At 32.2% G+C, this 52736-nt stretch overlaps 3 protein-coding genes and 1 long non-coding RNA gene across 4 annotated transcripts; 1 reads left to right on the top strand and 3 right to left on the bottom strand.

The window, feature by feature from the left end:
* The first annotated feature begins 4007 nt into the window (after positions 1 to 4007).
* LOC139516215 (uncharacterized) lies at positions 4008 to 22081 on the top strand. Its single transcript, XM_071306173.1, has 7 exons — positions 4008 to 4368; positions 6825 to 6923; positions 7794 to 7952; positions 8984 to 9111; positions 10855 to 10993; positions 11406 to 11535; positions 21902 to 22081. The coding sequence occupies exons 1-7, from the start codon at positions 4069 to 4071 to the stop codon at positions 21997 to 21999; spliced, it is 1053 nt and encodes a 350-aa protein (XP_071162274.1). The 5' UTR covers positions 4008 to 4068; the 3' UTR covers positions 22000 to 22081.
* A 2858-nt stretch (positions 22082 to 24939) lies between these two features.
* On the bottom strand, positions 24940 to 26571 carry LOC139515173 (uncharacterized). Its single transcript, XM_071304734.1, has one exon. It carries the CDS (start codon positions 26569 to 26571, stop codon positions 24940 to 24942), a length of 1632 nt encoding a protein of 543 aa, XP_071160835.1.
* A 3047-nt stretch (positions 26572 to 29618) lies between these two features.
* LOC139515172 (receptor-interacting serine/threonine-protein kinase 1-like) lies at positions 29619 to 30527 on the bottom strand. Its single transcript, XM_071304733.1, has one exon. It carries the CDS (start codon positions 30525 to 30527, stop codon positions 29619 to 29621), a length of 909 nt encoding a protein of 302 aa, XP_071160834.1.
* Positions 30528 to 47397: 16870 nt separating this feature from the next.
* Positions 47398 to 50796, bottom strand: LOC139514833 (uncharacterized). Its single transcript, XR_011662719.1, has 3 exons — positions 50684 to 50796; positions 49590 to 49660; positions 47398 to 47530 (listed from the first exon to the last, which is right to left on the bottom strand). It is a non-coding gene; the product is annotated as an uncharacterized lncRNA (long non-coding RNA).
* Between the last annotated feature and the right edge of the window lie 1940 nt (positions 50797 to 52736).

The following is a 52736-nucleotide window of genomic DNA, read 5'->3' as shown; positions in this document are numbered from 1 at the left end:
GATATAAAAAAAAACCTGAATCTTCTGTAAGCCCGGGATGAAACAAAACATACTGAAAGTTTCGTATAATTATATATGTAGGACTCTAAAGTGCGATGGTACTCTAAAGTGCGATGGTCACGCTAAAGTGCGATGGTGTACGCTAAAGTACGATGGTGTCTCACGCTAAAGTACGATGGTTGTTTGTTTCATAAAGTGCGATGGTATAGCACACTAAGTGCGATTGTATAGCACACTAAAGTGCGATGGAACAAAAGAGAAAGGTTCAACGGCACTAATTTTAAAAACAAGTCTTTTGTGCAAAATCTAGTTTGCTATGATATAACATATAATGCGATAGGCTTTTACTTTACCGGTAGTCTTATTTGACTGTTTCTAAATTTAGAAAATGACCTAGTAATAATTGCTTAAAAGGTAATTTAGGTGTCACAAAATACTATATTTCCTTTAAATGAAATTTGAACAATTCGGTCGTATTGGATTGATTGTTGGTTGATTAACGTTCAGTGACAAATATTTCATGCATGTTCAAGACGAGGGGCGTATTGGATAATTGATGTATCCGTTTAAACAGCCTATTAATGTAAACACATCCCTTTGTCAGTTTCAAATACAAAATTTGGTCATTGTCAGAATAGATAAAATTTATTTGTACATGCTTTAATTCAAATGCGAGAGAAAGGGGTTGTTGTTGTTCGAGCTTTCCCCCTTTTTCGTAGCGAGTATTTTACTACAATGTACCCACTGATATTTTAATGGACAATTTATGATTTACGCTAGAAAACGTGTACCTTAATTTTACCGACGTTTATACTTTTCAATAAAATTGACAATATTTTAACGTAAACTTAATTAAACATTAATATGCATCTTTTCGCTTCCAATTTTTTTTTCATCTTCCAGCATGTTCATTTTTGGTTTGTATAAACGACTGTTAACGTCATAATCCAAGTACGTTTAGTACGTCTATACTTTCGCGGACCATCGCACTTTAGCGTATGGAGGCATCGTACTTTAGCGTACACCATCGCACTTTAGCGTGACCATCGTACTTTAGCGTCCCCATCGCACTTTAGAGTCCTACATATATATACATCATGGCAAAATAATATAATAGTCATATGTATATTATTTAGCGTACTCTTAATACAATTTATCCCAGAAACATGTCATGGCAAACTGAAATCATAAATTGGTTGTATCAATTCTTTAGAAGACTTTTTTTTATAGAGCATTGATGGAAACAAATGACGGTTACGTGATTTGAAGGATCGTTTGCTGAAAACTGAAATTTTGTGTGCATTCAATCAACACTATAAGTTTTCGAAATGTAAAGGAATATGAAAAGGCAGTCAAGACTTATATTTTTGCGAAAACTTTTAAAAAACAAATTTTAGAGATGTAATTGATGTACAGATCCACGGTTCTCCGTGCAATACAGTGATGTTGAATCAGAACTGAGAATCCTAGATGATCGCAAAACTACCGAAACTGCAATTATACTCTATCTCAACAAAGTCCTCATTCTTTGATCATCTTTGAATAATATTGAATTTGATAAATTCTATTATGCTGATACAAGTTTATAGCATGTATTATAATTGATGTATGCTCAAAGTTGTGTGAATGTTTGTAAAGTTTTGAGTCATTTAAGTTTCTATGAGGGAAGACTCCGACTCTAATCATGATTGCCAAAATACGAATATACTAGGATCTACTATAAACAACGATCAGAAATTAAAGGAGGTGGTTGAAATCTCAAAAAATAAAATTAAGTTTAACCCATAACACCATTTTCATAGGGCGGGATGGCAGATGGGTATACTTAGTTTTTAGTTTTATTTTTTTTATCTTTAAAAACAACGCTTATTTCTGTAAAAGATTTCCAATTAATTTCTCTGCATCTAGATGCATTTTCACTATTATTTTCTATAATTTTACTCACCTGATGTTTTCTACTTCTTTGTGCTCATTTTTCCCTATTCATTATTCTATTGGTCATAAAGCACTAATACCCTGAAGAATTTTGGTGAGGATTGTGTTGTTTAGTCTCAGGCTACAACTTTTATGTATACGATGTTATGTAGTTTCGTGGGTTCTCTTCGACTCAGTATGCGTTTGCTATCTTTCGTTTTGGTTTTAAGCTTAACTACACATTTCAGTGTGAAACAGACAGCATATGACACAGATAGTCATTTAATTTAAAACTCAACTTCTATATACATACCTGATTCGTATATACATACGTATATACACACGTATACACATACATTTATAGCCAGACTATTTGCTGGGTATCAAATGAAGATTCTAGTCGGTATAAAGTTTAACAATTTAATAAACGATCCAACGAGAATATAAACGATGTTACAATATTGAGTCCGGTGTTGACGGTTTAAGAACCTATCCAAAAACTGAATATAAATTATTTTTAAGAAGTATATAAAACAGAATAATTTAGAAATACATGTAACAACGGATTAGGCAATTGATTGTCCAATGTTCAGATAATCTATAAAACTGTCTTTGACACGTAGATACGAAGTCCATTATCGGATTAGTAGAAACATACATTTTAAACCAAAGATAATTGTGTGGGAATATTTAAGCTAAAAATGACAATTGAAAGATATAGTAATTAAAGTCAGAAAGATGATAGTCCAAATAATAAGCATGCTTTTCGTCCGGTCATACATTCATGATATATCGATATCGACAAAGATGAGGCATGGGATATAAGTCGACTATGCTGGGCAAAGATGAGGCATGGGATATTAGTCGACTATATTTTGAAACTTTTTTGCTTGTTTCCAGTGGGTAAACGGCGGATTCTCTGTTTTTTTTGGAAAGAACTCCCCTTTGATTGATCGTTTGTTATTTTACGCCAAATTTTTGCACTATTGGTCATTTCGTAGTGATTAATTTTTCTTGGCGGTGGAAGCCGGAGTCTCTGGAGAGAAGCTGTAGACCGTCGGCGTGAAAACAGAAAATCCTAGTCAATTAAGTTTTGAGTCGAGCGCACCTGCTACGTGAGGCGTTAGAACTCACAACCTCATTGTTGACATGCAGGATAGGGATACCCGAGTAGTTTTTTTAAGCTCCCTTTATAAAGTCTTAAGCTAAACTCATAGTAAGAGTACTATAGATTTAAAAGAAATGTCCATGAACAGATTGAAATTATCAAGACTACTAGTAATTAATGAGAATCTGCTTGGGATTGACATAAAAGGAAATAATAGCTAAAAAAAAGGGGGAAAGGCGGAGGGGAATGAATGGAGAAAATGAGAGAATAAGTATAAATTGTGTGCATACATTCAAACATATGAATAAAAAAAAGATAATAATGGTAAATAAACAAGTATAGAGAAAAATGGCCTTAACAATATAAGATGATAACAGAAATGAAGATCCCCTCATCAAACTCACTTTTATGGAAAGGTAGAACTATCCAGGAATTTAATTCCACTGGAAGAAATATTACATGTTTTAGTGTCCCTACATAAAAATTGGTTTGTAATATGTGTTCCTACTGGAAAATGTATTAAAACATTGTTTATACAAACTCCCTAGAGGACTGAACCTCGGTTTTCAGAAGGAACTGGCAACTATAGATGTTTACCGCAGTGTTATAGAACTTGGCCAATTCATATTAAATCTGACTTCCTACTATAAAGTATATTGAAAATGCAGTTTTTACATTGAAAAAATGTAATGAATAGTGGAGAAATAATCTATACTATTCTATTTTTTCATCTTAAAAATAAATTTACGATTTATTTTTATGATATGGCAATCAGTAATCAGTCTGTTACATGAGACAACCCACAGAAATAAGAAATTTTATTAGTTATAAGGTATAGGGCATGTCAACGATCATCAGATTTTTTTTGACTGTTTTTATCCGACGATCTTTTATATGCCCCCATAACTTATTGATAGAATTTCCGATTCCTGTGAAAAAAAGGCAAGATCGGAATCAAGTTATGTATTTAGGTACATTCTTTCGTTTTTCGCGGGGTTTTTCCTTTTTCCTGTTGTATGTTGTTCTAAGAAATTAATGCTGTGAAGATGCTGGAGGAGGAAACACTCTCAGAAAGTTTTGCAAAAATGAGTTTGCAGGATAAGCTTGACTATGTTGACCATGAAATAAGATTATTGCATCAATTTTGTAAACAAACTGGATATAGTGCACACAAAATAAATGAATTTGCAGAGCCGTTTGTCGTTGAATGCCAAAAGGGTCAACGAAAATATTTCTTTAAAATTTTATCATTGATGACAAGCATTGTTGTCTTATTCGGTATTGTCAGCTATGCTTTAGTCTCTCAACCATTTGGACAAGCTTTAGTAAGGATTACTGCAATTCAGGTATTTTATTTAAAGACCACAAACAAGCATGACACACTGACTGTAGACTGTTCGAGAAGTTAAACAAATATACCTGGCATAACTTTCTATGTATCAATAGTTAGGCAACATACTATTGGACGATAGTTCAATTTTTTTTAATTCTCTTTATACTCTGTCCAGAACAGTCACTCGAGATCTAACTTTTTCAAGACAACAAAGTCAATTGGCTGAAATCATCAGACATTGTCGGAGGACTTTTTAATTGAGTTATCATGGTTATTGTTCTTCAAGGGCATACAATATAGTTACAGGGGAGGTAATGATGTTGCTAAAATAAATTGTTATTTCGCGACGTCAAACAGTGACTTATCGGGAAAAGATGCAGTTTCTGCTGATTTTTATCATTCAAACTGATTTAACTTGAAAACGAGTTCATTGACCCCTCTTTTTAAAATGACATTTGGCTTGATTACGTAAGAAGATTATGTGTACCAATTTTCATGATAACGTAAATATTGCAATTTTAAAAAATTTGATTATTATACAGCAAAAAATGACGTTTTTTTCTTCATTTATGAACATTTGATAAATTTGAGATATTTGTAAAAATGAAATGTACAATTTATGCAATATATATTTATTTATCATATGTTTAGTACAAAATACAGCAATTTTGTATATCTAATAAAGGTTCTTTTGTCCAGTCTGTATCACCTACCCTGTATCGCATACCCCATATCGCATGGCTAAACCCGTATCGCATACCCCATATCGCATAGCAAATCCTGTATCGCATACCTGGCATGACGTCACAATTTGAATGACGTCAACGTTTGACCTATGACGTCCAGTTGCTGTTCCTACTAAAAAAATGTGATATCATTTCAACTTAAATCGATATTTAAAAAAAAATCATTACCAAGTAACTTTACTAACGATTTTCATAAAAAATAAATACAATAAGATGTAGAAATGGCTGTAAAAACTGTTAAAGAAAAAGGCAGCTGAAAAAATACAGGAAAATCATAATGTTCTTTTCTTCCTTATACATGTTATATTTTCGGACGATTTAAAAAAAACGGATATTGCATGAATCTGATTCTGTAAAAATATATGATAAACAGAATAATACATGGCAAAATCCGTATCGCATGCTGTATCTCCACTCTACCAATATCAGCCCTCGGGACTGATATTGGTTTCTTGTGATGATACAGCATGCGATACGGATTTTGCCATGTATTATTCTATATTATATAACACATCAATTACAGATAATTTAACAAAAAAACACTTACAGCTCATGTTTATCATTTAAAACAAAAAAGTTGTGTATTTCTATCAAAAGGAAAAATATGTCCACAAGAGATTTTGAGGAAATATCTGAAATTTGAACCTCAATTTACTCAAAAAGTAGCACATGAAGGTACATTTTTTTATTACATATTCAGATAAAAACAGCGTACATGCAAATTTTCATCAAAATTTAAATACATTATAAAAACTGTATTATATGCCCTTAATGAAGATTGTTACCAATTTTTTCATGTTGGCCTGTTACATGTATCTTATTAAAGGTGGCTTGGGTGTCTTCCTCTAATCTATCTTGGATTTTGAAATTGGTCCAGATCTTTAATTCATTTGAAAATTTAGTGTAGTATGTAATTCACGTGTAAGGCTCTTAATGTTAAATTAGAAAATTAAATGTTTTATCATATTTTCGTTTGTAATTCCTTTAAAAAAAACACCATATTTGTGTTTGGTTCTTTTTTTTTCTTTGACTTTGCAAAATAAGGGGAGATAACTCAGATAAAAAAGGGTTCATTTTACTATTCTAGCTAAGAAGAACAAAATTATTAGCAATACATGGACCTGTTAAAACAAAAATACTTTTTTTCATGAATTCTCATCTAGTCAACAATGTTGGACGCATTAATTGTTGAAAATGCACATAGACCTACATTTTGTACATGTAGGAGAGCAACATGGTTAGTTTGAAATTGTTGGTTTGAAATAAAGACTTTGCTGTTTTGTAAAAAAAAAATCATATTCTTCTTTTCTGTTTTCTGTGTAGCATATTGACTGTGGAATATTTGATTTCAATTAAGAACATAATATAATGAAAAAGTGTGCTTCAATGGAGAAATGCAATTTTCTTAAATAGAAAATTCATCATGTGGAAAAGATAAGGAAATAGATTTATTGATTCCAGGGTGTTTTAGTCAAACAGAATTACCATGTCAATTCTATCAGAACTGTGATTAATGAATTCCAGAAAATATGATATTTTTTTTTATTTTATCAAATATTTCTCTGACAATGAAATGTGTAAAAGAATAAAAATTCAATCTACTATTCCCCCATATTTCCTTGACAAAAAACCTTATTTTATAATTAAAAAAACGAAAAGTAAAATTGAGTTGAAGTGAAAACAGCATAGATATATGTCAATTAAATTATATTTTATTTTTCAGTTTTACCCACTCTATGAATGGATCCAGATTCATAACAACGACTGTCTAGTTAAGAATCCATTATTTGTTGACCAATACTTAACTGAAGAAGATTGTCAGGTTAGCGAAATATTTATATCTACAGTCAGATAAATTTTGACATTTAAAACTGCCCATTTATTAATGATTAAGATTATGTATCAAGTTTTGTATGAATTTTTGATAAGAAGGCTATGATTTTGCCATTTGATAGGGGACTTTCCTTTTTGAATTATCTTGGAGTTCAGTATTATTGTGATTTTACTTATTGTTAATTAATGAAGGTGATAAATGTACAAGTCTTATAATAAAAAAAAAACTAGCATGGAATATGAATGTAGACTTCTACCAAGGCTTGAAATTACAAAGTTGACCTGAACTGTGTATTTCCACTGACAGGGGAGATATTAACTACATTTGTAGGAGTAGACCCTCTTGATGCACAGCGAATCTTTCCAGTGGCATAAATTTGTCTTTGCCTGATGTGCAATTATAATTCATTGCCACACTGATTTTGATGTGTGAATAGGCACGGTCATGTCCCATTAATGACATTCACTCCTAAATAACATGATCAATTCATATAAAATAGAAATGACAAAGTTGAAAATTTGGTATGCCGTCAAACCTGGTTTAATCTACCACTTGCAATCAAAAGTGTCCTTACCAAGTTGGAAATATGTAATAAATATAAAAGGTTAGACATTTTTTATTTGCAACTACTGCAAAAATATAGACTCGCTGTTTTACAATTAAACTTTCATAGAACTATTATATAATACTATTGTGAATTTCCTATTTTATTTTTCAGTTCAAAAACAAAGTATTTGGGATTTATACCATAAAACATTGACCTTTTAATCAGATGAGAGTTTATGAGATGTGAACACAGTTTTTCTAATTTATTTTAATTCAAACTGGTTATTAATTAGATATTAATTATAATTTCAGTTGTGCAGCAGTATAACTGATGTGAAAAGAATATCAGATTTAACTGAAGTCCAGTTTGTAGAAGAGTTTATGCAGACTGGACAACATGTGATAGTTAAAGATGGCATGAGAGATTGGCCAGAATCAATGACATCTTTAACAATAGGCAAGATAAAGGAAGTAAGTCTGGTATATCAAAAAGAGACAAAGGCTGCTGTATGGCCTTCAACAATGAGCAAAAAGTTAAACGCTTTGCAAGCTATTAAAGGCCCTGTAATAACAAACGTTAAACAATTAAAAAGAGAATAATTAATGAAAGACAAATTAAAAATGATATCATTCAATAAACTAGATTTTTGCATATTGAAGCCTTTTGTAATATGGAAACTTAGTTGTAGTACACACTGGTTAATGGTATTTTAATTTCAGTTTTGTTAATACAGTTTTAGAGTGCATATACATACTAAAGATATCACAAAATTGAACTTCACAAGAATATTGCACTTTACATAACTTACAAAAGCTATGCATTATTTTTTTTGTTAATCTTTGGTAACATAACTCACAAGCAAACTCATTTTATGGAGGGAGTACATGTATTAGTTTAGCTGTCTCAGCTTATAAATACCTTAAAGTGGTACCCAACACTTTTACTAAAATTAATTTGGCTCGTTTAATTTTCAAAAAAGTATTTACTTTGAACCTTTAACAAAAATATAAAAATTTCAAACATTTTGAACCAACTATTTTATCAGAAAAATTACACTGGTTATATAGCAGTTTGACAAACACCAATTTTGATCATTATGTTCCTTTTACAACACAATGTAACTAAAATGTTTAGCTGATTTTACAGAGTTATCTCCCTGTAGTGTTAGGTACCACCTTAACTATGTTGCAAAGTTAGCTAACACTGTATGAGCTGCTTAAAAAATAACTATTTAGTAAAGCATTTTTTTTTTCACTATTCAGCTTTCTGTGATACTTTGGGGTTTTTAGGGATAGTAGTTACTATGGTGAAGTAACAGTTAAAGAGTTTGTGGATGTGGATTTTGAATTGTAGTCAAGCATGTTGAGAGAACTGAACAATTAAATTATGAAAAAATATATATTGTTTGGTATATATCCTTTCATAGTATCAATACCCAAGAAAAATTAGTTTTGTAAAATTGCTCATATTTTCACAGTAATTTATTATCTATTATTTCAAGATTTACCTGAAAGATCCAGCTTTCTTTGACAGTGAACCATGTGACCTGAGTACTAACTTACCATATAGAGATGTGGATGAGTTTATGGAAGAAGAAAATAAAATCAAACAGGGATACTTTATTTCATGGTAAGGAACTGTTAACATGGTTTTCAAGATTACTAACAAATGACTAATGAAATGTTAAGATAAGTTGATGTAGTTTGATGACAATGTGGGAAATTTCCACCAGTGTACAAATGAAGTGGATATGAGCAATGACAATTGCAAATTCAGGAGGGAGGGGGTCTGGGGACCTCCCCTTTTTATGAACAATCAATTCATTTGAATTGGGACATGTCATTGGAAACACCCCATTCCCCCACCTTACCCTTGTTTTGGAACCCAACCTTTTTAAAATGTCTGGATATGCCCCTGAATTATAGGCAACTGTACTTAAAATATGCTCAATATACATATTTTTATGCCCCACCTATGATAGTAGAGGGGCATTATGTTTTCTGGTCTGTGCCTCAGTTCGTTCGTCCGTGCGTCCATTCGCCCCACTTCCAGGGCTTCCAAAATGGTCATATATTCCGGACATTTGTATAATGTCCGATAAAAGTCCGGCTGGGCAAAGCATGAAACGGTCATATACATTTTAGTTTTCAAGGCTTTTTTCGGTCATTTTAACATAATTCACGATCGTTTTGACCAAACCTTTGCCTTTAACATGCACACATTTCCGGTCATAAAAGTGACATGATGATTAATTACTATCAAAACAACCCCTACTTCAATACTTTCTAATTTTAATCAAGGCTAATTAGTTGTTGGACAGGTAATATCTACCTGTTTAGGTGACAGGTGAACTATGTTCAGTACCGGACATTGTATAAATTGATCGGTCTATTCACAATTATTTTCTTACATTTCAGCGGTTTGTAGCTCATTGATTTAATCCAAAAGATTAAAATTATAAGAAATTAGATTATCTACATGATTTGAAGAAAAATTTTAAAAGGTTTAAATGGAAAATCGTCAGAACCTCACTCCCACGTTGAATGAACTAGAACACGTGTGCGCATGTGCAAAGGTGGGAAATTTAATTATGCATCCTTTATTTCTTCAAAATGCTAAAATTATCATTGATACCTGTATCTAAATGTTCATTTCAAGTATTTTGTTGAAGAAATAACATGTAAAGAGCTTCTTCACTCAGTCATGCTTTGAAACGTACACGGATTTTACGTATCCGTTTATGGTCCATGTTTTACCATTGTCATGTCAATGTCGGATATGAGCACGCTGATGTGCACACTTTGGATGATGCACTGCCAATTTAACAGTTTACATCCAAACATCAAATTCATATCAAAGTAAAGTTTAAAATCGTTTTTTTAATCTAATGTCATTTAGATCATTGGAATGGCCATCTGATTACCATAATTGCCTTTTGTGACTAAGTCTTAAGGGATTAAAATCAGAATCAGATATAAAATGTCCGGCTGGCTCAAATGTTTTTTGGAAGCCCTGCCCACTTCAGGTTAAAATTTTTGGTCAAGTACCCTATATGGTATGATCTTTTTATTTTTAATGCCAAATTAGATTTTTTACCCAATTTCACGGTCCATTGAACATGGAAAATGATAATGCGAGTGGGGCATCTGTTTACTTAAGACAAATTCTTGTTCATTGTGAAACCATGAAAAAAAATATAAAAAAAATGTTTAAAGTATATTAACAATAATTTTAAAATTTGAGTTACTTCAAGGTTGAAAATTCATGGGAGGTCAACTGTTGTTTTATCCAGTGTAATCATTGTTAGTTAAAAATAACACAATGTTCTGATTGGTCAAGTTTTGTTTAGTAGTGATGTTATTTGTATTTCAGGACAAACTGTATAAAACAAACATCTAAAGCCATGAGGAGGTTTTATAAGAGACCTTACTTCATACCATCTTCAGTGGAGATGTTTGAACAGAATTTTATATATTTCTCTAAGAAATACAAACAGAAGGAAATAGTAGAGGTATTATTTATAGCCGATATTGTATGCTCTCCTTAGATTTAATACTAAGTCTTTAATATACATGTTTTCTAAATTTCTCTCATTTTCAATGATTAATTGACACATTTCTGTCCCAGTTCTTAGTATATGTAGTAGTTATTTATTTTCTATCTATTGAAGTTTTTAGATGTGAGACCTATGAATGATAATTCAACATTTTTGGAGTCAACATTAACTATTTGTATATAAGGATGAATATTTCAGAACATTTACAGCAAGGGGATACATAATTTTGGTATTGTTTGTTACTCTTATCAAGTCTTGATTCAACCTTATGATAGTTTTTATGAGTCCTTGTTTCTAGGTTTAGTTGTTTTATTGTGTCCCCCCCTCTTCACCCTAAAATCTGACCAGCTTGTTATTTATTTTTCAGTTTAAAACAGAGACAGCAATCATAATCTTACTACAACTCAAAGGAAGAAGTACATTTAATCTCTTCCCAGAAGATCTGTGCAATACCTCATGCATTCCAATACAGGATACCCTCAACGAGGGACAGATATGTAAGTACTGTGTAATTTTGGGATAGTATAAAAGTTACCTAGCTAATGTGTATGAGAATGTTCTCACAAACCTTTGGCAAAAAAACATATAGAATATTTTTATTTAAACCTTGGCAAAGAAAAACTTGTATGCGAATGTTCCCAAACTACCTTATAAAAAAATATTTTTACTTCACCAATGTGACCATGAGAGTAGGTTTTCATATCACCTAGGAAACAGTTATGGTACTGTTGTCATGTAGTGTGTGCTGTTTCACTGTGTCTAAACTACCCTGTTGAAAAAATGTTTGGACTCAATAGTATCTAATGTCCTTTGGTGTAATACCACTTATGATTTTTCCCTATAAGTCTTTGTTAAATTTGCACTTTTCAAAAAATTGTGCAGAATTTATCTTTGTTTCAAATAAAGAAATACTTGGTATGAGTCAAGTTTTATCCTGTCCAGTACTAAAGCAAAAAAATCAACATTTCATTGCATATAAGAAAATAACATTCACTGGAAGTTAACCAATCGAATTTCTACCCTTATTTAACCTGTGTACAAGTTTTAGTAACCATGTAATCTCAAGTTTACAAAATATTCTATAGAAACCCCAAATAAAAAAAATGATGGTGCTTTGAAATACCAAAGACATATGTTTATTTTAACTGCAATAAAATGTAGGATTAATTACCTACAACTGTCAAATTCAAGGGATTATTTGTTTTGGACCTATTTTTGTATACAACTGGATGTGTCGTACCATTATTTTGTCGTATTACACCTGTACAGTGACAGATAATCAACAGATCAAGAAAAGTTAAAATTTCAGTTTATTTATTTGTTTTTTTTAATGATACTGAAGGAGCGACATAAACATTATATTACAGTGACTTGACTGTTAGTGTTGCTATTCAGCAATTGCAACTCATTCAAAATTTTGACCAAATTGCAATTTGTTTTATTAAACAAAATTGTTCAACTGGTCATAAAATGTTGAACAAATTGTTCATTCAAAATATGAAAGTGCAAGGTGATAAAATAAAACATACTTACAATCCATTTAGAAGTTTGACTTCACTTTAATGATGTTTTGTTAAAATGAGTCTATCAGTTTGTATGGGTATATTATAGTCATTTCCATGGTGAAGGAACTCTCATTATTTTCAATTGCTATAAAAATGTCCAAACTAAGCTTTCATATAGTTTTTATTTCTAAAAGTATTCTATATTCATAAGAATCAGATATCATTTTAAATAAAACATCATATATTCAGTAAAATATGTGTGAAATAACAATATGCTCTTGATATATATAGCCTTTTCATCTAAATTTGGGTTTTTAATGTAAAATTAGAATAAAAGGTGAAAAAGCCTTTGTGAGACCTCGAAATTGAAAGTATTATCCTTTTCCTTTATCAAAATATTGTTAATCAATTAAAAATCATCAAACAAATAATCTTGCTTTGGAACTGGTTGTTATCAAAGGGAAAAAATTCAATCTCAATCTCAATGTGTTTAAATCCCAGGAGAGATAAATCTTGTTACACGAAGGGGTAGCTCATCCACTATAGTCTATTTTTAAAACATCTTTTAGATATTTATTTTGCTTTACCAAATTGTTTTATAATTAATTCCTCACTTTGTGCTCGCAAAGTAAACTTTATTAAAAATCCTGAGAATGTATTTGCTATGCAATTTTTGTGGTTTTGTGAAAAGATCGTTTGAATTGTGTGCATTGATGCCATATAGTTGATAGTAACAAATACGCATGGGAGTTCAAAAACGAAATGTGTGAAAAAAATTGCCATTTATATTAAAGCAAAAAAACCTGACTCGTAATTTTTGCATATAGGAGACAAATCAGGTTGTTTAATATAATTTGTCGAATGATGGGTTGTTAATGGGTGCGAGTCATTGGGACACTTTAAAGAGGTTGGACAGAATTATGGGAACTGTGGAATAAGAGGACTAGAAATGAGAATTTGATGGATGAAAGCTTGAGGCAGGGTGGTCTTAATCGTGAGAAAAGTTTGATAAAACAGGGATAATTCTTGTTGATGAAAAAATAAGAGTGCAGAGGAACAGAATATGGAGTGAAGTAGGAGTTTGGGGAGGGAACTGAGAATCAATTCCCTGTGTCCACCAAATAACTGAAAGCCATTTAAGAAATAAAGGAGTGGGGTCTGACATGTATATAAAAGGATCAATTATGCAGGGGATGCAGACCACAGATTGGTCTAATTTGACAACTGATAAATAAAAATACGGTGGATGCCGAATGTGATAGCGATATCTAAATAAAATAAATAAAAACAATATATATATTTTTTTTCAGTAAGTACAATTTTTATTATGTAGACCTAAAGTAGAGAAATGTAGCATTGAATGACTCCAATTATTGAGCACGCACCCGGCAGAGCACAGCTTCCCATGGTCGGACTGAATGTCAGTTCATTATAAACATCTCAATCATTCAATGACTGCTTTCAATCAAACAACAGAAGGAAGTTTGTAACCAACAATATTTTCAAACAACTTATCTAAAATGATTAAGTCTTTCAACAAAGGTTATAAATGATAAGCAACGATGCAAATATTGAATTTTAGAACATATATAATTCTCTTTAACAATGAATTCAAAACAGCAATATCTATATTATTTAACAAATATGTACTAAATAGTGTCATGCAAATCGTTAAATATAGAAACACACAATTTCTATTTTTAAACAAGGTAATAACAATTACATGACAATCCTGTCTTCCAAATGAATCTAAAAACATTTTGTTTTTATAAACAATCATAACTAATTAGAAAGAAAGAAAAAACACACATACACACTGAAAATAACATGTGTTTATGTTGCAACAACTTTATTGTTGATAAACATCTGCCAACCTGTACCAGAAACAAACAATGGTTTGGAACAAACTATACACCACGAACGACAACTCGACCTAGAATGTTACTCACATTTGTTGATAATGTAAACAAACATCGATTTACCAAAAAGCGGTAATATGTAGCAATTAATAACAATCAGAATGCTGTAGTAAAGATTATCAGGAAATTAATCTGGCTTGCCGCCTGGAGATGCCGATAAGTGATATTTTACAAAATCATGTTTTCAGGGGACGTGATGAATTGTCCTTGCCAAAATTACAAATAATTCAGGTATCTAACGTTTCTAACATATATTGATACCACGATAATACATTGATAATACTGCCTTGTTAAATATACCTTATTGTCAAAGAATGCAGCAATAATTCTGTTGTCAACGGCCAAAGAAAAAATCGGGATGATCAAGCATGGAATTCCGGAAATTGACCGTCTCCAAAAATATTAAATTCTAAAATTGAGTTATCGTCCTTTTCGCGCCAGACGACTTTTGAAAAGGCTACTTGATAAGTTTCCATGGGGAGATAACCTAAAATATTATTCTTTTGAATAAAGACTTTTTGAAAGAAAAAATGATTATCTCCCCATGGACACTTCCTACAAACACATTGCAATTTTACACATATTTTACTGAATATGAAATGTTTTAATTCACATAATGTCTGATTCTTATGAATATAGAATACGTTTAGAAAGAAAAACTATATGAAAGCTTAGTTTGGACATTTTTATAGCAATTCAAAATAATAACAGTTCCTTCAGCATGGAAATGACTATAATATACCTATACAAACTGATAAACTGATTTTGTCACAACATCATTAAAGTGGAGTCAAAGTCTTATAGGATTGTAAGTATATTTTATTTTATCACCTTGCACTTTCACTACTTGATTGTGGTTTTCTACAGCAGTTAGTTCAAATTTCTGACCAGTTGAACAATTTGATTTTAAAAACAAATTGCAATTTGGTCAGAATTTTGAATAAGTTGCAATTGGTGGATAGCAACACTTACAGTCAAGTCACTGTATGATTTTGATTGTGTGATGTAATATTTTTTACAACTGTTCTATATCAGTTCTGGAAATCTCTGAATTCGGTAACGTTAACTAATTTGATAACGTTAACGAATTCAGTAACGTTAACAAATTCGATAACGTTAACGAATTTGGTAACAGTAACCGAATTCACTTACTGAATCCATTAATGAATTCAGTAACTTCAATGTTTATTTGGTTTTGGCGTTTATAAATAAAAAATGACAGAACAATAGACAAATTTCTTGAATTCTGCTTGGTAAAATTAAAATCTATATACGGGTTGATGAAAACCGATGTCAAATGTTCCAAAATCCTCATCATTTCCTTATATATTTTTAAGTGTCAAAATATAAATAAATTCTGAAGTTACCGAATTCGTTAATGTAAAATAGAAGATGTGGTATGATTGCCAATGAGACAACTATCCACAAAAGACCAAAATGACACAGACATTAACAATTTTAGGTCACCGTACGGCCTTCAATAATGAGCAAAGCCCACACCGCATAGTCAGCTATAAAAGGCCCTGATAAGACAATGTAAAACAGTAAATGAGAAAACTAGCGGCCTTATTTATGTAAAAAAATGAACGAAAAACAAATATGTAACTCATAAACAAACAACAACAATTGAATTACAGGCTCCTGACTAGGGACAGGCACATACATAAATAATGTGGCGGGGTTAAACATGTAAGCGGGATCCCTACCCTCCCCCTAACCTGGGACAGTGGTATAACAGTACAACATAAGAACAAACTATTAAAATCAGTTGAAAAAGGCTTAACTCATCAGATGGACAAAAAATACTAGTGGACATGGCCGGATACTTATACATCCCGACACAAAAAGACACAATGAACAGATATGAGAGTACTCACAGTTATCTGACAGCTAGTTCAAAGCCAGTAACAACTAATAAAAAAATCATGTATCTAAGACTAAACTATCAATCTGTACACATCCAACATCCAATGGATTTAGTGTACAGACGTCATAAACAGCCAGAGAAAAACATGACCTTGTGCAATCCCAAGTTACAGGTATCGACAGATTGTAGATCCATGAATATGTATAATGGTTCAGTTAATGAATTCAGTAACTGTTACCGAATTCGGAAATTTTCAGAACTGATATCTATAATACTAAAATTACGAGGTCCAATTTGTCAGCCGTCATCGGATAAAAACGACAAATCAAAGAATTCAACTTTATATATAGCTAATAAAGAACAATGGTGTTGATTAAAAATTACACCACTCCCGACCCTATTGTTTTCCACATAATTAATATTGCCAATAATTAACAAGTTCAGGGTCAATTCCGATATCGATACCAATACTGTGGATTCATTTTTATTCGTGGTATACCAATTTTCGTGGGTTTCGTGGGTCACAGCGAACCACGAATTTAAGAATTCAACGAAGAATAATCCCGAGAAATGTGTATGGAGTCGGATGTTTATTTCCAGTTATGTTATGCAGTTCTAGTATAGTGTTGATTAGCGATAAACATTGTAACATAACACATGTTTTTTTATTGAATGAAGATACAAGTATTTTGATTAAATCTAAAATAAATATATCGAATATCAGTGATAATTTACTTTTTGAAATTGATTAACAATAATTAATGGAAAATAACTGCAAGTTGTTAATTACCGTGTCATAGTTTGGTTTACCAGTTATTAAAAATCAATAGGATTAAGTACGGGGATATTGCCCGTAGGTAATATTGTTTATGACAGGAACATTTATTTTCACACCTTATACTTATATCACTGTTTATTATATCGTGATTAGGGAAATGAGCTTTCAATCATAAAGTTTTGAATGCTTTATAGAATTCAGACAAGAATTTATTAATTGTAAAACAAACAAATAATTAGTTGTCTCTGTCCATTATTGTAATCGAAGTTATCAATGAACACTTTAAACTAGAATGACCAAGCGAGGATTTTGACAATTCAAAACTTTTTCAATGAATTCCTTCTTTTTTGTTTTGTTTTATTATTGACCAAACCAAGGAGGTTATATGATCTCATAAATCAAAAAGAAATCCACGAATTACGTATCTAATTTTTTGTTGTTGTAATCAGCGATCCACGAATTTACGTATACCACGAAATGCCTTTTTTTCTCTATCCACGAAAATTGATACCCACGAAAATAAATGAATCCACAGTAGTATATTCACCTGTTACCTTTTACCTTATCTGTACGTTCCGCATCTGACAGGCGCACCACCAAACGGTGTATTTAGGATTTTGCTATATACACGGGTCATAATCACAGGGTTGACACTACATGTACTAAGTTCAATCATTACCACACTGTTCCCTATTGTAGTATTTTAATCAGTATGACTTTATAAGATGACAATACGAATACTTAAAATCTGGACTTAAAATAAGGCGTATAGCCGGTAGAGTTTTCAATTTGTTAGCCAGCATGACGTAAAAAAGCGATTCAAAGAATTCAACTTGATTTATAACTAATAAAGGACAAATTCACAATGCTGTTGATTAAAAAATACTGGACATGTCAGGCCCTTTTGCTTTCCAAATAATTAATATTACCAATAATTGATTAGTTCCCGGTCGACGGGTGCAAACAGAAAGTTTTTGAAAGCAGATAAAACTGTACTTCTTATAATCGGCATGACTTTATCAGATGACCATGATGACAATTACCAATACTAAAATAAAGCTTACGCATAGTTATATACTTTAATTCAGTCACGGACCCGCGATATATCACGGGTGTGTTCTAGTATATATATAAATAGAGAAATAAGTAAAAAGCCACAGGAAATGGTGAATTGAGTGAACCTTATGGCAAGCCATTTTGCTATTATATTGTTTATAAGATATCTCATATAATTTATCAGATATCTTAAATATTTGTCTTATAAGATATCTCATAAAGTATAGAAGATATCTCATAAAAATGAAATTATATCAGATATCTTATATATTATAGGATATATCTTATTTAGTTTATAAGATATCACCTATAGTTTTTTGGAAAATGACGCAGTCATTGTTCCATTACTGGCGACCTGAACTTCATTACATTTCTCTGCCTACCGCGCTTGGTTTCGTATTTACTATTTTCTATACAAACTGGAATCTGCTTGTGTTATCATTAATTATGCATGAGAGGTCATTGTGTAGTAATCAGCCAGGAACCAGTTTACAAACTAACTGGTTTCTGCTTGTATTCCACTACACACGGACAAAGTGTTGTAGTTTGACGGGAACCAGTTTAGAATTTGTAAACTACAAAACGTTATCGGTTATTGTTCATTCCGTTTTGGTGTTTCATACCGACTTTTATGGTTTGAATAAGCTTAAGACCCTTCAAACATTAATGTGATAGGTATATTAAAGACTGTTTTACAAAAGGATGGAACTGTTTTGCTTTCAAAGTCGTAGTGATATCTGTTATGTACGGATTTCCACTCTCACCGGTTAATTTCTTTTTTTACACGTGCTTTTGAAACTTCCTGTTTAAACATCGCAAGTTTTAAAATAGTTTTTTGAGTGAATTTAACTTATTTTAACAATCATGAAGCGTTCCAGAATCATTTTCAAGCAGTTTCTTCTTCTCTTTGATGATGGAAAATAGGTTTTTCTCAAGAAAATACCGCAAACGATCGCAGAGGAATTGAAACGTACAAGTCAAGTCGGCACCTGGTTAAATTGGCATCTAGTCAAATCGGCACCTATTTGACGTCAATTCGGCATCCAATAATATTTGTTATAATATTTTCTATTCAATTAATTAATAACTGTTACCAAGTACATAGTGAATATGTTGTTGTGTATTTAGGTAAACAACGAAACCAAAGTGAAATTATGTTGTTGTGTATAAAGGTAAACAACGAAGCCCTTACCCAAGCTGTTGTTTTAACAATTAGACAATTATTAAAAAAAAATGGAAAACTATGAGTCCCTTTCAATAAATCAAACTTTCATGCCAAATAATAAACAAATTTAAGGTGTTTTTTTTTCAGTAAAGTTTAAAAAGCATTAAACAAACAATCCTGTAAAATGCTCAACTGGTTTAAATAATGCATAAAAATATCCAATATCTCATGTATTAGTCCAAATAATTATGGCGTCTGGCAAGGCTATTTTATTTTTTTTCTGTGACGTCTTCCTACGAAGTTCGTAGGAAGGCTTTCTTAGGAAGGCGTCCCAGAAAAAAATTAACATAGCCTTGCGGTCATAGAAAGGTGTCCCAGAATAAAATTAAAAAAGCCTTGCCAGACGTAATAATTATTTTGACTACTCATATATATATCATTAAAAATACACCAAAAATGTCATTTAGTTGAGAAAAATAAATATATACAAAATGTACAATGAACACCCAAAAATGTGAAAGTTAGTATTTAACTCTTTTTGCTTAAATACTGAAAAAAATTCTGGCAACCCCTTACTTATTTTTACTCTTTTTGCTTAAAATACTGTTAAAATATATATTTAACATGGGTGACGAATTGACTATATCAGGTGTCGATTTAACCAGGTGCTGATTTGTCTAGGTGCCAATTTAACCAGGTGCCGGTTTGACTAGAATTCTTTGACAAATGTTTGAAATTACCTGAGTTTCATTAGACCTTTGATAACAGTAACAAAAAGATTATTTACTTAATATTTTGTGGTATCAGGTCTGTTCGCGCCCAATACACTTTCGCACCTTGCAGGTTCGCACCTCGCACGTTCGCATCCAAGGTCCGTTCGCACTCTACTCATTCGCGCTCAATTTTAATTCAAATTCAAGTTGAATAATTGGAAAATCATGATTGTTGTTTTAAATTGCTTTGGTGTAAATACTGAATGTATTTATAGCTTGGTATGAGTAAAACATTGAAGATTTTAAAGGAAAAACACAAAAGATAATTGTTTTTAACAGCTTGGTCCCTTTGATCTGAAACAACGAAACAATAAAATATAGGAACCAAAATATAGCAATCCACTATTATAACCAAAACATGATAAAATCTATTCAACACACAGAAAGAAACATAGTCAGAATCTCACTTCATTTTGAAAGAAGTCAATGAAACAAAGTTATAGCAATACACTAACCAAAACATGATTAAGAGTTATTCAACACAAAATAAAACGTTGACAAAATTCCACTTTAATTAGAAAGGATTATTATTATTTTTAACAATACGCTATCCAAAACATGATTAAGATTTATTCAACACAAATAAAAATGCTGTCTCACTTTATTTTGAGACAATGACAACAATTATACTTATAAGAAAACACTTGCTTACAGAGTTATTAAACACAAAACCAATTAAGATTGGGTGCGAACATTTAGGGTGTGAAAGTGAAAGGGGGCGAACATGAGTGGGCGCGAACGGACCCGGATTCAGACTATGTACCAGTGAGAAATATACAAGCCTTTCTACGGTATTTATTTGTACAATTCAGGTAGTCTTGACCTTTTCAATTGTCTTAAAAAAACAGCCAGTTGTCACCTTCACTTCACACACACACATATATACGAATATCAATTATATGCTTAAGAGACATGTTGCATTGTTAAACTAATTACGGTATGTGAAAATCAAGACTTGCATAAAAACTATCCCAATATTAGAGACAGTGGCGTCATTTTTCTTCAGAGCTTTCAGCTCTTTGATTAAGATATCTTATAAAGTTAATATGATATCTTCTTAAGTTTATAAGGTATCTTATATAGTTTATAAGATGTCTTATATAATATATAAGATATCTCATATAATTTATCAGATATCTTATATAGTTTATAAGATGTCTTATATAATTAATAAGATATCTCATATAATTTATCAGATATCTTATATAGTTTATAAGATGTCTTATATAATTAATAAGATATCTCATATAATTTATCAGATATCTTATATAAATGTCTTTATAAGATAAATCATCAACTATATAAGATATCTTATAAACTATATGAGATATCTTATAAACTACAGAAGATATCTTATAAACTACATAAGATATCTTATAAACTATATAAGATATCTTATATAAAAAATGTTTATAAGATATCTCATATACTTTATAAGATATCTTATAAACTTGAGAAGATATCTTATAAAGTATATAAGATATCATATAAACTTTATGAGATATCTTATATCACATTTAAGATATCTCATATAACATTAAAGATATCTTATATAATATATGATATATCTTATAAAAATGGAATTATATAGGATATCTTATATATTAAAGGAGACATCTTATATATTATAGGAGATATCTTGAAATTCGAATAAATAGTAAAACAGCTTGCCATAGAACCATGCCAGAAATTTGTTTAATTTTCTTTTGAAATTGTACACATTGTACAGGAAAAAAAACACAGAAAGAAATATATTTAAAAACCGTCTAAAGCCTTTAAAAGTGATTTTTTTCATTTCAGTGATAGCTATGAATACTCATAAAGTATGGACGTTAGACATCCAAGGTACAGATGGGGAAGAAAACATAGCAATAGGAATTGAGGGGAATTTTAATTGAACTTAATGTACAGACATCCAGAGATTAACAGTTTAATATTCCATGCATATTTTTTATGTATTAAATGTGATTTTCCAAGAAAGTAATATTTCTTTATTACTAAATACAACTGCAATATGAAATACAAAGAGGTGGAATGATGGACAACCTCGACTAAAGACCAAATGATGTAGAAATCAGCAGCTGTAAGACTCATACAGTCTTCAACAATGAGTGAAATCCATACTGCACAGCAACTATAAAAGACACTGAAATGACAGATGTTAAAAATTCAAACAACTTATGGCCTGATTCTTGTACAAAACAATTAAATGGATAATAAACAAGTTATACACCATTAAAAGACAACCACTGAATTACAGGCTCCTGACTACAGAATGTGGTGAGGTTAAACATAAAAACAGACATCAGGTATTGGCTTTGCTCATTGTTGAAGGCCGTACAGTGACCTATAGTTGTTAATGTCTGTGTCATTTTGGTCTTTTGTGGATAGTTGTCTCATTGGCAATCATACCACATCTTTTTTTTTATATCATGTCCCCTGTCCATTTGACAGTGGTGCAACATCAAAACACAAGAACAAACTACAAAGCATAAAGTGAAAAATAAATATGATCAAGAACAACTACTCAGTTACAACTATCCTGACATGGGACATGTGTATAATTAAACCATTGTGGTGATGTCAGCCTATTTATTTTCCGTGGATTCTTTATCTAGAATCAACACTTCCTAAATCCGTCGCTGAAATGGACTCATCAAATTATATTCAATTGTTTCCTTTGTGAGCTTAATTTCTTTAAGTTTGAATTGGCTAATTTACTGATTTCTGTTCACTAAAGGAATTATTTTAAAAACCTATCATTAATTTTTTGTAATTTCTATATACCTTCTGGGAATCGAACCCGTCCATGAATTCTGTGACATTCTACTGTCATCAACATGTCAACGAAACCTCTCGGCTACCAATGGATTAAGATATTTTATATATTTATATTAGTATATGATATACATCGGTACAATAGACAAACAGGACTTGTATCTTTATACATTGTATATACATTCTAGGCAAACTTATTGTATGAGGTTTCATTGTTTGGATCAATGAGTTGAAGGTTAGAACCTGTCGGTTTAAGTTCGAATCCATGTATTCTCTATTTTTCCTGGGTTCTTTTTCTTGTTTTGTATGTTATTGTGGATATTTTGTGTAATAAAAGAGAGTTTGATTGTTTGTTATGGGATTATTGTTGGCCATTCCTCATATTTGAAACGAAAATGATTACATTCTATTTGTCAATTTTTTTTTTGGAAATTAATATAGTATGATTATATCTGTTTTACTGAACAATTTTACAAATGCTTATTTGCAAATTTCTATGCTAGAAATCGTGATGTGCCTCAAATTAGGCTTCTTGTTAGAAATTTCGGAAACATACTTATTAATATGTTCCTTGTTGGGTTGTTGTCCTTTTGACACATTCCCGATTTTTCAATTTTATTAGAAATAAGTTCCAATATATTTTAATTTTGTAAAAACAGATAATATTCAGATGCCTGACAATATGAAGATCTTTAAGGACCGACGAGTTGTGTTATATTTGTATTGTTTTAACTATTGAATTGTGATGTTTAATTCATTGTAATGCATCTTTTTATGCCCCACCTACGATAGTAGAGGGGCATTATGTTTTCTGGTCTGTGGCTCCGTTCGTCTGTGCGTCCGTCTGTCCGTTCAGGTTGAAGTTTTTGGTCAAGGTAGTTTTTGATGAAGCTGAAGTCCCAATCAACTTGAAACTTAGTCGACTTGTCGCTTATGATATGATCTTTCTAATTTTAAAGCCAAATTAGACTTTTGACCCCAATTTCACGGTCCACTGAACATAGAAAATGAAAGTGGGAGTTTCAGGTTAAAGTTTTTGGTCAAGGTAGTTTTTGGTGAAGCTGAAGTCCAATCAACTTGAAACTTAGTACATATGTTCCCTATAGTATAATCTTTCTAATTTTAATACCAAATTAGATTATTGCCCAATTTCACGGTCCATGGAACATGGAAAAGGATAGTGCGAGTGGGGCATCCGTGTACTTTCATTTCATTTCATGGACACATTTTTGTTACACGATAAAATGGTTATTTAAACCCACTCACAATACCTTCTAATAATGAATAGGCTCTAATTTAAAAAAAGACATTAACACAGTAGTTTAAGTTATAGATACAAAGTATCTTGCGGGCTCTTGGTTTCTTTTTCAAGAATCAACGCATATCCATAGTATCTATATCACGGAATGAGGCAGGGCTTCATTTGAGAAATCTTTTAAAACCTGATTTTCTCATGCAGAATAGGTAACACTTTTTGAATGACACTTTAGCTGTATAGTGTGAATATTTGAAACTACTACATGTATGTAAAACTCATACAAGTGTTCATATTTTTGTCATGTTGGAGGAAAGATACAAAATTTTTGAATTAAGGGTTTTTAGTCAGTGGTCGCTACTGCGCAAACTATTTATATAAAGCTTGATATTCCGAAGAGTGGTAGACTACTTTTGTTTGAAATAATTGTCAGGGGTTCATATCTGTCCTTGACCTCATATTCATAGTTCATTGGTCAATGATAAGTTTTAGTAGTAAGGTACTCTCCTAAGATGCCATAAGCAATAGGTCAACAATATTTGGTGTAAGTAACAATTGTTAAGTTATTTTTTAGATACTATAATAGGTCGACTTTTTTGTTTAGTATATGGCGTGATTATAAGGTCAGTCTTGCGTATTTTTGTCTGGCCTTTAATAATGAATTCGATCATTTTTCATTCCAAATGCCATTGTCATGAAACACTACAAATCACTGTAAAAGAAAATTTATATTTTATTTTGGAGAAGAAGTTTTATTTTAAATGCATGATATAAAGAAAGAAAAATTAATTCAATCATGTAAATCTCATATCTTATACACAAAAGCTTCATCGGTACAGTAACTAGTTTGGCTGGAGACTATCATCAACCCTGCTTTTCTGTTAATATCAAAAGCATTAGGATTTTTGATTCCATCTTTTTCATTTAAAATTGTTTTTTGACTTTTACCATCTGGTGATAATTGCACAATACTGTTATTGCCTACAGAAGCGATATAAACAAAGCCATTCATATCTACTGCAATTCCTACTGGTATATCTATATCGGAATTTTTGACTGTCCAAACGTGTTCTCCTGTGTCTTTGTAGCAAAACACCTCATGCGTAGCACAAGCTGTACAATAAATGTTTTCTTTAAACAAGACTAAATGTGTGAGCTGAACTGCTTCTATAATCTTGCTTGATTTATCCTGCAGGTTAAGTAGAATGATTTTTGCATCATCGGATAGGCAGCTGATGGCCAGAGTTTGACCATTACACGAAATGTCACAACAGGCACCAGGCATGTCAATAGTTTCTATAGTTTTATTCTTTTCTATATCCACTAATATCACTTGATGTTTGTAATAGAGACTGACTGCCACTATATTATTGCTGATGTTGCAAAAATTAAACGGGAAGTCATCTTTTGAGAATTTTACCACGTTTCTCCAAAAGTAACCATCAGTACCGAAAAGCATCAAACTTTTCTGGTGATTTTCTAGTGCCAGAAACTTGCCATCATCAAGAACAAGTAATTTCATCATTAAATATTTTTGTCTTCCTGGAAATTTCAGAGTGTTTAAGAAAGTTGGCTTTATTTGTTCCATACAAGGAATCTTTGGTACTGAATGCTGGACTTCATCCCCTATAATGACCTTGACATTTGAACTATATGGTTGATTTGTAATAGAAATATCTCCAAAAGATTTTACATCTGTTAGAACTGATTGCAAAGCAGATGAAATGTTAACATGCAAGTTATGTTTATCGAAGTTTCCTTTACTCTCTAAATCTTCTATGTATTTTGATTCTTGTGATGAAGCTTTTTTAATCTCCTTTAGTCCTATATATGTTTGCCAACTAGTTGCATAAATACTCATTTTCAAAAAATCTTCTTGTAAATGAACAATTTGTTTTGAATGTTGTTCAACTTGTTTGACAAGATCCTCCATTTTTGACTGTATCTTTGAATGTTTTGATTGTAACTCGGCAAGAATTTTACCTTCAATTTTAACCAAATAATCATCTATAGATTTTCTCACTGATTTGATTTCCTTAAGAATTTGTGTTTTCTGATTTTTATTCGTTCTGATTCTGTTGTGCAAGTATTCAATTATTTGTTCAAACTTTTCTCCTAGATTCTTTAAATCTTCATCCAGGAATGGGATTGAGTCGGATGAATTAATGTTTCTGTTAATCTCTGACAGCAGTTTTATATCTTGGCATTTATCATGTGTGTCTAAAGTGCATTCTGAACAACAGGCACATTCATGGTCAGAACAGTAAAGTTCATACTTTCTGTCATGGTCTTTGCATAGGTTACTTGTTTCTTTCATGAAAGATGGCAACTTGTGGTATTCTTCACTAACTATAGTTATATGGTCACATTCCATACACCATGTTGCTTCATTTTCTTGCTTGCAGAGTATACAAATGTATCTATCTGATAAAGACATTGTTCTTTCTTAGACCTGAAAATATAAAGTATTCATATCAAATATATATATGTAAGTTACAATTTTTCTTCATTAAATGCTCAGATTTCACAAATTGATTGATTTAAAAGCAACATATACATAAACATATTTTTTACAAAATAAGGGCTATGCATGAAATGTCTTATTCTTGATCATTCTTATAGGACAGAATTGTTTTTGTATGTCACGATATCTCAGTAGCATGGGTTCGAATCCCGGCGAGAAGAACACAAAATTTGCGAAAGCAAATTTACAGATCTAACATTGATCAACATTGTTGGGTTGATGTTTAGACGAGTTGTATGTATATAATATACAACTCGTCTTAACATCTTGTATGTATATAATATACAACTCGTCTAAACATCAACCCAACAATGTTAGATCTACAAATTTGCTTTCGCAAATTTTTTTGTTCTTCCCTCGCCGGGATTCGAAACCACATCAGACTATCTGACATTTATCGGATTAAATAATAATAAAACATGACAATATATTTCAGTCTCAACACTTACACAATCAAATTACACATTCCAATCTGTATAAACTGTATACGTACGGACCGGTTGTCCAATTTGTAAATGAAATCCTGTCACTTTCCTAAACTTCATTAACATAATGAAAGTAATCACTGAGTATGCGCTTACTTAAGGAGGTCAATAAGAGGATATCTAAGAATAGACTACTTCTTTTTGTAAATTTATTAGTGTCTTATTCGTTTTTAGAAATTTTGTGCATGGTCAAACCCTATAAAAATTACTAAAAGAAGCATGCAATACTTATAATTACATTGTTTTGTTAGGATCATGTCAACACGATTTCTATTTCTAGGTTTTTTATTTACCTGTATTTATTGAATTTTTGTATCAGATGTTGTTTCGATTGGTCTTTGCTTTAAAGAAAATGTGATATCTTGCCGGCTATAATCAAGATATTGCAAAATATTTTTAATCATAGCCGGCAAAACAGCATATTTTCTATTTCGCCATAGCCGGTAAAATATATCTACTGCCATATTTTTAAACTGTGACATGTTCCATGATAATGCCAATCTTTTTTGCTCTGGGGTAATTAAGATACACAAAATTACGAGAAGGTAAACAAATTTCAAAAAGGAAACGTGTATCCATTCGCTTCATAAATAAAATGTAATTGTTCAACGGTTTTAATAACACCCAAATAAATTTACAAAAAGAAGCCTATATATATACATTCTTAAATATCCCCTAGTTCGCCTATTTGAATAAAGCGCATACTCAGTGATTACTTTCATCATGTCAGGACTTCATTCAAAAATTGGACAACCGTAGTTTATACAGAATGGACTGTGGCATTTGACTGTGTAGATGTTGACACTGAAATAAATTGTCATGTCTGACACCTCTTTTTGCATGAGTGGTATGTGTTTTAGATAGCATTTTCGACTTGATCAATAATAAAAAATTTAACACAAAGGCAGGTTACACAAAAAGTCTTTCTCCTTCCATCGGTAATTATATTTTAAAAAAGAGGCCTTCAACAGCCCGTTCCGACGATGAATAGAGACAGTGATCAAGTTGAATCTGATTTAAACTTTTTAATTTATTTTTCCGTTCCGTTCCGTTCCGCAAAGTACCAATTGCTCTGAGGAATTGGTATTTAACAGAAAAAACGGAAACAGACATCTTTAATGTAATTAAAGCAGTATGATAAAAAAATTGTCTGACATCTCTTTTTGCATGAGTGGTATGTGTTTTAGATAGCATTTTCGACTTGATCAATAATAAAAAATTTAACACAAAGGCAGGTTACAAAAAAAGTCTTTCTCCTTCCATCGGTAATCATATTTTAAAAAAGAGGCCTTCAACAGCCCGTTCCGACGATGAATAGAGACAGTGATCAAGTTGAATCTGATTTAAACTTTTTAATTTATTTTTCCGTTCCGTTCCGTTCCGCAAAGTACCAATTGCTCTGAGGAATTGGTATTTAACAGAAAAAACGGAAACAGACATCTTTAATGTAATTAAAGCAGTATGATAAAAAAAAAATTGTCTGACACCTCTTTTTGCATAAGTGGTATGTGTTTTAGATAGCATTTTCGACTTGATCAATAATAAAAAATTTAACACAAAGGCAGGTTACACAAAAAGTCTTTCTCCTTCCATCGGTAATTATATTTTAAAAAAGAGGCCTGCAACAGCCCGTTTCGACGATGATTAGAGACAGTGATCAAGTTGAATCTGATTTAAACTTTTTAATTTATTTTTCCGTTCCGTTCCGCAAAGTACCAATTGCTCTGAGGAATTGGTATTTAACGGAAAAAACGGAAACAGACATCTTTAATGTAAATAAAGCAGTATGATAAAAAAAAATTGTCTGACACCTCTTTTTGCATGAGTGGTATGTGTTTTAGATAGCATTTTCGACTTTATCAATAATAAAAAATTTAACACAAAGGCAGGTTACACAAAAAGTCTTTCTCCTTCCATCGGTAATTATATTTTAAAAAAGAGGCCTTCAACAGCCCGTTCCGATGATGAGTAGAGACAGTGATCAAGTTGAATCTGATTTAAACTTTTTAATTTATTTTTCCGTTCCGTTCCGTTCCGCAAAGTACCAATTGCTCTGAGGAATTGGTATTTAACGGAATCAACGGAAACAGACATCTATAATGTAATAAAAGCAGTATGATAAAAACAAGTCAGACCCTTCTTTTTTGAATGAGTGGTAAGTGTTTTAGATAGCATTTCGACTTGATCAATATTAAAATAAACAGCTGCGCCATGAGCGCATGATACGCCCGTCGTCTTGTGAAAAAAACATAAATCTTTTTTGAATAACACAGGGTTGTACAGGATGTCATGCTTAGTATATCCTGACTCATTCCTTATTCCCGCTCAATAGGAAGATTGTACAAGATGTATTTGGAAACCCGACGCAACATTAGCCTGTTAAGTTTTAAGCAATAGAGATACAGCGCAACATGTGGGAAAAAAACTCTTTTTTTTACAAAAAACTCAATAACTCGAAAATATAAAAATGAATCATCACCAAAATAGCACTTTCAACACTTCTGTCGCTGGTCTATCGTTGCCACTTTCGATCTCCTTACAATATTCAAAGTGATATGGATACTTGAGATCAGGATTGAGAAGAGTAAACAATATCATGGAATATGACCATATATCCATTTGCTTTAGGTCCTGTAAATCTCGAAGTTTGGTCCCGTCATGAAAAAATATTTCTGGTGCCATGAACACAGGTGTACCTCTAAATACGTTGTTCGTTCTTGTGTGTACCAAAGTTGCTGTCTGAATTAGCTTTGCTCGACTTTCCCCGAAGTCTGTCAGCTTTGCAACAACCGGTTTATTCAACCATAAGGTACTTATATCTTTGTTATCCTTGCAATAGTGCTGATTGGAAACCAGTATATTTTCTGGCTTAAGATCTCTGTGTACTATATTGTTATCGTGAAGGTAGGAGAGACCACTACAAACATCTGTTGCAACAAATTGGTGGAGATGTTCAAATCCTTCACAGTCATAGTTATCAATACATTTTAAGAGGTCTCTAAGGGAATGGGCCACAAATTCTTGACCAAATGGTTCAAAATTAAAGGCCAAATATTCCATAATGATGCCATGATTTCCAATTTCGGTTTCTTTATATATAGAATTAAATTTGACAATGTTTTGATGGTTTAAATTGTTCATGACTCTTGCCTCTCTCAAGAACAATTTTTTACTGTCGGCATCATCCACAATGAGCTCTTTTAGTACATAATCTTTGCCTTGCATTTGGCACAAAGAAATGTGCCCGTAACTTCCACGTCCAATTGTCTTTAGCCTTTTTACATCACTTGGCTTACAGAGAGGCAAACCATCTGTCAAATTTTTATCAAAAATTACAGCAGTCCTTTTTCGAGGGGGAATCAGCTTGGGTAATTTGAAAGCCATAATGAATTGCTATCTGCAAATAACATAAAAAAAAATAAATACAATATATCAATTGATGTTTTTAGAGTTCTAGGGATTCCAATGTCTGACCGTACATGTTAAATAAAAACAAGGTTTCCCTCTAAATTGGCGCGTGTAAAGATTTTCGTTATAGAGCGGTAAATATACAAATGTGCCAATAGTGCATGATATGCCAATCCAAAATAGAGACTTGAAAAAATGCTACCGTGGTTGCCATGTATAATTAAGTATATTTAATGAACACATTTATCATTGTTTGTCATGTTCCTAACTTGATAAAGGATCAGAGTCTACATATTCTGTATATATTGTTTCCATTTCATCTTTTCTGAACCAGTGAACTTTAAATTAAGTTTGGATACAGTATTTCAGTTGGCACAATAAAGTTCTTGACAAAGTATTTTTTTGGACACATGACAGGTGCTCTTTTCTGTCGCCTTTAACTCCTTGTCTGCCGAAAACTATAAGAGCTAGGCCAATTCGAATTGAAATGGTAGACAGCATTTTTACAAGGAATGTGACGAAAAAAACCCATCAAAATCGGATTTTTTTTGGTCCTTTTTCGCCCCCTTTTATCTTGGAAACATTAGAACTGTTGAAACTACAAGACATGTTTATTTCTGAGGAATACAGAAACCCCATCTGAATTGGACTAAAAATTTAAAAAGTTTCCAATATGGGCGTGGGCCATTTAACCCATTTTAGTTTGGAACCGCAAGAGCTAAGTCAAATCTGACTGGAAGCGCAGGCAGGGTATTTTACAAACACTCTTATGCAAAACAACATCAACATTTAAGTGCGTTGGTGTTGCCCCTATTTTGTTCTCCTTTTATCTCGGAGACGGTAAGAACGGGCTTAGACTATTGTTATATAAGGAATACATATTAAAACAAGGTTAAATTCAGCTGAAAGATCAATTTTCCATGTGAATATAAGCAAAAAACACAATTTTTGTTTTCCCTTTGGGTCGCTTGTTTTAAAAACGATTTGGTGCAAAATCCCCATTTTGAGGCCCAGTCCTCCTTTTGTTCAGCAAGGATGTTTAAAAAAGATCTAACAACTTAAACAAATCTTAACAGTCCAGAAACCATTCTGTAAACGGACGCCGACCCCGACGTCGATGAAAATAACGCCATAACATTATACGTCCGAAAAAGTACACGATCGTATAAATCTGATAGCATTTTACATGTACAAGTATTCTACTGACTTTTGATAGATTTGCGTCCAGCTAGAGGCCAGAAGTCGGTTTCACCAAAAAAATTACGACTAAGATTGATCGTAATTAGTTATCAAAAGTACCAGGATTATAATTTTATACGCCAGTATACTGAATTGTTCATGACTTACGACCAACTTTAAAAAAAGAAAAAAAGAAGTTTTTTTGTGAACCTGACTCCAGGGGCCGGTAACAATACGCTCTCTTAGCACTTAACATGCCTTTTGAACTGATACTTATGACTAAGAGTGTAACAAGAAGCAATCTTATATCAATTTTAGAATGATTGACAGTCCCTAACACATTCAAAGTTCTTAATGATTTAAGGCAATTTTGTGCACCCTCTTATCATAAACTTACTCATTCGGGTAACTCAAACACATCTTATTTGTTATGTCCTTTAGTAAGAACTCTTAGCATTTACAGAAGCGTTTAAGAGCACACTCTATTGATACACTCTTAAAAGGACCCTTAATGCATTCTTTGTGTAATCGTAAACTATGACTTACGAAGACTTTAAGAGAAGTTTCTTGTTACCGCGGGCCCCTGTATCATGAAAACCTATCTTAAGTTTCATTTAAGAGAAAACGCTTTACAAGAAGATTACGATGGTGATAAGAGAGTATCTGCAATCCCCTCGTGGGTTATCTTAACAATTTAACGGCTATCTTAGTATACACTTACGATAACTAGTTAAGATAGCCCTATTATCGACTTCGAAGTAACCGTCTTTGATTTCTAAGAGAATATTAGTATTTGCGGCAAAATCGGTATTAAAACTAAAGTCGTCTACTGTATGTGTTTAAAAGAATGCTAAAAATATACTATGATTCGTTTTTTGTTGCAAACTCTACATCGATTTTGTCCCATGTACATTTTACTTCATAACTCTTTATTAACATACTGTTTGTAGATTTTTTTTACTGATATGTAATAATACGTATCAGTATTACCACCGTAGGTATAGTGTCCGGTTGAGATCGTGTTTTTTCGAGTGATTTGATCGGGTTTTTTCGAGAGATTATGACTAAAAATGTAAACAAACAGACATGTTTTCCTTTAACACGTAAAATAAATGCTTAAACTAAATTTACAAGATCAAACAAGTTAAATAAGTATTTGTGATGAAAGGATGTTGCCAACCATACATACTTTGCAGTTAAAAAAGTTTGATTTGGCCTAATAATGCTTTTATGCCAAAATATAGAAAAAAGCAATTTCTATACACATACCAATGCAAATTTCAAAGAGCATGCACACATGATGTCTTTATATCCTTACATTTACATATGCTATAACAAAAGTTTTAGTTATTGTAATTAAAAGGCAATTTTAAGGGTATATTCATTTCCATCTGTCCAAGTTTTTTTCGAGAGCAGTTCGGGTTTTTTCGAGAACAGTTCAGGTTTTTTCGAGAGATCAACCAATTTCTTACGGTTTAAAATGTGCTATTTAAGTACATTTGAATTTAAAAACGAATGAAAAGTCATCGGTTCTTTCAAAGTTTATAACTAATGCATTACATCAGTTTGATAATGTTGCATAAGCACATACATTTGATAAAAAAAACCAGAATTTATGTCTATATATTGTTGTTTTGCATTATGAATTGCATGGACACCGGTATGCTGTATACCTATATTATTTGGATTAATCAAATCTACCTATGTCTATAGAAAAAAATGTTCACATCATGCATGATCACTGTATTCAAAGGACACTGGTTAACGTATGGTTAGATCAATGAAACATATTGCCATCCATGTTATTGAAATGATGGAACTAAGCTAGCATGCTAATGTCCAGATAAACATATTGCATAGATCCAAATATACGTATATCGATATGGAATTTATATGATTTAAAAAATCTGCATTTTAGAGTGGCATGGATTTTAAGCTGAAACTATTCGTAATTTGAACAATCGTTTTGTGGGCACGGTCAAATTTGATCGATATTTAAGTACGCATTGCTTTTGCGCCAATTCTTAAAAGTTGTAGTTTTTCATTTGCGCCAAAAAATAAATATTGCTTCTGCGCCATTGTGCAGGTAAACTAATTAAAAAGTGAAAATATAGAAAATTTAAACAATATCTACGGACACACCAGCTGTCGTCAGGAGATAGGAGAAAAACTAGAGGCTCTAAAGAGCCTGTGTCGCTCACCTTGGTCTATGTGAATATTAAACAAAGGACGCAGATGGATTCATGACAAAATTTTGTTTTGGTGATGGTGATGTGTATGTACATCTTACTTTACTGAACATTCTTGCTGCTTACAATTATCTCTATCCATAATGAACTTGGCCCTGTAGTTTCAGAGGAGAAGATTTTTGTAAAAGATTACTAAGATTTACGAAAAATGGTTAAAAATTGACTATAAAGGGCAATAACTCCTAAAGGGGTCAACTGACCATTTCAGTCATGTTGACTTATTTGTAGATCTTACTTTGCTGACATTTATTGCTTTTTACAGTTTATCTCTATCTATAATAATATTCAAGATAATAACCAAAAACAGCAAAATTTCCTTAAAATTACCAATTCAGGGGCAGCAACCCAACAATGGGTTGTCCGATTCATCTGAAAATTTCAGGGCAGATAGTTCTTGACCTGATAAACAATTTTACTACTTTGTCAGATTTACTTTAAATGCTTTGGTTTTTGAGTTATAAGCCAAAAACTGAATTTTACCCCTATGTTCTATTTTTAGCCATGGCGGCCATCTTGGTTGGTTGGCCGGGTCACGCCACACATTTTTTAAACTAGATACCCAATGATGATTGTGGCTAAGTTTGGTTTCATTTGGCCCAGTAGTTTCAGAGGAGAAGATTTTTGTAAAAGATTACTAAGATTTACGAAAAATGGTTAAAAATTGACTATAAAGGGCAATAACTCCTAAAGGGGTCAACTGACCATTTCAGTCATATTGACTTATTTGTAGATCTTACTTTGCTGACATTTATTGCTGTTTACAGTTTATCTCTATCTATAATAATATTCAAGATAATAACCAAAAACAGCAAAAAATTCCTTAAAATTACCAATTCAGGGGCAGCAACCCAAAAATGGGTTGTCCGATTCATCTGAAAATTTCAGGGCAGATAGTTCTTGACCTGATAAACAAATTTACTACTTGTCAGATTTACTTAAAATGCTTTGGTTTTTGAGTTATAAGCCAAAAACTGAATTTTACCCCTATGTTCTATTTTTAGCCATGGCGGCCATCTTGGTTGGTTGGCCGGGTCACGCCACACATTTTTTAAACTAGATACCCCAATGATGATTGTGGCCAAGTTTGGTTTCATTTGGCCCAGTAGTTTCAGAGGAGAAGATTTTTGTAAAAGATTACTAAGATTTACGAAAAATGGTTAAAAATTGACTATAAAGGGCAATAACTCCTAAAGGGGTCAACTGACCATTTTGGTCATGTTGACTTATTTGTAAATCTTACTTTGCTAAACATTATTGCTGTTTACAGTTTATTTCTATCTTACAGTTTATTTCTATCTATAATAATATTCAAGATAATAACCAAAAACAGCAAAAATTCCCTAAAATTACCAATTCAGGGGCAGCAACCCAACAACGGGTTGTCGGATTCATCTGAAAATTTCCGGGCAGATAGATCTTGACCTGATAAACAATTTTACTCAATGTCAGATTTACTCTAAATGCTTTGGTTTTTGAGTTATAAACCGAAAACTGCATTTTACACCTATGTTCTATTTTTAGCCATGGCGGCCATCTTGGTTGGTTGGCCGGGTCACGCCACACATTTTTTAAACTAGATACCCCAATGATGATTGTGGCCAAGTTTGGTTTAATTTGGCCCAGTAGTTTCAGAGGAGAAGATTTTTGTAAAAGTTAACGACGACGGACGACGGACGAAGGACGCCAAGTGATGAGAAAAGCTCACTTGGCCCTTCGGGCCAGGTGAGCTAAAAACAGATTAAATACGGAATGCACCTCTAGAACCGAAATTTCCCGCTGATATTATAGTAAGACCTTTGCCTATAGGTTTTGTAACAGAACAGACTTTTAGTTTTTATAAATACTTTGATTAACAGCAGTTATTATTGTGGTTTTATGACTTTTAAGGAGTTACCATTTTTTATAGTGCTTTGATAAATCCGAAAATGTTTTAACAATTTGCAAACATTTTTTTATTATAGTGTAAACCAGTGTTTAGTGCTCATATTTTTATGAAGATATATTTTAAACATATGTTTTAATATTTATGAGACCTTGTTTCTAATATAAAATTGAGAATGGAAATGGGGATCACTGTTTCTAATCATCTTCGGAAGGCCCCTTTTTTAATTTATAATTACCAATGGAAGTAGAAAGACCTTTTGTCTAACCTGTCTTTGTGTTATTTTTTATACGTCCGTCAATTTTGACGGGACGTATTATGGTATACAAATGTCCAGTGTCCGTCCGTCCGTCCGTCTGTCCGTCTGTCCGGTGTAAACATGTCGCACCGTAACTTGAGAACGACTTATCCAAATTTCATGAAACTTAACATAGTTGTTTCTTATGATGGTCAAATGATCTGAATACTTTTTTGTGAAAATAAGATCACAACTTTTTGAGTTACGGCACTTTATAACTAAAACAGGGGGGTGTTTTTTTTTCACATGTCGCACCGTATCTCAAAAACGATTCTTGATTATGGCTTAAAACTTTAAATACTTCTTAGTTATATTAATCTTAATATCTGTATACTTTTTGGTGATGATTCAAAATTTCATTTTTGAGTTATTGAGTATTTTGTAAAAAAAAAAGGGGGGGGGGGTTTACATGTCGCACCATATCTCAAAAACGATTTATGATTATTGCTTAAAACTTTACACACTTCTTTGTTATATTAATCTAAAGATCTGAATACTTTTTGGTGATGATTCATTTTTATATTTTCGAGTTATTGAGTTTTTTGTAAAAAAAAGAGTTTTTTTTTCACATGTTGCGCTGTATCTCTATTGCTTAAAACTTAACAGGCTAATGTTGCGTCGGGTTTCCAAATACATCTTGTACAATCTTCCTATTGAGCGGGAATAAGGAATGAGTCAGGATATACTAAGCATGACATCCTGTACAACCCTGTGTTATTCAAAAAAGATTTATGTTTTTTCACAAGACGACGGGCGTATCATGCGCTCATGGCGCAGCTGTTTATTTAAATATTGATCAAGTCGAAATGCTATCTAAAACACTTACCACTCATTCAAAAAAGAAGGGTCTGACTTGTTTTTATCATACTGCTTTTATTACATTATAGATGTCTGTTTCCGTTGATTCCGTTAAATACCAATTCCTCAGAGCAATTGGTACTTTGCGGAACGGAACGGAACGGAAAAATAAATTAAAAAGTTTAAATCAGATTCAACTTGATCACTGTCTCTAATCATCATCGGAACGGGCTATTGAAGGCCTCTTTTTTAAAATATAATTACCGATGGAAGGAGAAAGACTTTTTGTGTAACCTGCCTTTGTGTTAAATTTTTTATTATTGATCAAGTCGAAAATGCTATCTAAAACACATACCACTCATGCAAAAAGAGGTGTCAGACAATTTTTTTTATCATACTGCTTTAATTACATTAAAGATGTCTGTTTCCGTTTTTTCCGTTAAATACCAATTCCTCAGAGCAATTGGTACTTTGCGGAACAGAACGGAACGGAAAAACAAATTAAAAAGTTTAAATCAGATTCAACTTGATCACTGTCTCTAATCATCGTCGGAACGGGCTGTTGAAGGCCTCTTTTTTAAAATATAATTACCGATGGAAGGAGAAAGACTTTTTGTGTAACCTGCCTTTGTGTTAAATTTTTTATTATTGATCAAGTCGAAAATGCTATCTAAAACACATACCACTCATGCAAAAAGAGGTGTCAGACAATTTTTTTTATCATACTGCTTTAATTACATTAAAGATGTCTGTTTCCGTTTTTTCCGTTAAATACCAATTCCTCAGAGCAGTTGGTACTTTGCGGAACGGAACGGAACGGAAAAATAAATTTAAAAGTTTAAATCAGATTCAACTTGATCACTGTCTCTATTCATCGTCGGAACGGGCTGTTGAAGGCCTCTTTTTTAAAATATAATTACCGATGGAAGGAGAAAGACTTTTTGTGTAACCTGCCTTTGTGTTAAATTTTTTATTAGTGATCAAGTCGAAAATGCTATCTAAAACACATACCACTCATGCAAAAAGAGGTGTCAGACAATTTTTTTTATCATACTGCTTTAATTACATTAAAGATGTCTGTTTCCGTTTTTTCCGTTAAATACCAATTCCTCAGAGCAATTGGTACTTTGCGGAACAGAACGGAACGGAAAAACAAATTAAAAAGTTTAAATCAGATTCAACTTGATCACTGTCTCTAATCATCGTCGGAACGGGCTGTTGAAGGCCTCTTTTTTAAAATATAATTACCGATGGAAGGAGAAAGACTTTTTGTGTAACCTGCCTTTGTGTTAAATTTTTTATTATTGATCAAGTCGAAAATGCTATCTAAAACACATACCACTCATGCAAAAAGAGGTGTCAGACAATTTTTTTTATCATACTGCTTTAATTACATTAAAGATGTCTGTTTCCGTTTTTTCCGTTAAATACCAATTCCTCAGAGCAGTTGGTACTTTGCGGAACGGAACGGAACGGAACGGAAAAATAAATTAAAAAGTTTAAATCAGATTCAACTTGATCACTGTCTCTATTCATCGTCGGAACGGGCTGTTGAAGGCCTCTTTTTTAAAATATAATTACCGATGGAAGGAGAAAGACTTTTTGTGTAACCTGCCTTTGTGTTAAATTTTTTATTAGTGATCAAGTCGAAAATGCTATCTAAAACACATACCACTCATGCAAAAAGAGGTGTCAGACAATTTTTTTTATCATACTGCTTTAATTACATTAAAGATGTCTGTTTCCGTTTTTTCCGTTAAATACCAATTCCTCAGAGCAATTGGTACTTTGCGGAACAGAACGGAACGGAAAAACAAATTAAAAAGTTTAAATCAGATTCAACTTGATCACTGTCTCTAATCATCGTCGGAACGGGCTGTTGAAGGCCTCTTTTTTAAAATATAATTACCGATGGAAGGAGAAAGACTTTTTGTGTAACCTGCCTTTGTGTTAAATTTTTTATTATTGATCAAGTCGAAAATGCTATCTAAAACACATACCACTCATGCAAAAAGAGGTGTCAGACAATTTTTTTTATCATACTGCTTTAATTACATTAAAGATGTCTGTTTCCGTTTTTTCCGTTAAATACCAATTCCTCAGAGCAATTGGTACTTTGCGGAACAGAACGGAACGGAAAAACAAATTAAAAAGTTTAAATCAGATTCAACTTGATCACTGTCTCTAATCATCGTCGGAACGGGCTGTTGAAGGCCTCTTTTTTAAAATATAATTACCGATGGAAGGAGAAAGACTTTTTGTGTAACCTGCCTTTGTGTTAAATTTTTTATTATTGATCAAGTCGAAAATGCTATCTAAAACACATACCACTCATGCAAAAAGAGGTGTCAGACAATTTTTTTTATCATACTGCTTTAATTACATTAAAGATGTCTGTTTCCGTTTTTTCCGTTAAATACCAATTCCTCAGAGCAGTTGGTACTTTGCGGAACGGAACGGAACGGAAAAATAAATTTAAAAGTTTAAATCAGATTCAACTTGATCACTGTCTCTATTCATCGTCGGAACGGGCTGTTGAAGGCCTCTTTTTTAAAATATAATTACCGATGGAAGGAGAAAGACTTTTTGTGTAACCTGCCTTTGTGTTAAATTTTTTATTAGTGATCAAGTCGAAAATGCTATCTAAAACACATACCACTCATGCAAAAAGAGGTGTCAGACAATTTTTTTTATCATACTGCTTTAATTACATTAAAGATGTCTGTTTCCGTTTTTTCCGTTAAATACCAATTCCTCAGAGCAATTGGTACTTTGCGGAACAGAACGGAACGGAAAAACAAATTAAAAAGTTTAAATCAGATTCAACTTGATCACTGTCTCTAATCATCGTCGGAACGGGCTGTTGAAGGCCTCTTTTTTAAAATATAATTACCGATGGAAGGAGAAAGACTTTTTGTGTAACCTGCCTTTGTGTTAAATTTTTTATTATTGATCAAGTCGAAAATGCTATCTAAAACACATACCACTCATGCAAAAAGAGGTGTCAGACAATTTTTTTTATCATACTGCTTTAATTACATTAAAGATGTCTGTTTCCGTTTTTTCCGTTAAATACCAATTCCTCAGAGCAGTTGGTACTTTGCGGAACGGAACGGAACGGAACGGAAAAATAAATTAAAAAGTTTAAATCAGATTCAACTTGATCACTGTCTCTATTCATCGTCGGAACGGGCTGTTGAAGGCCTCTTTTTTAAAATATAATTACCGATGGAAGGAGAAAGACTTTTTGTGTAACCTGCCTTTGTGTTAAATTTTTTATTAGTGATCAAGTCGAAAATGCTATCTAAAACACATACCACTCATGCAAAAAGAGGTGTCAGACAATTTTTTTATCATACTGCTTTAATTACATTAAAGATGTCTGTTTCCGTTTTTTCCGTTAAATACCAATTCCTCAGAGCAATTGGTACTTTGCGGAACAGAACGGAACGGAAAAACAAATTAAAAAGTTTAAATCAGATTCAACTTGATCACTGTCTCTAATCATCGTCGGAACGGGCTGTTGAAGGCCTCTTTTTTAAAATATAATTACCGATGGAAGGAGAAAGACTTTTTGTGTAACCTGCCTTTGTGTTAAATTTTTTATTATTGATCAAGTCGAAAATGCTATCTAAAACACATACCACTCATGCAAAAAGAGGTGTCAGACAATTTTTTTTATCATACTGCTTTAATTACATTAAAGATGTCTGTTTCCGTTTTTTTCCGTTAAATACCAATTCCTCAGAGCAATTGGTACTTTGCGGAATGGAACGGAACGGAACGGAACGGAAAAATAAATTAAAAAGTTTAAATCAGATTCAACTTGATCACTGTCTCTAATCAAGGACGACGTGAGGTCAGTCTAGATATCATAATGCATGACTTGCAAATGCGTTAATTTTATGATAATTTATCAGGACAATCCGACATATTCATCTACAGAATATTTCCCGATGTTATACATTATTACACATTTCACCTGTGAAGATGAGATTAAGTATACATTTGTGTTATTTGTATATGGAAAACCGTAAAACACAGAAATTTTAAAGTTTGTTTTGTTTTAAAGATTTTTCGAAATTTTGATAAATGCCCCCTTGGATACCTTAAATGAAATTCCGTTCTGTTCCGTTCCGTTCCGTTCCGTAAAGTACCAATAGCCTTTAAAGTGTACTGGATTTCGGCTGCATTTGTTTCTATCCATGGTAGGATCCGCTGTTGATCTTCGTATTTCTATTTTTCTAAAAAAAAAAATAAGTTTCTAAAATAATTGATTATTGATAAAAAAAAAATCATCTTTCAATGGCAACAACTACTATAAGGGATCAATTGTTGATTTCGATCAAGTTGAATTATTTGTAGGTCTATAAACTTTGCTAAACAGTTTTATAAAAATAAAAAAAAAAACAAAACAAACAAATTGTAACAACTATCTTTCAAGGACAATAACTCTTCTAAGTGATCAGTTCACGATTTTGGTCTTATTGACTTATATTTTATAGGTCTCATGCTGCTTGACAATTTTGACATTTACTGATCATATTTGCCTATCAAATCTATATGAGAGAAAAACAATTAAAATGTTGTCTTTCGGACTGCATGTCTTAATATTACTATTATCAAACTTTGTCCCATAATGTTACATGGTGCAAGAAATATTATATTTGATTCTGTGGTCTATATGTCTAAGGTCAAAGTCACAGCAGATACTAACAGATTGACATTTAGACAAAGTTCTGATTTTTTATTCAACTATTTCTAGCGATTATCTCATTTTTAGTTTTTTGTCAAGGTAATGGACCAAGGCATCTTCGCTAGCCAAGGGTTACGATCCACTCTCGCTCTCTTCACCCTTGGCGGATTGAGATAAAATTTCGGAGACACAGGGTAAGGGTTTTTATTGGTTGCAGTCGAAACTCGCTGCATCCAATCAAAAAGCGCCTTTAATATGATCACGTGAAAATTTAGAAAGTGTTTGTAAACAATTGCCACGTGTTTATTGTGCAACAAGTCTTTACACCCCTATACATACGACTATATTTAGTGACAACTTGAATGTTTTTAATCAACTAATAGAAGTTCCTGTGTATGTTTCATGCACAAATGCATGAATGTTGACGTAAATTTTCGTTTCCGGCTTTACCAAGTGTGTAGAATCTAGACACTACCGTGTTTTTACCTCAAAATTGAAGAGTTCAAGTGCTACCATTGGTCAAGAATAATGTATTCGGAATGGGCGTGACTTTAATATTCCGACAGATGGCGCAACATTGTTTTCACAAATGTTGGCTCAATCCGCCAAGGGTGAAGAGAGCGAGAGTGGATCGTAACCCTTGGCTAGCGAAGATGGGACCAAGGTCACTGTGGATGGAATAAAGTTTTGATGAAAAAAAATCGTCACCGCATATTGAATTTGAACGGTTGATACACCATTTGATTTAGGACTGGCCCATGTGACAAATACACCTTTTGATTTTAAGTTGATAATATCAAAAGTGCAAATTACATCATTAACTGATTGGTTAAAATCGGTTAGATATTTTGTTATATGTTAGTTGGATATGGTCTTTATTAATATGTGTAACGTTCACCAATTAGAGAATGCCACTTTGTAATAAAAAAAGACTATTGCTTTTTGGTCAGTAAGTCTTATGTGAAAGTCACAGTACCGTATTTAACCGTGTATAGTATGCAGATATGTATAATACGCATATCTTTTCTTTCCTCCTTAATATAGAAAATATGAAAGCAATAAAAAGATAATATTATAAAAGTAAAAATAAAAGACTAAATTAAAAATAAAAATGAAAAAAAGTTTTTAATAATAAAAAAAAAAACGAATAAAGAAGTTTTTAATAATAATAAAAACAACAAAAAAAACCCAAGAAAACTAAAAACCGTCTATTGTTGTGAATAATACACACTCTCTTTATTAACTACATTTTTTTAAAGGTAAAATGCGTACTATACATATTTAAAGAGGGGGCTTTGAACACAGCGAAATTTAAGTCAGAAATTATTTATCTCCCTTTCATTTTCCTGGATAAAGCAATTTGAAGTGAGAAAAAAAACCACGTTTTTTAATTTCAAGATCAGAAGTCAAGAATTCAGAAGTAAATTAATTTGCGAAATTTTAGTAAACTCATTCATATCTTGCCGTTTGGCATCATTTTTTAGCAATATTTAGTCTTCATTGTGCTGACACAAACATGTGTTTAATCTGTTACAAATCCATAAACAATACGAAAGATTGCAAATTGGATAATGTATATGTACCTATGATGCTTCTGTAGTTTTCTGATAACTTCCCCATTATTACCCTTCTCTGATAATACAGAATTCAAGCAGTATGTGTTACCAAGATACTAAGACATACTCTAAGCTAAGATTCCAATTTAAACATTTTATATAAAATTGTCCTGGTTAATTCTCTTGTCATATATTTAGAGTTGAAGCAGCCTGTCTTACAAAGATATTATAGACCAGTCTACCATTCTAGGGTGATAGATTTTGAAATATATGCAAACATTTTTTAAGACCTATAATAATTTAACATTTCATGCATGGTCCATAATTTGTAGATTTTTTTATGTGTGTGTGTATGTTGTTTAGATCCAGCACTTTGTGAAATCTGAGCATTTAATAAATAAAAAGTGTAAACGACATGTGTTTACAACATAAATACTGTATATTTTCAGGTCTAAAAAGGTACAATGTCCTTATCAGGAACTGACCGTTCTCTGCTAGGACAAAAAAGAACCAAGTAGCGCAGTCATATGGTGTATAAAGTGTGAGGTGTTTCTTTGTATGGATTGTGAAAACAACACAATAAGTCTGTGGCATCTAAAGACCACAAGACTATAACTATCGAAGTATACCACAAGTTACCATCTTTCATGAAAGAAACTAGTAGCCTATGCAAAGACTATGATAGAAAAAATGAACGTTACTGTTCTGTCCATGAATCTGCCTGTTGTTCGAAATGCACAAGACAAACATAATAAATGTCCAGATTTCAAACTGTTATCAGTGATATCAGGAAACATACAATAATCGGACTCATTTCAACTCCTGGATAAAGATTTGAAGGATGTAGGAGAAAAATTTCAACAAAAAGTTGAATACTTGCACAATAGTATCACCACAAATAAAAATCAGAAAACACAAATTCTTAAGGAAAAGAAATCAGTAAGAAAATCTGTAGATGATTACCTGGACAAATAAGAAAGTAAAGTTCTTGATGAACTAGAATCAAAACATTCTATGATACATTCAAAAATTAATGATCTCGTTCAACAAGTAGAGCAACATGCAACACAAATTCGTCATGTACAAGAAGATTTCTCCAAAATGAGACAATATGCATCTGAATGGCAAACATATATAGGTCTGTGGGAGATTGAGAAAGCTTCATCACAAGAAATAAAATAGATAGAAGATTTTATAGAGAGTAAAGGAAACATGAATTAGAATAACTTTCATATTAACATTTTTTTCCCTTGCAATCAGTTCTAAAAGATGTAAAATCGTTTGGAGATATTTGTATTAAAAAACAACCATATAGTTCAAATGTCAAGGTCATTATAGGGGATGAAGTCCAGCATTCAGTACCAAAAATTCCTTGTATAGAACAAAGAAGGCCTAGTTCTTAAACAAACTGAAAGTTCCAGAAGGACAAATATATTAAAACGTATAATATATAAACGTGGTAAAATTCACCGAAGACGACGTCAGCAATAATAAAGTAGCCGTCAGTCTCTATTACAAACATCAAGTGCACTTAGTTGATGTTGAAAAGAATAAAACTATAGAAACTATTGACATTTCTTGTGCCTGTTGTGATATTTCGTGTTATGATCAAATTCTAGCCATCAGCCTATCTAATGATGCAAAAAAAATCATTATACATTGTATTAGATTTAAAGGATAAATCACGCAAGATTATAGATGCAGTTCAGCTTACAAAATTAGTCCTGTCCGAAGACAAAACATTTATTGTACAGCTTGAAGTACTCATGAAGTATTTTGCTACATTGTCACAGGAGAACACGTACGTGTTTGGACAGTTAAAAAATCTGATATCAATATACCAGAAGGAATTTCAGTAGATAAGCATGGCATGGTTTATATCGCTTCTGTAGGCAATAACAGTATTGTGCAGTTATCACCAGATGGTAAAAGTCAAAAGTCAATTTTAAATGAAGATGATGGAATCATATATCCTAAGTCGTTTGATATTAACAGAAAAGCAGGTTTGATGATCGTCTCGAGCCAAACCAATTACTGTACCGATGAAGCTTTTGTGTACAAGATATGAGATTTACAGGACTGTTGTTTTTATTTATCCTCTTTTATATCATGCATTTGATACCATAACAAGATATAAATTATCTTTTTTTATTACAGTGAATCGTAGTGTTTCATGACAATGGCATTGGAGAGAAATATAATGCACATAATAACAGATTACTGACAATTCAGGGTCATGGTTTTGTTGGTTTTGTTAGCAAGTGTCATGGTTTGGTTCATGATCGACATGGTTCAGTGATGATTCTTATTGTTATGTGGGGAAAGTAACAATATAAAAAGTAAAAATATAGTATACATGTACAACTATTTTTTTTTTAAACTGAGAAAAACAATTATTTCTTGACTTCTTTTTTTCGCGTTCAACCTTTTCTATCCTATTTCGCGTCAAAACTCAAAAACTTAACTTTGACCACTGAACCATTAAAATGAGGTCAAGTCATACACATGTCAGTTAGATATGACAATACACCTTAAAATCGTACCATACACTAAATATAGTAGACCTATTGCATGCAGTATAAGAAAAACAGAACAAAAGACCAACACATAACTATAACCGATAAACCATGAAAAGGAGTTCAAGGGGTCAGATGACACCTGCCAGTTTGACATGTACACATTAAAATCTTTCCATAACTAAATATACTAGACCTATTGATTATGGTATCTGTACTATTGACTTGATCACCAAAACTTAACTGTGTTTACTGATCCATGAAATGAGATCGAGGTGAAGTAAAAAAATTCTGACGGGCATGATGACCTTGCAAAGAACGCAAATACAAAATATAGTTATCCTATTACCCATGATAAGAGAGAAATCAACATTACAAAAACGTTTTTTCAAGTAGTCACTGAACCATGGAAATAACTTAAGGTCAAGGAAATTTGACATGTGACAAACATAAGGGCTCTATACATAAAGTATGAACCATCTTGGTCTTTCACCTTCTAAAATATATAGATTTTATGTAGTATGCTAACGCCGCCGCTACTGCCGTCGGATCTCGATCCCTATGTCAACCTTTCTTTCGCTGGCTCGACAAAAATGAGAAAAAAAAATGTAAAACTTGTCTTTTAAGAGCATTAACTACTATAATAACTCGTCCGACAATTTTGACGGATATGGACAATTAGTAGTTCTCAAAATGTCTTCATTCTATCAAACGGTTTTTAAAATAATAGACAAAACTTGCATTTACCCAAATGTTACATTTTAACCATGGCCATATTGTTAGGCAGGAGGACACTTCTTTTAAACTAGGTACTCAAATAATGATTGTGGCCAAGTTTGGTTGAATTCGGTTCAGTAGTTTCAGATAAGTTTTGTGTCAAAGTCAACTAACATCGACAGAAAACGGACGATGGATGAGAGAAGCTCACTTGACATATTGTTCTTCATCTTAATCCTGCTCTAGACTTCCAAACGTTTAGGGGCCAGCACCACAGACAACTCACAAAAATATTTCAATTTTGTTTTGTGTATTCACGAAATAAGTATTTTTAGGGATTCTTCACCTTAGTCTTATGTTTGTCCCCAACCATTTTCATTGAGATTCTACTGCAAGTTAAGGCGGCTACTTACATTGATATTCGCGGTATGGATCACCAAGCTCTTAAGGCACACAGACAATTGAAATATTCAGTTCACTGTTAAACATTGTTTGAAATTTCAAGCTTGGGAAATTTCTCGCCAATGTTATCTGAAATTGCTTGGGTACCATGTAAGGTATATTTTGTATACTAGTACCTTGAATGTTTCTTTCCATGATATTCACTGTATGTATTTTAAACTTTTCTTTTCCACTATTTAATACTTTTGAAAGTTGAATGTCTATATAAACGAATAAAGAAATCTTTAATGTATATTTAACAAATATAAGACATACAAATGTGGGTTACGATTGTCAATTTAAGTTAAAAACAATAAACGAAACATAAATATGACAGACAACAACCAATGAGATAAAAAAAAATCTGATAAAAAACAACAACTTGAAAATCAGGTAAAAACTTAAGTGATATACAAAAATATTCACACCAGCAATACTACTTATGGAAGAATGTATTAACCATTCAAAACTTAATGACTTGAATGTTTGTATCCCGATTAGCCACGAAAATAAAAGCAGAGCAAATTTTTTATTTGTTTATCAGAACGTTTGAACATTTGAAGAAATATACAGAAATGTTGCAATCATATATCGAAATAAAAATCAGCAAAATCTGTGTCCATCTTTTCAAAAGATCATTATTTTCCCTGTCAATAGAAAAAAGCTATTGTCAAACATATTTCTAATACTGTATTTGGTTTAGCTGAAAACAATTAAGGGTTGATTAACCGTCATCGAATATCTCTTTCACGTGTGACAACGGATACTTCCGAATAAGTATTCAATTATTGGTGTGTTTTGTGTAATATTGTTTGTTTGTTGGTCTTTTTTCAGCATTGGCGTTGTCAGTTTATTTTCGTCTAATGAGTTTTAATGTCCCTTTGGTATCTATCTATCACCTGTATTCCTAGTAGTAACCAAAATACCATCCTCTTTTTTTCAAATGTGACCTACCGAATTAGAATTTAAACTAACATGAGACACACGATGATTGGTGCATATGGAACAGGATGGGCTAACCTTTAAAGCACATAATATCACTCCCGTTTTGTTGTGGGGCGAGGGGTTGATGTTCAGTCGCCGATGATCGGTTTACCTTTCTGAAGCACCCGAAATCATCAATATTGTTTTTTTTTAAATAAGGGGAAGGTTGTTATGCTTAGTCTTCAGTTTTCTTTGTTTTTTTGTACTATTGTTGGTCTTTCCACCAATTGTCAGGTTTTTTTTTAACATTTTTTAGTTTGAATATCCCTTCGCTATCTTTCGTCTCTCTTTCACATCACTATCATATGATTATAGTTAAAATTAAAAGTTATATTTCCCTTAAGCTCACGGTTTATCATTTTTCAATACATGTTTGCATCTGTATGTGTAATTGAAAATTCCCGTTTGTTTTATATTTCTATTTTGGACGGGGGATGATATTAATAAGATATTTGTTTCATTAGAGAAATGACTCTTAAACAGCACATCATAATAAGGATCATTCAGCTGAAACGATTGATTGATAAACTTAGTTTTAGAGGTTCATTTAACAAGAACAGGTTCATTTAACAAGAACAGGTTCATTACGAGCAAAGTTTAATTCAATGTTGAATTTTAAAACATAGAAAAAGATTACATAGGAAAACAAGTGTTATTGTTCAGCCTTCCCCCTCTGTTTATGTAACCACAAAATGATATCGCCAATCGAGATAAAATTATCTATGAATTATAACCTCTTTGTTTGCATTAAGACCAATATTTGTACTTGAAACAGTTGTTTCCAAAACATATATCATATTCATAGTTGTAACTATTACTGTCCATGCACAAAAAAGTCAGTTTCAAAATTATGTATTTTTTTTGAAATATCAAAGTTTCATATTTTTTATTGTTCTTTTGTTTTTATCATTATAATTAATATCGCAGTAATGAACATTTGTTTCAAAAGATTTTATAAGATTCTATCACATAATAAAAATTGTTTGTTTTTGTAAATCTGATATTTCTTGTTGGTGAATTAAGAAATACTTATAACACTTTACAGCTTCCTCAGACAAAGTTAACATAAGATAAAATTTCTGTTCTTATTATGACTCTTTTAATCATATAACTCATAAAGTGTATGCGTATTTACACGTCCCTGGTTTTCAATTGATTTAGGTTTGTGCATTCCTGATGGAAGTAAATAATGGAAAATATGCAGACGCACGTTTATAAAGTTTTATTTTCATTTATCTGTATTTAAGCCCAATGGAGAAAATCTGCATATTATCGATAGCATTTATACTTCCTGGATTTTAACCAAATTAATGCCTCTTTTCAGTCGGCAACTTCGTAGGCTTTATGTCGGGTTAAAAGTTAATATTAAATTATAACAAACTCGTCATTACGGGAAACGGTTATTTATTTGCATCAGATGATTTATATTTTGTTAAAACATTGGGTTATTTAAATCAACGAAGAACTCCTACAACATAAATAAATTTCGAATAATGACAGAGAGAGATAAGTTCCTGAGATAAAGCAGTTGTGTATAATCTAAGTTATGTTCCAAGCTCTTTTAATTTTAGGGAACCATGCATCATATTGTTTAGAAATAATAATTCGATCATATTAATTTGCATATGCTTTTTATCCGGAATTATCATATGATAATCGTTGCATAGATTGGTTTTTTTTGTATTTTGCATGATTTTTTATGGAGAGTTGATAAATACTTACCTCATTATCTTTCAGCGAATTCATGAAAGTTCTTGTTATAAGACTAGAGCTGCTAGCTGCAACACCAGACCCTGCAATGCAATGAATTAAAAAATTTCAATGAAAGTAGAATTTCAAAACAACACATTAATATTCAGATAATAGTTATTAAAGGTACCAGGAATATAATTCGGTACGCCAGACGCGCATTCCGTCTACATAAGACTCAACAGTGACGCTCATATCAAAATATTTATAAAGCCTAACAGGAACAAAGTTGAAGAGTCACGTTTAAATCATCTGTAGACAAATCGTTCAATAACATAAGTATATGTGTGGTGATTTGAATTTATTAATCGTTATCAAAGGTACCAGGATTATAATTTAATACGCCAGACGCGCGTTTCGTCTACATAAGACTCATCAGTGACGCTCAGATCAAAACAGTTAAAAAGCCAAACAAATACAAAGTTGAAGAGCATTGAGGACCCAAAAATTCCAAAAAGTTGTGCCAAATGCGGCTAAGGTAATCTTCTCATGGCGTAAGAAAATCCGTAGATTTTCGAAAAATTCAAAGTTTTGTAAACAGAAAATTTATAAAAATGACCATATAATTGATATTCATGTCAACACCGAAGTGCTGACTACTGGGCTGGTGATACCCTCGGGGACGAAACGTCCACCAACAGTGGCATCGACCCAGTGGTGTAAATCGTTATCAAAGGTACCAGGATTATAATTTAATACGCCAGACGCGCGTTTCGTCTACATAAGACTCATCAGTGACGCTCAGATCAAAACAGTTAAAAAGCCAAACAAATACAAAGTTGAAGAGCATTGAGGACCCAAAAATTCCAAAAAGTTGTGCCAAATACGGCTAAGGTAATCTACTCCTGGGCGTAAGAAAATCCGTAGTTTTTCGAAAAATTCAAAGTTTTGTAAACAGAAAATTTATAAAAATGACCATATAATTGATATTCATGTCAACACCGAAGTGCTGACTACTGGGCTGGTGATACCCTCGGGGACGAAACGTCCACCAGCAGTGGCATCGACCCAGTGGTGTAAATCGTTATCAAAGGTACCAGGATTATAATAAATCATATATCACTTACCTTTATCTTTGCCATCTTTGTCTGATTTCTCAGATTTCCCCCCTTTGTCTGACGACGGATCACCTTTTCCACGTCCTGACATAACTAATTAGTCTCTTGCAAAAAGTTATGATCTAATTTAAAAAAAAGAAAGAAAAAAAATAACATGTAAATTGTCAGAGAAATGATCTAGCTAGAAGCTTTGCATGCCTTTCCTTAAATAAACATCTATTTATGTTTTATGCATCGTAATGTTTTGGTGCAATAAATTTTATTTTCTTAATGTTTAATTTATCATATCTAAATTGCTCTAATGTGAATTCAATTAAACCACATGAAACATGAAAACATTCATTAATTAAACAAATAATGAACGCTTTTTTTTCTGTGCAACTAAATACTCACATGCAAATCACAAAGAAAAGCAAACTGCAGTATCAAAAGTGCCTGTTACCTTTATATATAATAAAACAACCCAGGACACGCCCATTATGGAAATTGATACATTGAATACTACAAAAAGTTCATTCAGTAAGGATTAAATACATGCCTCAACATTTTTGTTTTAACTTATTCCGCGAAATATCTATTGACAACCTTAATTTGGAATTCCAATGTTTGAATTAAAAGTGTAATGAAGGATTCTCAGCTAATTGTTTTCACATGCTGCTTAGTTTTGTAATATAAAATAATATGGTAAATCTGTTTTTAGACCGATAACTCTGGCTAAAACTGAAAAGGAAAAAGGGGATCACAACATACCACCATAGCACCTTTATTTAAGACGTTATCTAAAACGCATTATGAAGATTGCCGTGCTTTGTTTTCTAGAACGTCAGGTAAAACATACCAAACCAGTCATATTAATTGAATGGAGTAAACTTTATCTCCAAAATCCTATAATAAATATACAAAGGAGAGTAAGGTTATGAGACAGAGGTTGACACAAAATAGAAGAAATATTGAAACCACGGTGTATGAAGTATCCCGACAAGGATTAGCTTTTGGCTCAATATGTGTCAACATATGTTTATGCCCCATAACTGAAAGGGGGCATACTGTTTTACCCCTGTCCGTCCGTCATTCCATCTGTCCGTCCGCCTAAGCGTCTGTCCGTCCGTTCTTCCGTCCCATAATGGATATATTGCTTAACTCCTCCTACAGTTTGAATCCTAGGAAGTTTTCACTATTCTGTTTGTACATATAGTGAACGTGAGCATGTGGTTAGTGTTTTGATTTTAATTAATATGGGACTTTTTTTTGGAGTATTTATGGCAGAAGAGGAGCGTTTCCAGATAACGCCTCCTACGGTTTGAATGATAGGACGTTTTGACTTTGCTGGCTGTTTGTACATTATATTGAAGGTGTGCATGTGTTTAGGGTTTGGATTTTTATTGATATTTGCTCTTTTTGGAGATAGTTGAGCTTTGTTATTGCTGGGATATATTGTGAGTAAAATGGTATAGTTTTTTTTTCTAAAATAACACTTTGCATCTGCGGGGGCATCGATGTCAATAATATCTCAGAGAAAATCTTACACTGACTGTCATTATACAATTACTTCAGAGTGGAGTGCAGGGCATTAATTTGTCTATTTTTCTGAAGTTTCTCTTAAAATTGTTTTAGAAAATGCTGTATTATTTGTTCCTATTGAAACTCATTTTCTTTACTCTTTATTCTATTCAGAACAGTTCCAAAAAAGTTTCTTTCATTTGGAAATCTGTCATAAAGGAACCACTATTGCCTGGCATAGTATCTAATTCGAGACACCTTAATCTTTAGCAAATATGTGATTTCTCTTTATCTATTTGGCTGTTGTATGAAATAGTTATAATAAATACACACGGTAATATTTTCGATCCTTAGATGTTATATTTATCTATAAATGTTTTAGCGTAAGAGAGAAACAAGTAAAATGGCATGACAAAAACGAAGAATGAAGTGAAGTGAAATAACATCTAGTTTGTTTAATTTCTCATAAAAATATGCACATTGAATATGAATAATCGTTCTGAAGGAATGACATAGACATTTAGATTAACCAATTGGTAACTGTTGCACCTAAATATTTGTA

The sequence above is a fragment of the Mytilus edulis genome, chromosome 3 (assembly GCF_963676685.1).
Source record: "Mytilus edulis chromosome 3, xbMytEdul2.2, whole genome shotgun sequence".
Classification (NCBI taxonomy): Eukaryota; Metazoa; Mollusca; class Bivalvia; order Mytilida; family Mytilidae; genus Mytilus; species Mytilus edulis.
The sequence above is the reverse complement of the archived record's forward strand: the minus strand, read 5'-3'. Positions and strand labels throughout refer to the sequence as shown.

Bases quoted from the DNA above. Each gene is read 5' to 3' on its own strand.
- LOC139516215 (XM_071306173.1), top strand. From the start codon at position 4,069: ATGCTGGAGGAGGAAACACTCTCAGAAAGTTTTGCAAAAATGAGTTTG. The intron at 4,369-6,824 runs GTATTTTATTTA...TTTATTTTTCAG, and splicing joins TAAGGATTACTGCAATTCAG to TTTTACCCACTCTATGAATG. The intron at 9,112-10,854 runs GTAAGGAACTGT...TTTGTATTTCAG, and splicing joins CAGGGATACTTTATTTCATG to GACAAACTGTATAAAACAAA.
- LOC139515172 (XM_071304733.1), bottom strand. From the start codon at position 30,527: ATGGCTTTCAAATTACCCAAGCTGATTCCCCCTCGAAAAAGGACTGCT.
- LOC139515173 (XM_071304734.1), bottom strand. From the start codon at position 26,571: ATGTCTTTATCAGATAGATACATTTGTATACTCTGCAAGCAAGAAAAT.